At 36.9% G+C, this 72,089-nt stretch overlaps 5 protein-coding genes across 7 annotated transcripts; all 5 read left to right on the top strand.

Moving 5' to 3' along the window:
- The first annotated feature begins 26,374 nt into the window (after positions 1-26,374).
- Positions 26,375-28,305, top strand: LOC121758840 (zinc finger MYM-type protein 1-like). Its single transcript, XM_042154287.1, has 2 exons — positions 26,375-28,184; positions 28,298-28,305. The coding sequence occupies exons 1-2, from the start codon at positions 26,375-26,377 to the stop codon at positions 28,303-28,305; spliced, it is 1,818 nt and encodes a 605-aa protein (XP_042010221.1).
- A 16-nt stretch (positions 28,306-28,321) lies between these two features.
- On the top strand, positions 28,322-28,843 carry LOC121758750. Its single transcript, XM_042154178.1, has one exon. The coding sequence runs from the start codon at positions 28,322-28,324 to the stop codon at positions 28,841-28,843; it is 522 nt and encodes a 173-aa protein (XP_042010112.1).
- A 19,243-nt stretch (positions 28,844-48,086) lies between these two features.
- On the top strand, positions 48,087-50,827 carry LOC121745694 (natterin-1-like). 2 transcript variants are annotated; one of them, XM_042139675.1, is made up of 3 exons: positions 48,087-48,478; positions 49,062-49,556; positions 49,728-50,827. In XM_042139675.1, the coding sequence occupies exon 3, from the start codon at positions 50,043-50,045 to the stop codon at positions 50,628-50,630; it is 588 nt and encodes a 195-aa protein (XP_041995609.1). In that variant the 5' UTR covers positions 48,087-48,478; positions 49,062-49,556; positions 49,728-50,042; the 3' UTR covers positions 50,631-50,827. The 2 variants fall into 2 exon arrangements, with proteins under 2 accessions (XP_041995609.1, XP_041995602.1); XM_042139668.1 differs by having other exon boundaries at positions 48,087-49,556.
- A 4,382-nt stretch (positions 50,828-55,209) lies between these two features.
- LOC121745680 (calcium-transporting ATPase 4, endoplasmic reticulum-type-like) lies at positions 55,210-61,121 on the top strand. 2 transcript variants are annotated; one of them, XM_042139661.1, is made up of 9 exons: positions 55,210-55,431; positions 55,556-57,024; positions 57,350-57,422; positions 57,507-57,628; positions 57,740-58,021; positions 58,131-58,514; positions 58,744-58,853; positions 59,951-60,179; positions 60,262-61,121. In XM_042139661.1, the coding sequence occupies exons 2-9, from the start codon at positions 55,597-55,599 to the stop codon at positions 60,841-60,843; spliced, it is 3,210 nt and encodes a 1,069-aa protein (XP_041995595.1). In that variant the 5' UTR covers positions 55,210-55,431; positions 55,556-55,596; the 3' UTR covers positions 60,844-61,121. The 2 variants fall into 2 exon arrangements, with proteins under 2 accessions (XP_041995595.1, XP_041995590.1); XM_042139656.1 differs by having other exon boundaries at positions 55,211-55,408.
- A 919-nt stretch (positions 61,122-62,040) lies between these two features.
- On the top strand, positions 62,041-64,224 carry LOC121758578. The gene has a single exon (XM_042153984.1). The coding sequence runs from the start codon at positions 62,041-62,043 to the stop codon at positions 64,222-64,224; it is 2,184 nt and encodes a 727-aa protein (XP_042009918.1).
- The last annotated feature ends 7,865 nt before the right edge of the window (positions 64,225-72,089 follow it).

Below are 72,089 nucleotides of genomic sequence, written 5' to 3'. Positions count from 1 at the left end.
CATTGCTCATCCTTATAGTTTGTATATAATGCGTGTAGATAGGGATTCCATTGCAGCCCGCAATCCGTGGGCTGACCCGAATAGCCCGCCAAATTTATAGGGTTAGAGGTGAAAATTTATAGTCCAGTAAAATTACAACCCGATTAACCCGAAACTCGTTAGGGCCAGACTCGAAAATCCGAAGGACTAGCCCGAAAACCCGATAAAATTTATATTATTCTATTTATTTAGCTCATAATTCGTTACTTCATTGATTATTTTATAATATAGATAACTACAAAAATAACTTTCAATTTTATATTAAATATACAAATTATATATTAAATTATTATTAATATAATAATAAATAAATAAATTAGAAACTTCAAATTAACTAAAAAATATATAAATTTCTAAAACTTGCTTTAAATTTTCTCAAAGTATGTTTATACTTCATTTTACACAGATCTCAATTATTAATATTTGTTCATGTTTATGTTTGAGTTTAAGCATATATCTCAAATTATCAAATTTATCATAATTAAATATTTTACATTTTATAAATATAACTAATTTTTATCTTTATTTATTGGATTGATCGCAATTTTATTGGTAGCAACCCAATTAACCCGTTGGGCTAGCCCGAAACCCGGGTTTTTAGGGTTAGGGTTAAACTTTTATAACCCAAAAAAAATCACAACCTGATTAACCCCCACTCTATTGACCCGAAACCCACTGGGCTGACTCGATTGACATCCCTACGTGTAAATTTGCTAAGAGTTAGTTAGTTGTTGAAAAGTGAGGAGCCATTGTTGAGGATAATCTCATCATGATATAGTTTGAGAGCTCAACGAGAGAGAGATGCACTTTGTAAAGCACAATCAATACACTTCATTCATCTTCTTCCGTGGACGTAGGCCTTACGCCTAACCACGCACATCGCGCCTTGTTACCTTTCGCGTTTCTATTTTTCTTTGTTTTTGCTCGTTGCTCATTGCCGATTCTCAACACGGAGGGAGTATAAAATTTTTGTACATAGATATAAGATTGTTATGACTCAACATTGCACTAGTGGTCTCATAAATTAGACTAGACCTAATAAAATCATTCTATATAACTTCATGTACATAGATATTAGATTGTTATAAATTAAAATAAATAAGACACTAGATAGAATTAATGTAGTGCGATATTTGTACGTGTCAAACATTAACAATATGATTGTAGACCTACAAGACTTTAAATTTGAATTTGACGAAGTCTTAAATTATGACTAATTATTTTTTGTCTTATTTTGTTATCTACAATAGGCGCAGAGTGCAATCAAAAATAATAACATTGTTGGGATGAATTTGAAATTCAAAATCTACTAGTAATACAATACGACTGGCAACTGCAATAGAATATTTTAAAATTTTAAGAGATATAGTTATTTAATTCGAACTTTGGTCAAATTATATTATTCATTCGTGAATTTTATTTTTCTTAATTTTCTTATTGATACACAAAATCATACTCTCTCCCTCCGTGAATAGAAGTCTCATTTCTTTCGGGCATAGGTTTTATGAAGTGTTAAGAAAAGTGGTAGTAAGAAAGTTAATAGTGGAATTCAGGCCCAACTTGTACTCCATTTTTCCCATTTTTCCAATTTTTCCATTTTAGACCCAACTCTTTCCGCGAATAGGAGTCTCATTTTTCCATTTTAGTTCATCCGCGAATAGAAGTCCATATTCACTTTTACGTAATAGGGTCTCACCCTCCACTAACTCATTTCATTCACATTTCATTTAAAACTAATATATACAAGTGAGACCCATATTTCACTAAATTTTTTCCACCCACTTTTCTTAACCTGTGCCGTCCATAAATGGAACTCCTAATGGCGGACGGAGGGAGTACATATTAAGTTTAAATAATATGTGAGTGGAATGAGTTGGTGGAATGTGAAACATTTTACCACCTATAGAAATAATGAATCATGACTCTTATTTACGGACAGACTAAAATGGCAAAACGATACTCTTATTCGTGGACCGAGGAAGTATATTCTTGTGCTCAAACAACATTTGTATTTTAATTTTAGGCTTAATCTTATTCCATAAGGCAACCAATATTCCACCAAAGTTTTTCTATTAATCCTATATACATATTTTCTACAAGCCAAACACAAAAGCTAAAAAAATGTTTTTACAAAATAAAATATATAGTATCCAATAGCCGATTGAAAAACTATCACGGAGAAATCTTCGTCCAAAATCCATGAAGAAGTAAACGACATCTCCACCAAAATCTGATTTGTCCAATTGTGTGCTGATTTGATTATGTTTTTAATTCTGGTTTATGTCATGGAGATTAGGTTCCTCATTGATAGCAAAATCAAGAAATGCCAAAAGCCACCTCGTCGTCTCCCTCCATCCCCTTGCCACCGGTAGCATCCCCACCCGACCCGTCCAGATCCGGATATTCATCCATCTCTAACTCATCCTCCAAATCATCTACCAACTATGGCGCAAATGTGACATCACATAGAGTGAGAGAGCTCTTAAAGCACTCACAATGGGAGCCTTAAATCCGGAGCTCATCTCAAGCCTACGTCATCAGCCCATCTCAGATCTCAGAGCATATCTCATTTTGCACATCAAGACTATTTTCTTTTATTTTTAATATTAATGTCTAAATAATTTAAATGAAAATACGTCATAAATTACTTTTCTACTCACATTTTTTTTCTCACATGTAATTAAGGATGAGGTATTTATAGGGGAAGAAAGTTAATAAATTAATATAATTTTTTTTTTAAATCTGCCCCGACACCCCGCAAAGGGTTGATGGTATTTACAAAGGGATCAATTGTTACCCAAATCCCATGGAGATATCGCCAATAGGTCTCCAGCCCCTTTTCTCCTTGGACAATCTGGCCGGCCGTCTCCTTCAAATCGTAGAGCAGATATGGATGTGCATTGCTCTCGAAGGTAATTAAGAGACTCTCCCATAGAGCCTGTGAGATTTGATGATGCGCAAAGTGACGATTTCGGTCTTGACGTTGTCGATTATCCATGAAAACACTGTCACGTCAGCTTCCTCCCATTCGGTGTAGCCTTTCGTTCCCGGTTCTAGTGGTGGTGTTATACCGGTGGTGTAATGGCTTGTCTGTCTCCCTACGATGGCTACCCTCATCAGCCGTTCCCAAAGGGAGTAACTCGTCTAGAGTAACATTCTTACTCATCTTTAATCTTGCATCGTCCATGTTTGGCTTTTCCTCGCCGTCTGACATGTTTGCGTGCAGGTTGGAACTCGCCTTCTTGGTTGAGAAAGGTATTTAGGCTATGATGATTTTGTTATGAGCCTTACTCTAATGCACATTTAAATGATGATTTTATTCATTCAAATTGATGTTAATTACAATATACACACCCTTAAATAGGTTGAGAAAACATATACATGGTAAGATTTGTCCTAGTCACAAAATCAGGAATTATATCAATTCCCTAATCCATGCTATCTTATTCAATCTTTTCCCCTCTAATTGATTTATTTCCAACATCTACTATATAGCAAGTTACGCATTTGCTAATTTATACTAATATAATGAGGGAGTTGTGAAGTTATCTACAAACTAATCATTTAGGCAGGAAAGCCATTTACTGGGAAAAGGCAGATATTATTGAGCAAAAGGAAAAGGCAGATATTATGGAGCAAAAATTGGTTCAATGAAATACAGAAAAAATGGCTTCTCAAATAAATTTAAGTCACTTATAAATATACACACCATTAATGGAATCTGAGAGATCCTAAAAACTAACTAGTTGACCGTCAAGTTTAAGTCACTCGTTTAGTTTGGGTATGAAGTGGGTTGGATTTAATGGAAGATTTTAGATTTAAATAATTTGTAATTGTAATTTTTTTATTTAAATAGAGTTTTAATTTGGGTGTTGGGCTCTATTACAAATGAAAATATCGCCAAAGTAGTCATTTTTATGACGGTTCTGTCAAAAAACTAACGGTCAACGCTAATTGCACAGTGTCGTGACGGTTAGTTTTTTTTACGGAACCGTCAGAAAATGACCACTCTGAAAGGAATTTCATTTGTTATGGGCCTGTTTTTCAAAAAGTGAATGTTTTGGACCAAATTCGTATTTTGGTCATATGTTTAGGACCAAAATTAACATTTACTCTAGATAATATATAGGCGTTTAAGATTTTGCTTACTCCCTCCATCCCCCATTAAGTGTCATATTTTATCATTTCGGTTCATCCCTCATTAAGAATCATATTTCACTTTTTCCATAAATGGTAAGTAGGCTCTGCATTCCATCAACTTATTTCACTCATATTTTATTATAAAATTAATATATATAAGTGGAGTTCATATTCCACTAACTTATTCAACCCATTTTCTTTACATTTCTTAAAATTCGTGCCAAAATCAAATAGGACACTTAATAGGGGACAGATGGAGTATATTTTTTTAGACTCTCAAAATATCAGAATATGTATACAGGATTGTATCAAAATGACAATCATATTTAAAATGATAACATACCACCAATGAGACCCATAGATTTATGAGCAGATTCAATCTTAGCCTGCCATTTGGCAGGCTTGCTTGCTTGTGTATCACAGATTGCTTGATTATCTCTAATTTCGTATCGCAGATTGCTTGGAACCATATGTCGAGTTGTTTGCCCATGTATCACAGATTGTTTGTCTATGTATAGCAGATTGCTTGCCTAGATTATCATTTTAATTATGGTTTCACCATAGTGCTCTGATTTCGTATCGCAGATTGCTTGGAACCATAAGCCGAGTTGCTTGCCTATGTATCACAGATTGCATGTCACGGTGTTATCAAGTTGTCACTTTAAGAGTGGTGTCACCCTAACGCACCCCTATGTATATATATAATATCATGTATTGAAATACTCTATGTATATATATAATATCATGTATTGAAATAATGATGATGATGAAAATCGAAACCAAATTAATGACTCTATCAAACACAAAACAATATTGCATCAAACCACATATTTTTTTAATGCGAAACATACTTTAATGTTACTACGAACACATATGAAAGAACTTATCTTAAATTATCATCGTTGCACACGACTCTCATCGTTACAATATGTAAAGAAAATATTTAAGAAGTTTGTTTAATTATGTTAAACCGATTAAAATATCTTATATCACCCATGCCATTCAGTAAATTTAGATAAAAACAATTGCATTTCGTCAATTTAATCACTTTTATAATTTGCTCCTTTCGTTTGATGTGTTAATAATATATACTCCCTCTGTCCCGTAATAGATGACATACTTGGGGAATGACACATGATTTTAGCAGATGTTATTTTGTATATTAGGTGTAGAGAGAAAATAATATATTTATATTAATATAAGGCAGAACTTTTTCCAAAAGATGAAATGTAACATCTTTTGTGGAATAAACTAAAAAAGAAAGTGTAACATCTATTATGGGATGGAGGGAATACTAATAAAATGTACATATCCCAATAATAACTAACACCATATCAAGAATGAATGCGTTTGAATGACACTTAAACTACTTCAAACTTAACTAATTTCATTCATTATACAATAAATCATACTCCCTCCGTCCCAAGAAAGATGACCCCTTTCCTTCGGCGGCACGGGTTTTTATCCAATTTTAGTTTTTGTGTTAAGTAGAGAGAATAAATATAGTAACAGAGAGATAATAAAGTAGAGAAAAATGAGTTTTCATTTTAAATAATGGGTCATCTTGGTTGGGACAAACCAAAAAGGAAAGTAGGTCATGTTCAGTGGGACAAAGGGCATACTCCATATGTGTTTTATACTCCCTCCGTCCCACAAAACATGTCACACTTGTGGGACGACACGGGATTTTAGGAGGTTTTGTTTTATGTATTGAGTGGACAGAGAAAATATATTTTTATATAATGATGTGAGAGAAGACTTTTTCCAAGAAAGAAAATGTGACATTTTTTATATGACAAATTAAAAAGAAAAGTGAGACATCGTTTTTAGAACGGAGGTAGTATTAAAGATTGTAATAAGTCTTTTATTTAATAAATGGATGTGAATATGAAAGTTATGATAGGAAGTAGAGTGTAAGTTTGATATCAATTTGAAATTTTAAAAAATAAATATATATTACTATAATTTTAATTATCATTCTTCCCATCTCTTTTATTTTATTAATTATGCATTAATTCTCGTGCCTTTCCAAATGCCCTTACTCTCTCCGTCCGCCATTAGGAGTCTCATTTGAGTTTGACATAGGTTTTTGAAATATAAAGGAAAGTGAGTGAAAAAAGATAGTGTAATGTGAGACTCATTTTTATATATTAATATTATACTAAAATGTGAGTGAAATGAGTTTGTGGAATGTGGGGTCTACCTACCATTTATAGTAAACGCGAGCCGAGACTCTTAATGGCGGACGGAGGGAGTACTATTTTTATGCAACGGAAGGAATACATTTATGATTTGTAAAGTGCACACAACAATATTATTTCTTACATTTTTATTGATTTATTGAGAATCGTAATCCTTGATTGCAATACTTCTTTTCCAAATTAGTTCACAAGCTAAACGATAAAACAAATATATAATCTTTGTTTCATCCTATATTTACTCAATTTAAAATTTTATTACTATATTTTTATTAGTATCTAATTTAATACTTCCTCCGTCCATGAAAAATAGACCACATCTGTCATTTTTGGTTATCCACGAAAAATAAACCAAGTTTGAAAAAGGACCTTACATTTGCCACCTAACACAATTAAACACTACTAATAATATAGATAGCACATTCCACTAACACTACTTCTCTCTTACTTTTTTCTCTTCTCTCTTACTTTACCAATTCCATATTAAAACTCGTGTCATTCACAATGTGGTATGTTTTTCGTGAACAGAGGGAGTAGTATATTTTAATTAGTCTTCAATTAATTAAACAATACTACTGAGATTATAGAATAAATTACGAAATTCGATGAAATTATAGATACTTAAAATCAAATCTAGTATTGAATTAGATGAAATTATAAATATCTAAAATTAAATCTAACTTATAAAGTGGGTATGACTTATTATAATATAAGTGATAAAATGTTATCACTTATTTTAAGCGATAATTTATTTATTTATTTATTTATTTATTACTTTTCATGTACTAAAAATGCATTTAGTCTTTGACTATCCATATCAAGTTATGCTATGGTCTGATATTAAATATAAGAAATAAGTAGTCAAATAAGATGTGATTATTGGGTGATCCAAATTTTTTATCTTGTCTTTTCAAGGAAATTTTAAATTTCTATGACCTAATTTAATCATATATTTAATGTGGTTATATTTAATTGGTTTTTTTCTTACTATTGATAAAATACTTTTCAAAATTATTGATTGGTTTAGTTTGTTGCCATGAGTTTATTTTAAATTTTATTATATTTAAAATAAAAATAATAATAACAATAATGTTAATAAAATAATAAATGATAGTATGATATATTAAGAAGATTGATAAAAACACGATAAAAAATTAAATAATAATAATAAATGCTCTATACATAATTAAATTAAAATTAAAATATTTTGAAATACTCAAATCTTAACACTAATCGATTAAATTATACTTCCTTCATTCGAAGGTAGTTGAGTTGTAGTATTTCTTTCTGGTTGTGAAGATTTTAGTTTGTAAAGACTAAGTGTCAACACCCCGTGCTATGCACAGGACATAAGATTTTTAAAATATGTGTAAATAAATATAAAAGAGTATGAGTTAGTTAGAATAAAAGAATAGTAGTAAAAATAAATACAAAATAGAGAGAAGAATACAAACCATGTGCAAATAAAGACAAAAAAGTAAAAACCGATTAAATGGAACAAAATAAACAACTCAACAAAATATGATCTGCAAAACACCAATAGTTAATAAGTTTTGGAAAACCTCTTTGTAAACAACATTAACAGTCGAATCCCCTACTATCATCATACTCATCTTTACAAACCAAAATCTTCAGACCGCACGACTCGTAACTCTAGATATAGCAAACAAATGAATATTTAGTTCCCGTCTACTATTTAGTTAATATAGGATAAAAAAACAGGCCATAATAAAAATAAGTAGCCCAATAGATATAACACTACAGCCCAAATAAGTATCAATACTAATAACCCAACCAACAGAGCCCAAATAAATTAAATCACAGCCCAAATCTTAATTGAGAAAAGCCCAAAAAAATAAAAATGACCCAAAATTTTTACCAACCACTAATACTAATACTTTACTAAATTAAATGATAAGATAATACACTTACCTAATCATCTTAACAGATAATTAAATTCATATCCCTTTGAAAACATTCAATTAATAGACAAAATAAAACAAAAATATAGAACCACTCTCTCTCTCTAACCCTAATTTCATCATCCAAATCGCCGCCTCCATCTTCCTCCACCACCACAACCCCGTCTGGTATTCCTCCACCACACCAAAAAGCCGCCGACCGAAAATCGAATACACTACAACAAATCTCCAAAGACCACTAATATAGGACTTATAAGGTGTATATACATATTTCTTTAAAAAATGATATTTCAAATAATGTCAATCCATGTGCACTTGTTAATTACATAAAGATAAGGCTGCCTTGCTAAAGAAAAACATTGATATGGATGGAATGCACGCATAGATTGCTGCAATCTTTTTTATAATACTCAGAGTTTTCTAACAGATTTAAATGCATTCTTCTAAGTGCAAAAACTTTAAGTAAGTTAGGTGCATAGAATGATTGAATTCAAATGCATTCAAGATTGGAGCCAAAATTAACACTCATTCCCATACCAACTTCTGATCAAATTCTTTAACTAAGTCGGTCATATTTCCAAAGAGTTTAGTATATCATAACAAAGAAAAAAAAGCTTCATGTCTTTATGTTCTTGTAGTAATACACATTATATGCCATCAATGATCTTTCCTGGAATAGTATACTAATCTACAATCTTCTGATTTCAGTTGGCCTAGTGGTAGACACAATAAAGACATGAGCTTTTGAATGAAGAGAAGCAACCAAAGAAAGAAGTTACAGGAGCTTAAAAGGTAAGTTAACAATAATTCAGTAATATAGGCTATAGGATTAGAAATAATATATTCAAAATTCAAATTGCTTTTGATTAAGTTTGCATGATATACTTGCTTAAATCATGGTTAATAGATATTAGTAAATATGAATGCATAAAAAACTTTCGGCATTATGTTATGGTAAGAATTCTAAGTCTAGGACTTATAAATTGAAACTGCTCTGCTGACATGCATCATATTTTTCAACTTTCAATCAAAGTTAAACAGTGAAGGATGTAATAAGAGGGAAATAACTGAAAAACACAAAAAACCTTCATAATAATCTGAAATGATAGCTGAAAATAAAAAATTGTTCAAATTCTTCCCAACAACATAAGATAAAGTATGCAAAACTCAAAAACACCACTACTGACTTCCCTCAAAAGCCATTAACACCACCAACTTTCTCTTTCTTTTTGAGTTGAACACCACTAACATCATCACACTCTTCAAACTCCAAGTCCAGGCATCAGAGCCATCAGCAACCCATTCAGGACCTTTCCCATTAGTAGCAGTTGACAGATCAGGGGTAAGAAAAGCATTCTGAGAAACCTATAAATATATTAAAATTAAGTTAGCAAACAGTTAAAACAATTGCAAAATATGAAAAGACAAAAACTCAGAACTAAATTAAAATACCTCATCAACATCAGCTCCAAAAGGAAATTCAGATCCTTCAACACACCAATCATTCACATTCTCAATCACAAGAATAGACAAATCAGGTGATTTATGAGAAACCTAAAATAAAAATGAAATATCATTTTTTTCCCTAAGAAATATAAAGACAAAATCTAAAATAAATAATGTATATACCTCAGCAAGATCATTCCCAAAAAGAAGATCAGACAACTTCACATCAGATTCAAAAATCTGTTCATCCAAGTCCTTAGGAATATACTTGTCAACCACTTCAGGTATAGTGCACACTTTGTTGACAGTAAATGGGTAGCTCTTATAATACTCAATATGATTTTTCAACTGAAGTTTGAACAAAACATTCCGACCCACAACAGTTTCTTCAATCTGAGTAGGAATGGAATTGATAAGAAAAGCATGCAAAAACATAATACACATTAGTACTACAAAGTTTGCAAAACTATCCCTTACAGAATTTATAACTGACAAACCTGACCACCATCTCCTACTAAGTCAGCCACATTTCTTCCTAATAACGGATGCCTTCCCTATCCCACAACAACAAAGAAGCATTGTTGGTGTGATCAACAACATTCACAACAAATTTGAACCTACAAAAGGCAACAATATTCATATTACTTGCTTAAGCAAACTGCTGAACATAATACATATATATATGTATATAAATAAATCCACATATGAGTGTCAAACCTTTTAACTGCATAAGAATGGGTCTTGTGACATCCTGTATAGTTATACTTATTGTCCACTTGTCTAACCTTCTTCATGCATGTCTTGCAAGCCAAATAAAACCATTCACATAATGGCACTCAACCGACTCAATCTTGCCAAAAACCCAAAATGAACCTTCCTCATAATCATATCCAGAAAGAAACTATTGACATTTTACAAATAAACTTCAAGAAGAGAAATCAATATTGAGTTTAAAAGTCCAATAATTATTCAATATATACAGAACAATAGAAAAGATATTAATCAAGCACAATCAATTAGAATTTAGCAAAAATAATACCAAAGAAGGTTGAATCATCCACTTGTTCAAACTGTGAAATTTCACTGAAGGGCTAGAAATCATACATCTCTCTCAAAAATCTCTTATCATTATCCTCAACCATCTCTGTCTTCACATTCATCAAGAGTCTAAACTGATGATTAGTGGTCTTATTTCCGAGAGAGTTAGGCCTGACAAAGAAGTTTTTTATACAAAAAACTCCACCTTCTCTAAGTTTACAACCAAGATTCTGGAGCAAACCATTTGGAAAAGTGGCTTGAATTCTAGTCCCCTGGAAACAAAAAAACCAATCACATGACTCAAACTATAAAATAGCTTATCAATTATAGTAACTATTTATAGACAGATAGCATGGATATTTTCAAAATATTATCTATCTTTAAATCATGTAAAACACACTCCAAACTATTGTCATTCTTGTCCTCTGATAAACCTTGATACAAATTAACACACCTGACTTTAATAGTTGAATTGGTAATTACCTTGCATAGATTATTAAAACATGTAACAAAGGGAGCCATTGGTTGGATAGTTCACCTGTAAAATGCAAAAAAAACATTAGTTTATTTAGAGGTATTTTCTATTAAACAATAAATCTTACTCTAACCATTCCAATAACAGTCTTATTGTAGGTATGAAAAACAATACAGAGAGGTATAGACACAGCCATTTGAGAAAAGGAGAGACATCAGTGACAAGTGACAGAGAGAGGAGACAGCACTGACAGAAATAAAGGTCAAGAAGATAAAAAGAAAGGTAATGTCTAACCTAGACAGAAACGAAGGTCAAAACTACAACAAAGACATGAATTAATTACAAAAAATAATAATAATGTTACATTCCTCTGCAGGTAAGATGCAACTAAGAGGTATAGACAAAGCCAATTCTTGAGAAAAGGAGAGACATCAATGACAGAGAATGGAGGTCAAGAAGATTATTCACAAACCTGGTAAGAATGCAGTTTACTGCAACCAAAATCAAAATCATTCTAATAGTCTACTGATTTTCTTGGCAACCAATAACTATAAACTCCATATATGTACAGAAAAAAACAGCAACAGAGGATATAGCAGTGTAAGAAAAGTGAGGCCAAGAAGATCTTCTACCAAAATGGAAAGAATGTATACTACAGCAATCAATACAACTCTAAATGAAACACTTAGTCTACTGATTTTGAACAACAAAAAATGACTACAACCTAGAGATGCCCACGGTTCGAAAACCGGCGGTTCCGGTTCGGAACCGCCGGTTCCGGTTTTGGCGGAAGCGGAACCGGAACCGGACCGTGAGGCTATTTCACGGTTCCGGTTCCGGTTCCGGTTCGAAAACCGGGCGGTTCCGGTTCCGGTTCGGAACCGCCGGTTTTCCGGCGGTTTTGGCGGTTCCGGTTTTTGAACCGGCGGTTTCGCCGGTTCAATTATTATTATTATTTTTTTTTAATTTGAAATTTGGCTTTATACAACAAATCGGAACAAGACAATGCATAATTCAAGCACAAATAAGACGAATAAGGAGAAAATGAAATAAATTTTATTGATTTTGAGTTGTAACGGACAACGATACATTACAATTTACAATACATAAGTATACAATACAACAACATACAACAATGTAATATAATTTACAAGTTTCGTCGGGCGTCGGCTCGTCGCCTCGTCGGACTCGGAAGGTAAATTTTAAAAAAAATGAAATGGGGGGGAAAAAGGAAAAATTGAAAAGGGCTTGAGATCAACTTAAACTTTCAAAGTTAAACTTTTCAAATTTAAGTTGAGTTGCCTACGTATCCACAATTTTATTGAGGAATCAAAGCCCACGTAGTTCTCTTACCTTGGGATCAACCCTTTTTTCTTGCAAAATGTTGCCCATTTTCTAAGCAAACACATATCAACATGCTATATACACATTGCTGCATTTCTAATAGGGGCAATTTGATCTTCCAAAGCAATCAATGCATCTCGAACACACATAGTCAGAATATTATTCAAGCATCTAGCATGGAAAAAATTAGTACTAATAGATAGTTTGTTCTGATTTTTTCCATGCTAGATGCTTGAATAATGTTCTGACTATGTGTGTTCGAGATGCATTGATTGCTTTGGAAGATCAAATTGCCCCTATTAGAAATGCAGCAATGTGTATATAGCGTGCTGATATGTGTTTGCTTAGAAAATGGGCAACATTTTGCAAGAAAAAAAGGTTGATTCCAAGGTAAGATTTCATAGATCATTCAGGATGCGGCTAAGTTGTACTTGAAGATCATTAAAATATATTCCGCATTTGATATTTATCAAATGGGGAATATATTTTAATGATCTTCAAGTACAACATAGCCGCATCCTGAATGATCTATGAAATAGGGGGGAAAAAAAAAATTGAAAAGGGCTTGAGCTCAACTTAAACTTTCGAAGTTAAACTTTTCAAATTTAAGTTGAGGTGCCTACGTATCCACAATTTTATTGAGGAATCAAAGCCCACGTAGTTCTCTTACCTTGCTTACCTTTTTGGTCGGCAGTGCTCGCCGTTCACCGCCCCCGTCGACTCATTGCTAATGTTGAGTGCTATCGCTTCTGACCTCGTCATCGCCATCGGAAGAAAATTCTTCACCATCACTCTCTACACGGAAGTCGAAATCCGGCTCTTGTGCTCTCATGTCCGCCTTTGCCCAATCGTCAAGTAACATAGTGGCTTCCATGTTCTTGGCGGAGAGATTGCTCCTTTTGTCGTCTAGGACACAACCGCCGACACTAAAAGCTTGTTCAACGGCGACGGTGGAAGCGGGAACGGCGAATATCTCCTTAGCCATGATGGAGAGTATCGGAAACTCTTTGTCATGTGTTCCCCACCAATTAAGGACGTCAATTTGTTGAGTAGGAGGACCTGCATCTTGAAAAATAGAGCGCGATTCCAAATATATATCTAATTCACTAGTCGCTCTAGTCCTATTGGTTGTAGTACCGTATAGATCTTGCAATTGTGATACTACGTCGGGATCGATCATGACATTGGAAAAATCCCCTCCACCAAAATCAAATGTAGAAGGACTAGGAGGAGCACGTACCTGGTGAGCGGTGTTATACCACATTTCATATTCCGCGTAGAGAGAACGAAGTGCACTATCTAACCTATGTTTGATTTCATCAACATCCGGAATACTTAGTTCGAAGCATTCTCCTCTTGTCAAGCCCATTTCGCGGAGTTGAGAAAAATCCAAAGCGTGCAAACAACCATAGTACATGTCTAAAATTTTATAAACACCATGCAACTTCCACTTTGGATCCAAGCATTTTGCAATCAAAAACACATTTGGAATACGTGAAAAATATTTTAACCATTTTTCAACCATGTAAAACAAAATAGCCTTCAACTCAACGAATTGAGTATTTTTCACACAAGTTTTAAAACCAATTGCCACATACATGCAATGCTCCAAAACGCGCACAGAAGTAGGATAATAAACACCGGATAACTCAACAGTGGCATTTTTGAAAGCGCGGAATAATCGAAATAAATCCATGCTGTGGTCCCAACAAGCGGGTATCAAAATCAAATCAGAAGGAACATGAGGACAACTTCTAAAAAAATCACATAAATACTCAATGTGGTTCAAAGTCGACTCCAACATATCATATGTCGAGTTCCACCGAGTTGAAACATCCAAACAAAAGTTGGTGTACCTGCATTGCTTACCATGACAATATCTCTTCCAAGCTCTACCAATAGAAGCTTTGTTATGAATCAACTTCACAGCAGTTCTAATAGGATCAACATACTTTTGCCACAAATCGATGGCATCTTGAACACACAAATTCAAAATATGGGCAATACATCGCACATGGAAATATTTACCATCAATAACAGGAGAACATGCACTGATTAAATCATCTATGCTAGCAGTGTTAGCGCTAGCATTGTCAAAACCAATAGAAAAATTTTTATTGATCAATTGAAATTCATTCAAAACTTGAATGATCAATTGAGCAATTGCTTGTGCAGTGTGTGGTGCGGGAAATTCCCGAAATGCAATCAAACGTTTGTTTAAAGTCCAACTGTGATCAACGAAATGCACCGTGATGCCCATATACGAATTTTTACAAAAACAATCAGTCCACACATCAGAACAAATAGAAACTTTATGCCCTAAGTTAATAATAAACGTACCTAATTGCGCCTTCTTTTCCATGCATTGTCGAACAACGGCTCGCGTCATTGAAGTTCGACTCAATTTTCTTGCAGCGGCATTATATACTTGCCGCATACTCGACTCAAAAGCATCGTTATCAAAAGCATTGAATGGAAAATGTTTCATAACGGCAAATCTAGACATCACATTAAGAGCATTTTTGTGATCATATTTCAAAAGAGTATTGCTACACATACCTGATGTTTGGGATGAACCCGTCGTCCCACTTCCGACTCCATGTTGAAAGTTGAGTTGAGTTTGGGTTGGAGCGATACCAAACTCGACCGGATGCGCTTTCTCCAGGTGACGGGTAAATGTACCGTACCCTCCACCCTTTCGGAATGTGTATACGTTTTCGCAATAGTTGCAATACACATTATAAGTGTTTGGATCGTTACTATCTTGTACCCTCTTGAAATGTTTCACGAAGATGTTTGAGGTTAAAGACCTTTCAGCTGGTCTAGGAGGTTGAGGAGGTTGTCCACGTCCACGACCACGACCACGCCGACTCCTTGGTGGTGGTGGGGGTGGCATTTCTTGAACCTCTTCTACCTCCTCCCCCTCCTCCTCGTCGTCATCATCATCATCGTCTTCATCAACATTCACGGGGGTTGGACTTTGTTGGGAATAGGCACCGCGACCGGGAGCACCACTACCGGTACCAACATAAGCATCGCCTTGGTATTGAGAGCGAGAGAGAGCAATAGCATGTGCCACATCTTGCTCTTCTCGAGCCTACAAAATAATATTTGTATTGTAAATACAAAATAAAATTATGAACAATAATGAAATGTAATTCAAAATTAATGAAATTAATAGATAATAAATATTAACTTGCCACTCATCCATGTTCATTTGAGAAATTTCATCAATAACGGATCTCCGAGATGGCCTCTTGGCCTTTCCCTTTCCCTTATCAACACGACCTTCTCGGGATGAAGACATATTGGAATGGTATGTAGAAATGTAGAAATATGGAATAATATATTTTTTTTTGTTTTAGTAATTGAGAAAGAAAGACAACTTATAGAACTACGGGAACAAGTATAACTGTATAAGTGTATAACAATGCGTAATAAGAGTAGCAATTGTGTAATTAAATGGAAGCACAATAGCACAAATGAGAAATTGGAGACAAAGAGAGAGAATTGAGAGATTGAAGAGAGAAACTCTTATTAACACAAGAGTGGGGTGAATGTAAATGAGGATAGAGGGGGGTATTTATAGAAAAAAATGAGGGGGAAAATGGAAGAATTCGAATTTGAAATTTAAAAAAAAAAAAAAATTTGAATTTTCACAAAACCGGCGGTTTTGGCGGAAAACCGCCGGAACCGGCGGAACCGCCGGTTTCCGGGCCAAAACCGCCGGTTTCCGAAATAAAACCGCCGGTTCGGTCAACGAACCGTCTGCAAAAGCTGCTCCATTGTCGCCTCGTGCTCCGCGCTGCCTCGAAAGCCACTAAACCGGCGGTTAACCGCCGGTTTTTCCGATTAACCGCCGGTTAACCACCGAAAAACCGGCGGTTTCGACCGGTTTTGAAGATCACCACCGGCCCCCATCCCCCTGCCTCGATTTAAGCGCCGGAACCGGCGGTTCCACGGTTAACCGCCGGTTCCGAACCATCCCGAACCGCCGGTTCGGTGACGGTTCCGGTTCGAAATATCTTGAACCTGAACCGGACCGCGAACCGAATTGCGACGGTTCCGGTTCGGGAATATTGCGCCGGTTCCGGTTCCGGTTCCGGAACCACCGGTTCCGGTTCGGCGGTTAACCGCCGGAACCGGAACCGGTGGGCATGTCTACTACAACCTCTACATAAGTGCAGAAATGATCCAACAACATGGGAGACATCAATGAAAGAAAAGCGAGGCCAAGAAGATCTTTTACAAAAAGTGAAAGAATGTACATTACAACAATCAAAACAATACAATCAGAAACAGTTAGTCCACTGATCTTGTACAGCAACCAATGACTATAATGTTTACATGTGGAGAAATAATGCAACAATAGGAGAGATATCAGTGAAAGAAAAGGGAGGCCAAGATGATAGTTTAGCAAAATGGTAAGACATTCTGAGATTAAACATTTAGTCAACTGGTCTTGTGCAGGAGGCAATAACTATATAGTGTTTACATGTGCAAAAATAAAGCAACAAAAGGAGAGATATCAGGGAAAGGAAAAGGTGGCCAAGAAGATCTTTCAGCAAAATGGTAAATCATTCAGAGATTAAACACTTAGTCCACTTATCATTCACAACAACTAACAACAATATAATCTTTACCTGTGCAGAAATAATGCAACAAAATGAGAGGTATCTGTGAAAGCAAAGGGATGCAAAGAAGATCTTTCAGCAAAATGGTAAGACATTCAAATATCTAACATAATTCCTACTGATTTCAAAAGAATGAAAGAAAGATAGAACTACCAAAAATCGAGCTAATCACTGTGAGTTGAAGTTGGATGTAGGTTTTTAAGAGAGTGTAGCTAACTGATTTGTAAATTGAGTGATTAAACATATTTATAGAGGAAGGAGACCAGCCTGCACTGCACACATGTACACCAAAACATATTCCGAAAAAACAGAATGATTATAAGAACCTTTCGCATATCTCATTTAAAATATATACCGAATAATATTTTAGTAAGTATTAAATAAGTATAAAAACAATAAAAGAGTGTTAAGAATGCATTATGTATCTTTGGTTTTAAAATAGCCGAATTAATGATAAGGAATATAAATGAGTGACAATTGTGTCTTGGAAAACGAATGCATCAGTAAAAGCTATTAATTGAATGGTCCATTTGCCTTGCCCAATAAATGAGCTTGCTGATTGATATTTTCTCTATTTAAACTAATCCAATTTTACAGGAGTGCAAAAGGGATTCATTATAACCCTAAAAAGCAGCCGCCAACCACTCTCTCCAAAAGAAAAAGAGAGAGACAAAAAAGTTCAAAGAGTCTGCTACCTACACAGAGGCTGTAAATATTATGAAAACAGATTCTTCCATGACAAACTCTTCAAGTCTATAAAGAGAAGAAGAAAGCCAAAACGGTGCATATCAAAAGGTAACACATTTCATAAATAATATTAGTTTAGACCAATTCCAATAAGTATCTTAATACCCTTTCTATAACAGATTACCAATTATTAAGTATAGTTCTAATATCAATATCAGATACCCTTTCTGAATCTGATTAAGGTGTTTTCCAATAAACTTTACACTACAATAGATCTAACTATCTTCGTATCAATATAAAGTATGCGCTATACAATTGTGGAATTTCAGATACACTTAGTTTCAAAACTAATAACTCCATTTTTATGCACATGTTATGAATTCATTTAAGGAAGAGAAACATTTCATACATAAAGCATACATCAGCAAAGATTATAAAGACATTCAGGATAAACTTACTTTTCAGGTAATCACATAAATTTCCATGATATTTATTTCACTAATCTTTACAAAAAAATGTACAATGAGAGTTAGTTGTCAAATATATGCCATTAATTCCTATACCGGATAAGATATATATCATACCCGATGCACTTTTTATTAGCACTATAAATACCTGCAAGTATACAGGGTACATCTAGTATAGCTAAAGGTCAGTACCGAATATCGAACACAGGGAAAACAAACACAAATTGGCTATCCTCTACTATGCTTCTTTCACTATTTGGAAAACTGAAAGTTTTTGAGATTTTGAAAACTAAAAACAGTTTGAAAGCAAGTAAACAAGTAATTGCAAATAATTTAAGAGGTAAAAGTATGAGAGATAAGAGAATTTCAGGGATGTGCGTTCACAGGTATGGTTATACAAATTCCAACTACAATACCCTAGCACAATTTATACTTTAATAGAACGAGTCACATAAGTTTTGCCCATGCGGCACAAGCGTAGATTACAAACACTAGGATATTCAATCCTAGATCCGTAACTCCTAAAAGTTCCTAAGACCCTTGAAAAGTCCCCAGTCTCAATTAACAGTGTCGTTTTAAGGGAAGCTAATTGTAGTGTCTACTAAGTGGATCTAACTCGCCAACCTCCTCTCACGATTATGTAGCAAGTTATATTAAATCATCACTGAATGTGTCACTCAAACGTGAAGTATTATACAAAACGGATATTAAATAGCAAAACAGAATTGTATAACCAAAATCGTTACTAACACATCCCTAGAATCCTATGAATTTAGTTACACATCATTGAATAAGCTAAAAACATAGAATGAAGGGAAAACAAAGTGAACATAAGAACTAAAGTAATAAAACCCAAAGGTTGAATCCTTATAGCCTAGATCTTCTCTTGATTCCTTCTTCAACCTCTTACACAATGAAGAACTCTCTCAATTTTATGCGCTAGGCTTATAAGGCAAAAAGAAGATCCTAATGAAGAGGTTTGAGGGGATATTTATAGGTGAAAATTCGAGCAGCATGAAATAAGGAAAAATGTGGCTAAGTTTGGTAAATCTTGGGGAGAAAGTAGGTCAAATTCGTGCGTCGCGTTTTCGCAGCGGGCCGCTGCACAATGATCCGTAGCCTCTGCCTCTTGGATAGCGGTCGCTGCATTGTGTTGCAGCGGTCGCTGTGAATATTCCAGTAGCTTCGGAAACTCTTCGAGCGGTGGCTGCGCACTCCCCAGCGGTCGCTGGGCTTGTTCTTCATTTCAGCACAACTTTCTTCGGAGCGGGCCGCTACTGGTTCGGCTGTGCATGTTGCAGCGGACCGCACTCCCCAGCGGTCGCTGTACATGTTGCAGCGAACCGCTGGGCATCTTGAATGCTCCAGATTTCCAACTTCGATTTTTTGCTGTCTTTTTAGGCTTAAATATGCACAAATCTCACAAAACACGTAAAAATACCAAAATAGAGAAAATATGCAAAAATATGGACATGAATTGTGGTTTTGACATTAAAACGGACCAAATAAAGGCCTTAAAACAGTGCAAAATCCGAGCGTATCAATATTCTATTGCTTTCAAACCATAAATTTAAGCAACTTCTTTCAAAACTTATTGGCAGATATGGTATATTGCAACCTTAATGTATACTTTCAATTGTTTATTGAACTGTTTCTCACTATATTTATAAACCCCAATTTCTACAAATTACATATACATGAATACTAACATATTATTTATCTTTTTCAAGGAAAAATTGCATTGGAAACAGATTTAATAATTTAAAAAATTGCTTAGCAAGAAAAATTTATGTATTTATTAAGCTCTCTCTCCATAAATACGTCTATCTTGATTTCTCTCTCTCTGTCCTATATTTCATTTTCTAATTTGTGATCGGATGCTCTTCCCTCTCCCTTTGCTTTATAATTTTCATAAAATTGTTATATTAGTTCAATAAGGATTTCAGGTGCATGTAATAAGATCTATGAAATAAAGATACCAATACAAATAATTAAATAGACTGATCATCTTTATTTCTTAATTACATAACCATAATACTAAATATGTGATTATATTTCCTTGCAGACCTGGATTAATAAAATATTATACAATGAAACTACAATCCAACATTGGGAAAATGAATTTCTTCTTGAAAATCTAAGCTTATTTATTGAAAATCTAATTTGTGTGAGTAATATATGTTTCTTTTAACAAATTACAAATGTATTAAATTGTGTTTCGAATAGGAACTTTGCTTAGATTAGGGCCAAAGGATCATGCTTCTTTTTTATAGAGTGAAGTACATAAATGACATCTAATCTTTCACTTTTGTACATAAATGATATTTGGTCTTTATTTTATATCATTTTTTGTACCCCGTGACAAAAATAACTCTAGGTATCAAATATGTGATTTTTTTTGTTATGGAGGATATTTTTAGAAATTTCAATTAAGAGTAACTACATAAATGGTACCTAATCTTCACTTTCGCACGTAAATGGTACATGATCTTTATTTTATATCGTTTTAGTACCTACAAATCACATTTTTGGTACCTGATATGATTTTCACCACAAAATACCCTTTAAACAAAACATTTTCCCATTTGTGTCATAGAGGATAATTTGGGCATACACAAAACTAGTACCAAAAGTAATACTCCCTTCGTCTGCCATTAGGAGTCCCATTTCTTAGCGGCACGGGTTTTAAGAAATGATAAGAAAAGTGGGAAGAAAAAAGTTAGTGGAATAGGGGTCCCACTTTTATATATTAGTTTTAAATGAAATGTGAGTTAAATGAGTTAGTGAAAGGTGGGACCCTATAACCATTTATGGTAAAAGTGAATCGCGACCCCTATTTGCGGACAGATTAAAATGGCAAAACGTGACTCTTATTCGCGGACGGAGAGAGTAATATAATATCTTCTCTCATTATCCTCACTTTTTATACTATTATTATTAACCAATATCAATATTATTATTTTGATGTTATACATTAATAATTAATTTATTGTTAATATCATTCAAATATACAAAATTATAATTATAGTTATAATTATATTTAATTATTATAATAATATTATTGTTATAATACTAAAAACTAGTAGAAATTCATAAATAATTATAGTATAATTATTTAAATTATGAATCATATAATATTATATAATAATAATAATTATTATTATTGTTATTATTATTTTATATTAAATTAATAACTAATCAATATAGTCATTATTAAAATTTAAAATGGTGAATTGTATTCATAATGATATAAAGAGTTGAATATTTTTAGTTAGGTGTTTCAATCCTAAAATCAGTATAAAATAATTTAATAAAAAATATTCAATTAATTTAATTACTTTAAATAATTAATTTAATTAATTTTTTTATTCTTGATTTATATTATGAATCCAATTAGATGTATGTATAAAGAAAAAAGAAAGAAGAAGAAACTAAAGAAGAAGAAAAAAAAGAAATAAGAAAGGAAGAAAAAAAATCTCATGTTTGATAATATTTAATTGAAATTTCCGAAAATATCCTCCATAGCCAAATAATCAAATGTTTGGTACCTATGGTTATTTTTGTCATGGGGTACCAAAAACGATATAAAATAATAATCGGGTACCATTTATGTGCGAAAGTGAAACATCAAATACCATTTATGTAGTTCACTCTTCAATTAAATAGTAGTATCAAACATGTGATTTTTTTTCTTCCTCTTATTTCTTTTTTTCTTCTTTAGTTTCTTCTTCTTTCTTTTTAGTATTTTATCTTCCTTTCTTCTTTCTTTTCTCTCCTTAGCTTATGTTTCCTCTTTTTTCTTTTCTCTTCTTTTCCTTCCTTCTTCTTAGTGTTTTATACATACATTTAATTGCATTCATAATATAACTCAAGAACAAAACACCTAATTAAATTAATTATATAAAGTAATTAAATCAATTGAATATTTTTTATTAAATTATTTTATACTCATTTTAGGGTTAAAACACCTAACTAAAAATATTCCAACTCTTTATATCATTATGAATACAATTCACAATTTTAAATTTTTATTATGACTATATTGATTACTTATTAATTTAATATAAATTAATTATAATTATTAATATTATATAATTCATAAATTAAGTAATTATACTATAATTATTTATTAATCACTACTCCCTCTATCCCATATTAGATGTCACACTTACATTTTCAGTTTGTCCCATAAAAGATGTCATGTTTCCTTTTATGGAAATAGCTCTCTCTCACATTAATATAAAATACTATTTTCTTTCTCCATCTAACACACAAAACAACATCTCCTAAAATCTTGTGCTATTCCCCAAGTTTGTCATCTACTATGGGACGGAGGGAGTACTAGTTTTTAGTATTATAACAATAATATTATTATAATAATTAAATAGAACTATAACTATAATTATAATTAAGTATATTTGAATGGGGGTCCTCTTCTAATGCTTATAACTCTATAATCCAAAACTAAGATTAAATCTACACCCTTGGATTTTGAAATGAGTGGATGAGATTAAAACTCACAAATTTCAATAAATAGTAGACAAAATATCAAACAAAGGGGTAATATTGTCATTATGTTATCATATGATAATTTTCGTGGGTATTGTTTTATATCAATATAGTGTATTACAAATATCAACAATATGACAAGAGAATATAAAAAAAAAGTACAAGAAAATATCAACACAGTTTTATTGATATTTTACCTACACTATATTGAGATTTTGCATAAACTATATTGAGATATTTTTTTGTATTTGTTGATAAAATCTGGTTATCAACATGTATGAAAATTGAAATATAATTTATCAAATTTCATCACCCGAACATCATCGGAACATATGCAATTGTGATCTCGTTGGAATCTTTATAAAATTATCTTTAATTTGATATATATTTTGCGAAAAAATAATTTAAATCAAGAGAGTTACGTAGATTTAAGGTTTTGAGATGATTTTGATGAGAGAGAATTGATATTAATATCCTTTAAGTTTATTTAATAAATTTTTTAATTTAAAATATAATCCATGTGGCATTATTTCAACCACTAGATCTCCTAATCTAATGGCTAAGATTTGGTCTTAATTTGTGATTACTAATTAGTTAGCAATTGATTAATCCCTTATTTGAATGATATTAAAAAATAAATTAATTATTAATCTATAATATCAAAATAATAATATTAATATTGATTTATAATAATAGTATAAAGAGTAAGGAGAATGAGAGAAGATATTATAATATCACTTTTGGTACTAATTTTGTGTATGCCAAAGTTATCATTTATGACACAAATGAGAAAATGTATTTGTTTAGAGGGCATTTTAGGCTGAGAATTGCACCATGTACCAAAAATGTGATTTATAGGTACCAAAAATGATAGTATAAAATAAATATCAGGTACCATTTATATGCAAAAGTGAAAGATCAGGTACCATTTACATAGTTCACTCTTTTTTATAAAATGTATACAATAATTGATTTTTAATTTCTTTATAATTATTTACAATTTCTATTCATTATTTGGAAATTGTCTTGACCTGTGCGTAGCGGGTGATAAAACTAGTTTAAAAAATGTGTAACTCTCTTAAAACTGACTTAAGGGTAGTAGCGCGAGAACTGTGCCCATTTCGTGATGGCGGTCGGCCGTCAGCCAACGCCGTCATCCAGCCACAGCCCTCGCCATCTCTTTCTCCCTTAAAAATCGAACATATTTGACAAAAATAAGAAGACAAAAGTGAATGGAAAATTCGAACCAAATCAAACGAATTGAACAAAAGATGATCTAAAATCATTATATTTTAATAACACAACTAAGAATTGATCCAAAATCGACAATTATTTGGGTTGGGTAAGAAAATCTGCATTCAGGTATTTTGTCAAGCAGTTGGAGTGCATTTCCCAAAATTGAAGAGAAAAGATGAAGATTATTTGTTCAGCCAATATTTTCTCGATAATCCATCAACAATGATCTAATATTACGAGGGGTGTTCGGTTTACAAGATTGTATTCCAGATTAAATATGTAGTGTGTTTGGTTCATGAGATTCAATCCTACAATTCAATTTTAGATGGATAATCATGGAATAATTAGTCATAGCTAACTCCCTATTACTAAAATAATCTCAAGACTCAATCCTTATCTTGATATTATTTTATCTAGCAAACCGAACACCACCTGAGTAACTCATTTCAACAAATTGATCATAATAAACATTTGAGACGGAAGGCACAATTTCTTAAGTGGGATGGGATTTTAGAAGTAGTTGTTAGGTGGAATAAGTAGAGAGAAATTAATTAAATATTTTTAATAAGGAGAGAGGTTATTTTCAAATAGAGAAAGATGGCATATCGAAAGACAAACTAAAAAGGAATATGGACGCTTGAGACAAAGTAGTAATATACGGCTGTATGCTGATAATTGAATGAAACTAGAATTTTATAGTTTGTTTGATTAGTGACGTTATGAACTATGATTACATAAATGTAAATGTAAATTGTTGAATAAAGTGGGCTTTTGCTCCATTTGTCCCCTAAATGAAAAAAATGGCTCATTTCATGAATTTAAAGTTATGAAGGAGTTTAGCTTAAAGCCCATTAGAGGCCCTTCAACATAACCCACGTAGCCCGAGCCAAGTCGGACCTACACTCATTTCCGAAAGCCCTCAATTCACGCTTGATTCAGGTTTGGAAATAGCCTACTCCCTCCATATGTGGAAAAATGTCTTATTATTTCAGGGTGTCCACGGTTTAAAGTCTTATTTACCTTTTTCTATTTGAGTTAAGTGCATCTCACCATTCACTTAAATCATTACGCTTACATTTTATTATTAAACCTATATATAAAAATATGGTTCACATTGTAATAACTTATTTACCCATTTTTCTTCTTAAAGTAAAAAATTTCTTAAAACTCGTGTCGAGTCAAAATGGAACTATAAATAATGAAATGAGGGAGTAATTTACAAGCAATATTTGAGGGGTATTACATACATACAAAATATTTCACCATTGTTTCAAATTGGTACAAAAAGTTTTAAATTAGAATAAATTATACAAAAAGTTTAATTAAGGTTTTTAAGTAGTACATTCTGTTGACTTCTTTAACGCCGTTTAAATGTATCAACACACTCCAATATACTTTAATGGCCAAAACTACATTCATACATCTCTTTATCTCCATAAAATATGCAATCAAACCTGTTACGGCTCCTCCGTCTTAGATAATTTGTCACATTTTTTTCATTTCGGTATGTCCCACACAGTGGCGGCATCGGCGGATCTAGGTGGGGTCGGGGGGGGGGGGGGGGTCGGCCGACCCCACCGCTGTCCCCGGAGAATCCCCGGATAATGCCCTCCCTCAGCCGCCGACCCCACGTCGCCGAAGTTCTGGCCCAGGGAGCAATGGCAGCAAACCTGTCGTCGCCTCTGCCGAGAAGAAGAAGAAGCAAATTCCAATATTTTAGTACTTGGACTTTACAAATGGGCCTGCCTTGTATTAATTCATACCATAATTAAATAAGCCCAACTTCCAATAATTTTAACCTATTTAAATATAGAGAATGCAAAAGGTTGGTAGTTGGTACAGACTTGGGCGAATATTAATACAGGAAAAGAAAATTACCCTTTCATTCTCTACCCAACATTATTTTCGAAGGAATTTCTTAGAGAGTTTCTTGTATCTTATCACTTATTGAGGTATTTAAAATCATCATTCAAGTTTAAGTTGGTACTATTATTTATTTTTGTTTTTTTTTCTGTTTTTACAATTCACATTACAGTGCTATAGCCTATAAAATTGATCAATAATCATTATATTCTCTAATTTAAGTAGATATAGGAATTATCTTTGCAGCTTTGCTTAATAGCTTTTGAATATTCATTGATTTTGTTTACCTTGTCCGAGATTAGATTAGAAAGTTTCATAGTATATGATAATTGATTAAATATAAATTTTAAATTTGTGTTACATTGTTTTTAGGTTAATGGATAAATTTCTAAAGAAAAGACCTCGAGTTTCTATCGGTTCTTCAAGTGCTAATGTTGAGCAAGAACCACAACAATTGGAAAATCATGTGGTAGTTGAAAATAATTCGGACGAGATTGAAATTGATAAAGAGAAAATCAAAGCCGACCCCGGATTACGAGACCCTATAGATAGTTTTGATGTGAATATTCGTGATCGAATTCGTAGAGAATATGTTGCCAAAGGTCCTTGCCAACCGAAAGGCCATGACTTTCCAAAAAAAACATATGGGAAAGATAAGAGAGGTTTTAGGGATGTTTGGTATAAAGATTATATTTGGCTTGAATATAGTACGACAACAGATGCTGCGTATTGTTTTTGGTGTTTTCTTTTCAAGCGTGGTTATTTAGCTCCAGGAGATGAAGCATTTGTTAGTGGTGGTTTCTCTAATTGGAAGAAGGCTAATGAAAGATTTAGAGCTCATGTTGGATCAACGGGTAGTGCACACCACAAAGCTAGAATTGAATATGAAAATTTTGTAAATCAAAAGCAGAGTGTGCCTTATATCGTTAGTAGAGTTGGTTCAAAACAAGAGAAGGAATATAGGATTCGTTTGACTGCAACTCTTGATGTTATTCGATTCCTTTTGAATCAAGGTTTGGCTTTTAGAGGACATGATGAAACATCAACTTCTTCAAATAGGGGCAACTTTCTGGAGTTATTATATTGGTATAGTTTAAGGAATGATGAAGTTGGTCAAGTTGTATTGAAGAATGCTCCCGGAAATAATCAAATGATTGCTCCATCAGTTCAAAAAGATATCGTTAATGCGTGTGCAGTTGAAACTACACTTGAAATAATGAAGGAACTTGGTGATGGATTATTTTCCATAATGGTTGATGAGTCTCGAGATTGCTCGGTGAAGGAGCAAATGGCTATTGTTATTAGATACGTGAATAAAAATGGAGAGATAATAGAAAGATTTTTAGCCTTAGTTCATGTTAAAGAGACTTCATCAAGTTGCTTGAAAATGGCAATTGATTTTGTATTTTCTAAGATGAAATTATCTTTGTCAAGATTGAGGGGTCAGGGATATGATGGGGCTTCAAATATGAGGGGTGAATTTAATGGACTTAAAGCACTTATTTTAAAAGAAAATCCATCGGCATGGTATGTCCATTGTTTTGCCCATCAGCTTCAATTGGTATGTGTGGCGGTATGTAAGGCAAATCGACATGTTTCTGATTTTTTCGGATATGTTAGCCCGATTGTTACAGTATGTGGATCTTCTTGCAAAAGGGCAGATAAACTCCGACAAATTGAATATGAAAGAATGGTTGAAAGGATTGAGAAAGGGGAAATCACTTCAGGTAAAGGTCTAAATCAAGAAACTTCTTTGCTTAGACTGGGTGACACTCGATGGGGATCTCATTATCTTACTTTAACTAGTCTTGCATCTATGTGGCCCTCGATAGTCATAGTACTTGAAACTGTATTCGAAGATGGGGTTGATCAAGAAACAAGTGGCAAATCTAAAGGGTTGCTTCAAAAGATGGAAAGCTTTGATTTTGTGTTTCTCATGATGTTGATGAAACATTTGTTGGGTATGATTGATCCACTGTCTTGTGCGCTGCAATACAGAGATCAAAATATTTTGAATGCAATAAATTTGATAGTGACTGTGAAAGAGGACTTGCAAGCATTTCGAGAATCTGGATGGGATGATTTATTGCAAGAAGTGGAAGCATTTTGCCGGGCAAATGAAATTGATGTTCCTAACATGGATAAAATTATTCCAAGAAGAATTCGTATGAAGAATGATGGACAAAGTATTACAATTATTATCGTGTTGAAATTTTTTATCAGGTATTTTTGATAACTAATATTCTTGTTTATTTAAACTTTGATATTAACTCCTAACATAATTTTTTTTCACAATCAGGTTGTTGATTTAATTAGTCAAGAAATGAGGAATCGTTTTTCTGAGTCCAGCACAGACCTACTCGAGTGTATGGCATGTCTTGATCCAAGAAATCATTTCTCCAATTTCAATGTCGATAAACTTGTTCATCTTGCCACCCTTTATCCGGAAGACTTTTCATCCATGGAGCTTAACTTGTTAACTAAACAACTTCAAAGTTTCGTGAGTGATGTAAGAAGAGATACACGTTTTTCAGATGTTGAAGATTTGGGAACTCTTTCAAAGAAGATGGTTGAAACGATGAAAGATAAGATTTTTCAATTGGTTTATCGATTGATAAAATTGGTCTTACTTTTACCAGTAGCTACAGCATCCGTTGAAAGAGTGTTTTCTGCAATGAAATTTGTGAAGTCAGAGCTGAGAAATAGGATGGGAGATGACTGGTTGAACGACAGTTTGACGGTATATAGCGAGAAGGAGGTGTTTGCAACTATTCCCAATGAAAGGATTTTGAGTCGTTTTCAGAAAATGGATACTCGAAGAAGCCAACTATCTCGCATAGCATAAGATTGTGGTATTTATATATTTACGTATTTTTGTTTAGAGATATTTATTAAAATATTATATTTATAATCTTGATCGGTTCGACCCCACGATTTTTGATTCCTGGATCCGCCACTGAGTGGCGGATCTAGGGGGGCAGGAGGGGGCGGTCGCCCCCTCCGTGCGACTATTTTTCCCTTATCGGGATGTAATTTTACCATGTCCGCCCCCTCCGTTTGCCTCCGGCGTCGCCCCGAATAACCAAAAAAATAGCCATGTCCGCACTAAACCAAGCTAATATTATATATTCCGCCCCCTCCATTTCCGGATCCTGGATCCGCCACTGGTCCCACATAATTTGTCACATTTAACTTTTTACCATTTGTTTTTGTAGTGGACCTCATATTTCACTAACTCATTCCTACTCATATTTTGTTATAAAACTAATATATAAAAGTAGGACCCATATTCCACTAACTTTTTCAATTCACTTTTCATTACATTTTCTTAAAACTCGTGTCCGGTCAAAGTGAGACGAATGATCTGGGACGGAAGGATTAATTTTTTGGGAAATACTTACAAAGGAAAGAACAGTAAAAAGAACAAAATTTTGAAGCCTAGTGATATTTCCCCTCACAACTCTTCGTCCCACCAACACCCATCTGAAAATCAGAGGTCCTCATTATTTGTTTCCTTTTTTAGCTTTGTTTTTATTTTCCGTTCTTCTCAGTTTAACACACTAACTTGCACCGTCGCTGTGTGTTTCTTTTTTGAAGGGTTTCACGTTTTATTTGATGTATTGTGTGTACGTATTTATGTATCAGTGCGAAATGGATTTGATTTGTTTTTTAATCTGAAAATATAGAAAAAAAATAAAAACTATGGCAGGAAGGTTGAAGAGCAAGAATGATACTTGTTGAAGTTGTGATTCTCAATTGAGATCATCAATTTGGAACGAGAACAAAAGAAAGGAGAAAGAGAAAGAGAAAGAGTTGTCAGTTGATGCCAGCCGGACTTTATTAAGTGTGATTTTTTTTACTTAGCTCTTACTTAGCTTAGCTTAAATGTGTTTAGCTTAGAGTATAAATAAGGATTAACACTTTCTTTGTATTGTTGTATCAGTCAGAAATTCAATCAATAAAAAAATCTCCTTTCTTTTCCCTCAAGTTTTTTCCTCTTCTTCAAATTCGTATGGTTTGTGTTTGATGATAGAATCGTATAGCTTCAACATGGTATCAATAGAGAATTCTCGTTTCCGCTTCGCTCGTAATGCCTTTCTCTATGGGATTTGAGTGAGGAGATCTATATGAACCTGCCTCCGGGGCTGATTGTTGAGGGGGGCAGCTCTTCTGGGCCAAAGCTTGTCTGCAAGCTGAATAAATCTTTATATGGTCTAAAACAGGCATCTAGGCAATGGTACCTCAAAGCTCTCTGAGGTGTTGGCCAAGTTCGGGCTCCAACAATCAGTATCCGATCACTCCTTCTTTTACAAGAGTGACAATTCAACTTTCTTTGGTGTAGTTGTCTATGTTGGTGATTAATTGCTACTTCTAGACCTGACATGATAGAGGTCTTCAAACAATTCCTCTCGCAGCTTTTCAAATTCAAGGATTTAGGAATCCCAAAGTACTTCCTTGGCCTTGAGATAGCCAGAAACAAGAAAGGAATTTTGGTTTCACAGCGGAAATATGTGATGGACTTGCTCAGAGATGCTGGGTTGTTGGGATGCAAACCATCTTCAGTTCCCATGGATCCAGTGAATCAGTCGAAGCAAGACACTGGAAATCCCCTGAAAGATCCATCCAAATTTAGAAGGCAGATTGAGAGGTTGCTTTATTTGTGCATCACATGACCTGACATAACATTTGCGGTACATAAACTCAGCCAATATGTTTCGAAGCCCTGTGATGAGCATTGGGAAGCAAGTGAGAAGATAATCAGATATCTAAAAGGAACTCCTGGCCATGGTTTGTTCTATTCTAGCGATAATAAACCTGCACTTAGCATTTTTTCAGATGCACATTGGGCCGCATGCTTAGATACAACAAGGTCTATGACAGGTTATTGTTTGTTCCTTGGCTCTTCATTGGTGTCTTGGAAGGCGAAGAAACCGCACACCATATCTAGATCGTCAGCTGAGGCAGAATATAGGGCCATGGCACAAGCGACATGTGAAGTGATCTGGGCTAAAGCTTTATTGGGAGACTTTGGCATTACAATGGAGAAGATTGTACCCTTGTTCTGTGATAATCAAGCAGCGGTTCACATTAGCTCTAACCCCGTGTTTCATAAGCGTACGAAGCATATTGAAATTGACTGTCACACTGTGAGGGAAAGATACTTAGAGGGGGTAATCAAGCCCTTACATATTAGGAATGATTTGCAGCTAGCTGATATTTTTACTAAACCTTTGGGAGTTTCTGCTTTTGAGGGCATTTTGAGCAAGATGAACTTGCAGAGTCTGTATTGTCCATCTTGAGAGGGGGTGTTGAAGTTGTGATTCTCAATTGAGATCATCAATTTGGAACGAGAACAAAAGAAAGGAGAAAGAGAAAGAGTTGACTGTTGATGCTAGCTGGACTTTATTAAGTGTGACTTTTTTACTTAGCTCTTACTTAGCTTATCTTAAGTGTGTTTAGCTTAGAGTATAAATAAGGATCAACACTTTCTTTGTATTATTGTATCAGTCAGAAATTCAATCAATAAAAAAATCTCCTTTCTGAAAGATTAATGGGCTAGATTAGATTAATAGGAAATAATTCTATTGGGCTTGGTCCAATGTTACAATTATTCTATTATATATATATGCTCTATTGTAGAGAACATAAGAGACAGAAAACCTAATTTTCTAAGAGAGAAAAGCAGCGCTACGTTCACCAAGAGATTTCCTAGCTTTCTCTATAGACCGATTATACCGAGGAATTGTTTCTGCATCGGATCGGAATACACGTGGACCTCGATAGAAGTGGATTCAACTTGCAGGACACAATCGTAGAAGAAAGCAACACAACAAGTAAGATTTAGTTCTGTTGTGTATTACGTGCTCAACTTACAATATAATTACGAATCTAGATCTGTTATTCTTGTCTGCAATTTCCGCTGTGCTCATTAGATGAATACAAGAATTCCTAACAGTGGTATCAGAGCCTGGGGTTTGATTCATAATTTGTTTTGTAATTTGGTTATATGTGGACGATTTCAGAAATCAAACCTTTTGTAATTGGTTTAATTGTTTCGACAAAACTAAAATTGGATTTCAAAGATGATAAATAAGATTACAAACTTTTTGGCATGTTTCGTATCTTTGAAACTAGAATAGGATTCCAAACAAACTTTGAGAATTGAAAATTTGCTCAATTATTTTTCGAAATTAAAGTTGAGAGCAAGAAAGGTTTGGGAAACAAATTCACTTTCCTGCATCTTTTCGTCAATGTGATTTTAATCAAAATTGGATTTCATACAATTCACCACCTCTTGTTCGTTGCGTTGGACGCGGAACGAAAAGGGCTATGTTGTGGCGTGCTGGGCACATCGAAAAGGGTACGGTGCTTGGCGTCGGAGAGAGCACGAGATCAACCATCTTTTGGACGAATCTGGTTGTGTTCTCATACCCAACGTGACCCCGGTCGCGATACTCCTTCTAGCCCATTAATCTTTCATTGACAACCGGCTGCCCGGTGACTTTGAACTGCTGGATGGGAGCAGCTGCTGTCCGAGGTCAGCGTTGATGCTGGAACTCGGTGGCATCACTACTGAGACCGGCGGGCAGCAGCGGTGATTTGACATGGAGGAGACGGTCGGCGGCGTGAACTGACCGACCAGCGACACTACAGTCGCGATCTGCGGCTGCTCATGAAAGACCAGAGAGAATGAGGCAAAACAAGGGAAGAATAAAGGAGTGGCGACAACGCCAGACTCGCCATGATTTCGGCGAATTAATGAGAGAAAGTAGGGGATGATGCGCCGCTGCCTGTGTTTGAGGAGGGAGTGATTTCATTGTGAGAAATCCCTAAATCTAATTGATAGTGACGACAGATGGAACGACGACGACATGGGATGTTTTTTTTCCCAGAACCCTAGCGGGTTTTTGAAGATCCGGGTCGGATCCGAATCGTGGTTTTGGTCACTGTAAATCGCATTATTAATTTAGAATTAATAATATTAATCAAGCCAATAAATTATTTACTATCATTATTTTGAATAATAATAGTAAATGTGTTTTAATATTGTTTTAGAATTAATATTAAATATATGTTTATATTAGTTTGGAATTGATATAGATCAGATGATAAATTTATTAATTGGATTAATGGATTAATGAACAAGAATTTGTCAATATTATTATTTTGGAATAATAAATAATATATGTGCTTGATGATGATTTGGAGTTATTACTTGAATTACAAATTTATTAATTTAGAATTAATATAGATTGGATTAATTTCGTTAATTACATTAACAAATTGGGGCATAGTTATCATCTGAAAATGATAATTTATACTCCACAGCACAATATTAATTTGGAATTAATATTAAATATGTATAATTATATTAATTTAGAATTAATATAATTAAGTCCACATTTAATTAGAGAATAAAATTTGATTTTATTTGTTGAGCATTATTTGATATCCTATGTGATAAGCATGTTATTTGATTTATGCTTGTTTTATTTAACTATAGTAGTTAGAGACCGTGTTATATTATGCCTGGGTAGGCGGCGCCCAGTATGTGTAGTCCGTGTTATACTATGCCTGGGTAGGCGGCGCCTAGTATTTGTAGTCCGTGTTATACTATGTCTGGGTAGGCAGCGCACAGTAATTGTTTAAGATTTTAATATTAGATATTAAATTGACAATTAGTATCACAAAATATAAGTCTTGTTTTTGAAACAAACGCGTCGTCCATCACAATTGTTTGATGCTCCTAGCCTTTTTGACCACGAGTTTTGCGCCCTCGCGTTTACTCTAAATCCACAAGGTTAAGGCTCATTCATAGATGCATAGTTGGCATCGTGTGATGGGGTTGACTTGCTTAAATTATTTTGAGTAGCCCTCGCAACCAAAATAATTTATGGATGTATATTAATTAGATTAATAAACCAAGAATTGTAAAATTGTTGTTACAATTGGCTTGGAGGCCTACTTGGTGATATTACTGTAGTCATCAGCCCTCGCAGAGGCTACAACTATATAGACTTGGATCTTGGACCACTAAAATTTATATTTGATATAAATTCGTATTTTATGTTTGGGGGCATAATATATGTTAAAATTAGTGGTAGCTAATCAATACAATAAACCCTTGTTCGATTAGTGATGCGAATGTGATCTTTTGTATGCTTTTCTAATTTGCTTTTCGTTTTATTTTCTATTCAGATAATATGTCAAACTTATCTTATGAGTGTATGATGGAAACAAACAAATTAACTAGGTCAAATTTCACTGAGTGGCAGAGAGACTGCCCAAAACTCAAGGCACAAGGTGCAACGAGTGGGAGCTTACCTATGTTTGTCATTGAGATAAATATGTCTATGAATAACTCACAATCCTGGGTATTGGATACCGCTTGTGGTTCACACATTTGTAATAATGTGCAAGGTTTAATTGACATCAGGAAAGTGAGGCCCGGGAAAGTAGACCTACGTGTTGGAAATGGAGCAAAAGTTGTTGCCGAACGCGTGGGAACTTATTGATTAGATCTTCCCTCAGGACATAGACTAGATTTACATAATTGTTATTTTGTTCCAGTTATTTCAAAGAATATTATTTCCATTCCGATGTTGGACATCGAAGGTTTTTCCTTCCATTTTACAAACAACAGATGCTCATTTTCTAATAATGGATTGTTTTATGGAAATGCCTCTTTAGAGAATGGATTATATATGCTTGAATGCAAACGGGATATTCTCAATGTGCAAAATAAAAGACTTAAGCTATGCAATACGGATAATGCTACTTATCTTTGGCATTGTAGACTTGGTCATATCAATGAGAAAAGGATAGCGAGATTGAGAAAGTTAGACTATCTAAATTCATTTGATTTTGAATCATATGGTGCTTGTGAATTCTGTCTCGAAGGAAAGATGACTAATAAGCCACTTTCTGGGAAAGGGGTGCGTGCTAATGATGTGCTAGAGTTGATCCACACAGATGTGTGCGGACCATTTCCAACTCAAGCAAAAGGTGGTTATTCATACTTCATTACTTTCAATGATGATTTGACAAGGTATGGATACGTGTATCTTATGAAGCACAAATCTGAGGCCTTTGAGAAATTTAAAGAGTTGAAGTGTGAAGTTGAAAAACATTTGAGAAAAGTATCAAAACTCTTCGATCAGATCGAGGAGGGGAATACTTGAGCCGAGAATTTCTTGATTACTTGAAATCGCATGGAATTCAGTCGGATTGGACACCTCCTGGTACACCACAAATGAATGGAGTATCTGAAAGGAGAAACCGAACATTATTAGATATGGTTCGATCCATGATGAGTTTAGCCAGTCTTCCTTTATTTCTCTGGGGTCATGCTTTATTGACTGCTATTTACATTCTGAATAGAGTTCTATCTAAATCAGTTGAGAAAACACCATATGAGTTATGGTATGGCAAAAAGCCTTGTCTTAACTATATGCGAACCTGGGTTGTCCAGCTTTTGTTAAGAAACAAATGACTGATAAGTTGGAATCTAAAAGTGAGAAGTGTTACTTTGTGGGATATCCTAAACAAACTAGAGGATATGAATTCTACTGCCCTGGAGATCACAAGGTGATAATCTCTAGGAATGTGAAGTTTTTTGAAGACAATTATGTCTTAAAGGAACAAAGTCACAACATTGTAGATCTTGAAGAAATTCAAGAACCACAAGATAACATTGAGAATGAGGTATTGTCAAATGGTTTGAACAATAACTTAGTGAGAGTTTTTGATGATCTATTGGGAGGGGAAATTAATATTAGAGGAGACCTTAGAGGGACTCTCGAAGAACCTTCTCAAGACAATGAGATGCATTAAAGACAAGATGATACAATAGTTGCATCACCTCTACCTCAAGAAGATCATAGTGATATTCCTGAACCTACTCACATTCAGAATGAACAGCCCGAGCCAGAAGAAAACCAACTCAATAGGCCTAGGAGGATTCGTCGTCCACCTGAGAGACTAAAGCTAATGGTTAAGAACCGAGATGATGAAGTTGATTTAGATGACGATGAGCCTAAGACCTATACCGAGGTGGTGTCAGACACTGATCGAGAGAAGTGGCTTGAAGCCTTGATATCTGAATAGGACTCGATGTAATTCAACTTAGTCTGGGAACTAGTTGACTTGCCAGATGAGGTTTACCCCATAGGTTGCAAATGGATCTTCAAAAAGAAGAGAGATGCAGATGGCAAAGTACAAACCTATAAGGCTAGGTTAGTGGCAAAGGATTATAGTCAGCGCGAAGACACTGACTATGATGAAACCTTTTCACCAGTTGCTAAGATCAAGTCCATTAGGATATTACTTGCAATTGCTGCATACTATAATTTTGACATTTGGCAAATGGATGTCAAAACCGCATTTCTCAATGGAGAATTAGAAGGTGATGTCTATATGACACAACTGTTAGGGTTAGTATACTGAAAAGCATGTTTCGAGCGACTTTGCACGAATAGAATCTTGCTGAAAAACTCTACAATTCACTTTTAACCCGATTCAGTATTATTCGAGCATTTCGCACGAATAGAATCAGTATATTATTACATTGTGTTTGCTTGTGCGTTTATAAGATGTTTTATAAACATTTAAATGCATAAGAAGTAAACGAAGCCTAAGTCTTTTGCTTAATAGACTGGTTGTGTGCGTCGTCCACTTTAAGGTCACTACAGTCGGTTCTATGCAATGCTTAGCAAAAGAAAAAGAAGAATTTCACAACCTAGATAGGCTTTGGCTACCTATCGTGAAAGGTTGCAATGTCAGTCCGATTATTTCTAAGCCTTATTGAAATAAGATGACGTTGGTGTGGTATAGCACTGAATGGATCTAACAGCAAGACGTGTCTTTATGCTATCTACTGAAAGATGAGGTCTTGATAAATAGGAGAATAAAAGAGACAAAAAACACAATTTTATTTCGATGAAAATTTCGTCCCTCACATATACAGTGTAGGGGACGAAAATTTCTCAGCTCTCCTCCGTGAGTTTTTCAGCTCCTCCTCCGTGAGAAAGTTCTATCTTCTTTATTCGAGTTCTAGCGTTTCGATAAGATCAGCCCACCCTGATGTCGGAATACAGTTCGGGACACTAGTCAGAAGATCCGTGGTCTAGTATTGAAGATCATCGTGGAGAAGGCGCGAGCAATCGACGATTCTTTGGAGAATCAACGAGGTAAATTGGCTAACTCCGTAGCAAGCATGTTTTAGGGATTATATGTGCTAAAGCATGTTAGAAATTCAAGTTATGAGCATGATACATGTGATAATTACGCGAATAGATTTTATCTGAATAATCTGCTAAATAGATCCGTATTATGTGATCCGTTAGAACGCACGCTTCCGCTACGAACCCCTTCAATTGGTATCAGAGCCAGTCTTTGGCTCTGATTATTTGGATTTATATTTCGTGAAATTCATGTATGCATGCGTTAATTGATTGCGAAGAATGTTCTTGGTGTTTTGTTTAATGCTTATGCATGATGAACTCAAGAACTATCTAATCAAAGAACTTGAATTACTTGATCATACGAGACGTGCGATTGAGGTAGGGTTGTCGAGACAGTAAGAACAAGGACTCGCGATCACGGGGCGACGCGCAGGCGAGCAAGGGCTCGTGCGCGCCGCAGGCCAAGAACAAGAATCGATCGAGACACCGAGACGCTGCAAGATATCCAACCCTAGTCGGAAGTTGCCGAGACGACGCTTGAGCCACTGGTCGAGAGTAGTGGGAGCATTGGGTCTCGGTGTGCCGAGACAGGCGACGAGCCACTGGCCGAGAGGAGCGGCCACCGCGCAAGCTCTTGGCCGAGCGACCGCGTCACCCGACGTGCCGAGAGCGAACGCGCCTTGTACGCGACGCTGGCCGAAGACGGAGGCGACGGGCTGGCCGAGGAACCGTGCCACCCGACGCATCACCCGGTGCAGAAACACTGGGTGCGTCGTGATCCGACGACGAACTCGTCACATTTTCGTCGTTCATCGTTCGTGCGAACCTCGTACGATGAGATAATGATGAAGGATTATTTTAATGATTATTTAATTATTTTATTAAAAGATATCAATAAAATATTATTATTTAAGGGAAATAAAATCTTTATGGAAGATTTGCCTAGATTTTAGGAATATTTTTGTTATTATCTATATCTATGGAAATAAATAATATTATTTTATTCCTAGATGATATGGATGAGAATAATTTAATAGTTTCCTAATATTCATCTAGATTCAAGATAAATATGGAAATAAGATTGGAATATATCTTTTGTGGATTTTATGTATTATATAACATTTGATTTAATATCAAATCATGGATTTATTAGATTCTTTCCTTATTTATTGGATTTATATGGAGTTTATTCCTAGATTAATCCTAGTTACATTTGGAAAATAATTATCTAATATTTATCTATATCCTATGGATTTATATGGATTTATTCCTAGACAAATCCTAGTTGGATTTAGATAATGATAATATTATTTTATTCTTATCCTATGAGTTTATATGAACTTATTCATAGATAAATTCTAGATGGACTTGGATAGAGATAATATAATATTTTATTCTTATCTTATAGATTTATGTGGATTTAATCCTAGATAAATCTTAGATAAATATGAATAATTATAATATAATATTATCTAATTCTTTGGATTTATATGGATTTACTCCAAGAATAAATCCTAGATGGATTAGGATTAATATTTATATTAATTTATTTTATCCAATGGATTTTAATAGATTTTATTCTATTAAAGACAAATCCTAGATGGATTAATATAAACATTAATCCATGTTATCCTTATCTATTGGATTTATATCCTAGATAGATTAGGATAAAGATAATATATAAGAAAATCCTTATTTAATTGGATTTAGATAAACTTATTTATCTAAGAAATCCAAAGTAATGTATGATATATTCTAGATATCTATTCTAAATAGAATTAAGATTTGTATAAATCTTGGTTGGTTGGATTTTATTTATCGTATGTATTATGATGGAATTGTTTCTGTCTAATAATATCCTAGAATGATTTAAATAATGATAATCCTAGATCAACGTTATTTTGAATTGAAGGATTTGATTTTATCGAAATAAAATCTAGAATGACCCTAAATGGATTTAGATAGTTAACACTATCTTGATAAATCCTAAATGATTAAGGATAATAATTATCCAAGATAAAACATAATTAATTAATTGATTCTCCCTTGACTAGATTAAATAATTATCATTAATTATCCAGTGTGTTTAAATGTCATGCATTAAATGGATTTATCTGTTTATTTGGTGTTTATCTTTGTAAGTGGATTATCTGCTTTATCTGCTTATGTGATAATTATGCAAAAACCATATAAAATATCTAAGCGATAATTACAACAAGTGCGTTGTATATGGTCTCCATCAATTGGTCTGCAATTTATGAAGCTTTTTCTAATATTATCGTCATCTGCTCTGTGGGGACAATAATCCTAAGAAATAGCGAGTTCATGAGGGCGGATTTCTCGAAATAAATAGTATGAACTAGAATGTGGTTTCCAATATTATCGCCACCTGCTCTGTGGGGACAATAATCCTAAGAAACTACGAGATTTAGAAGTTCGCACAGAATTTGTGAGATAGCTTGATCTTGTGAGCAGCACATGAGCATTGTTATGGGACTGTGTTGTAGAAATGAGACTCTGTAATGCTAAATTCGGTGGTCTTGCTTAGGCAACATTAGGCGGCCATGCCACTCTGTGGTCTCTGGACTATTCGTCGGTGTTGTGACCAGTAAAATTGTAAGATTTTAATGCGTTGACTTCCTCTGGAGGGTACAAAATTTTAATTTTACAGTTGCAAGATACATAATTGTTTTGTGGTTATTTGCGATTATGTATTGAGCATAAGTATGTAATAATAAGTTTATATGCCAAATCTTCATTATGTCATTCATATTTTGTCTGCGATCCTTAAAGAAATGAACTCGAATGCCAAAATTATGCAGACTGGAAATGAAAATGGATAAGATTCTCATCGCTGAAACTTGGAGTTTATACTCAATGATTCATGTCCTCCATTTCCTCGACATAATTCCACGAATATTGTTCGAGAATGCTTATTGCATGTACTTGACAAGTTCTTTGAGGAATAAGGTCAAACTAATTTCTTATAAGTAGCATGACAAGTCTTGGTTAGTGACGATGAAAGATGGATATCAATAGAATCTGTCAAGATGATTCGATTGGAATATCCTAGAGGGGCAGAATGTTTTGAGGAATCTTTTGATCACTCAAATAGTTTTCTGACTCAAGTCATCGTCTAAAGTAATCAGAAATGACTACAAGAAGGTTTAACTGAAAAGTAGAAAATCCTCACAATATTAGTCGTTATATTACTGTTAGAGGAAAGTAACATGATAAATGACGAATTCGTATAGGCTACATTTTTCCTAAGTCCTAGTTCATTTGAACAAAAGACTAGATATGGAAATGAGAGAGCCTGAATTGTCATCAATTTTTTTTTAAAGCGAGTGAAGATACTTTGTAAGTTGGATTGACCTCTTTATAAGAAGGACAATGACTTACATGAAAATGCGGCTTCTAAGTAAGAGATCTTGATCTAGTTAGGCTTTTGTTGCAGTGGGAGTTGTTAATGCTCAATTATTGTTTTATGGTTGATGTTTAAGGCATCATAGTATTGAAACAATATAGATGCAACAAGATTGAGTATGAAACAACACATCAACTTCTTAAACAATGAATGATAAAGTATTTATGGCTCTTAGTCTTAAGGCCAAGAAAATACTTAGTTATTGTTCGAACTGATCTAGACTACCAAGATTTTAACAATTTGTTAATTAGCTTGAAAGTCGAAAATGTCTGTCTGATGCACTTTGAGTTAGAATCATTTGATTCAGACTACTTATAGAAGTGCGACATAGAAAGACAAGCAAGTTTCAATGGTTTACACCATAATGAGACAAGCAATGGATTATGATCAGTAGTGGGAGTCTAATCTCCATTGACGAATCCAAGCATTCTTCTAAAGAATGGGATAGATATGTAAGAATGAATCGAAGTCTTTCTAAGACAAGTTTGATTAAGTGATGAGTTGTACTCATGAAAATCTTATCATTGATGGGATAAAAGTTAGATATAACGAGCTACACCTTAAAGAAATTACCAAAATCAGTACCTTCTACAAAACACTAGCTGTGGACTAGAACGACTCTAGTCTGGTACATCTCAAGGTGTAGTGTTGTTCCAACACATGTTGGAATTGTATCTAAGTAATTGGAGTTGAGTACTGAGGTATGTTTTAAGGTTGTCCCAAATGATGTAAGATTATTAGTTCTGTAATCTTCAAAGATAGAATTCTTGTATGAAGATCAAGAGAAGAACTAAAAGCCTAACATTGTGATAACTCTCAGGACAGAGAGAGATATCGAATTTTCCACATTACCAAGGACTCATACCATTAGAAATTTTGCACTAATGAAATCAACTTCAACACCTAAGATTGTAAGAACCATATCGTAGTGGGAACGTTCCTAGGAACATAACAAGTTCATGGGTCTAAGAGTGTCTCAAGACTCGGTCTTAGATTAACTTGAACATAATCCCTTTAACTACAATGTAGAATTGGTTCATTTGGATATTCATCCTTGAAAAGGTGATAGATTCCAAACTACAATCTTAGATAGATAACATGTTTTACAAGACTTGCAATACTACCTACAGGCTGTGTCAGTCAGTGGGAGCTAGTACATTTGCAAGTGTAAACATGAATCTCAAATGGCTAGACAATGACAATGGGCTATGCCCAAAGAGAAATATCATCTTCTCGCTGTTTTTGTGCCAAGATTTGTTCGATCCTACCGTCTATCGGAATTTACATAAATTAGAATGTATGTATGATGATTGTCAAGGCAGCTTTCTATTAATAGAAGTCTTGAAGAAATCATCTACATAGAACATCCTAATAGGTATGTAATAGAGGGCAAGAAACACATGATTGGAAGCTTATGAAGACCTTTGTGGTCTTAGGCACGCATCTAAATCAGAGTATGTGTTTTAGCTAGATTGTCAAATGTTTGGAATTTGACATGTGCACTTAAATGTGTTGTGAAGACAAGGAAGTTGAAAGTGCATTAAATATGGTATTATTGGTACTGTACGATGATGAAATCTATAAAAGTTGCAAACAACTAAGATTGGCATCTAGCGTAGGAGACTGGTTGTCTACCCAGTTTAAGATAAAGGATTTAAGAGAAACTAATTACATTCTAAGCATCTAATTTTTTGAGATTGCTAGAAAGAATGTTGAGATTCTCTTAGGAATCCTATATCTACACATTGCTTGGAACATTTTAGCATTAGAATTTCCATGAAAAGGTCTTTACCATTCAAGATGGAATTGTCTTGTCTCTAGTCAAGTGTCGTTTGACACTTAGTGAGAACAAGAATTATGAGATTGGTTCTGCAGATAGATGTCTCATGTATGCTATGATGTGTACTAAGTTTGATATTAGTTGTGCTTTTGCATAGCAAGTATATATCATATTAACCATGGCAAATGACTTTGATTGAGGTAATGGATATACCATAGTACTTGAGAAAGACTAATCGCTATATTCTAGTTTACCAGTCATTAATGTAATGTCTATGGGGTTACACTGACTAAGTCTTATGACTAATCAGTGATCGAGTAAGTCATCCTCATTATGTGTTTACATTAGGAGTATAATCCTAGAAGCTTTGATCGTAAGTTTGAGTATGCCTATGAGTAATTTTACTCTGGCAAAGGCTAACTCAAGGGAACACAAGATCATAAGCTAAGCAATCACATAGACAGATGAAATTAATTAAATATCAAGTACGCAACAAAGACATAGTGGTGGAAAAGATATTATCATAGAACAACCAAGCAGATTTTACACATAATTTGCTTTTGTGGCAACATGTTTCAAACATGATGTGGAATGAATGGTAGTTCGATATATCTAGCTCCAAGACCTGCTTTGTGTATAAGTGGAAGAGTTTTTGGGTGGCAGTGGGTATACTCGAAAGCATGTTTTGAGTATAAGTGGGAGATTGTTAGGGTTAGTATACTGAAAAGCATGTTTCGAGCGACTTTGCACGAATAGAATCTTGCTGAAAAACTCTACAATTCACTTTTAACCCGATTCAGTATTATTCGAGCATTTCGTACGAATAGAATCAGTATATTATTACATTGTGTTTGCTTGTGTGTTTATAAGATGTTTTATAAACATTTAAATGCATAAGAAGTAAACGAAGCCTAAGTCTTTTGCTTAGTAGACTGGTTGTGGGCGTCGTCCACTTTAAGGTAACTACAGTCGGTTCTATGCAATGCTTTGCAAAAGAAAAAGAAGAATTTCACAACCTAGATAGGCTTTGGCTACCTCTCGTGAAAGGTTGCAATGTCAGTCCGATTATTTCTAAGCCTTATTGAAATAAGATGACGTTGGTGTGGTATAGCACTGAATGGATCTAACAGCAAGACGTGTCTTTATGCTATCTACTGAAAGACGAGGTCTTGATAAATATCTATTTCTTAATCAATGTACGTTAGCACTGAGCATACGATATTGAGTATCTACTACTTTGACTTACCAAAGGTGCGGGTTTTTCATCACCCAACGATCCAGGTATATTGGGTAGTGGTGATCATTATCTAGAGGTGCTAGGATTACTATTATGTTGAATCGTGCGTGAGGTGAGTCTCGTTTGATAATGTCCTCAAGAGGAGCTTGAACAAGGTTTTATTATTCGGAAACTGGCCAGTTGGAGTTTTATTACTCTATGAATAATAAATAAGTGTTTCTTGCTAAGTCTACTCTTGGAATTAATAAGGTGTTAATTAATTAAGTCCATAGAAGACTTTAATTAATTAATGAGCATTTATATCTTAAGCACGGGAAATAAATAATAAACAAAATGGAAACCCGGAATACTTATAATTTCGGATTTGGATGGGGAGTTCAATATTACTTCTGTAGTGGCTGCTCGTAATATTCCAATATAAGCTTGTATTAAATTTTGGGTTCATTTTAATTAGTAAAAAGCTAATTGGGGGAGCCCATATCCAAAACCTTCCATAGATCCCTGATTGGGCCCAATATGAACTATTATAAATAGGAAAATAAAAGAGACAGAAAACACAATTTTATTTTGATAAAAATTTCGACCCTCACATATACAGTGTAGGGGACAAAAATTTCTCAGCTCTCCTCCGTGAGTTTTTCAGCTCCTCCTCCGTGAGAAAGTTCTGTCTTCTTTATTCGAGTCCTAGTGTTTCGATAAGATCAACCCACCCTGATGTCGGAATACAGTTCGGGACACCAGTCAGAAGATTCGTGGTCTAGTATTGAAGATCATCGTGGAGAAGGCGCGAGCAATCGACGATTCTTTGGAGAATCAACGAGGTAAATTGGCTAACTCCGTAGCAAGCATGTTTTAGGGATTATTTGTGCTAAACCATGTTTGAAATTTAAGTTATGAGCATGATACATGTGATAATTACGCGAATAGATTTTATCTGAATAATCTGTTAAATAGATCCATATTATGTGATCCGTTAGAACGCACGCTTCCGCTACGAACCCCTTCAACAACCTGAAGGTTTTGTATCGAAAGAAAGGCCGAATGCAGTGTGCAAGCTAAAGAAGTCCATCTATGGACTTAAGGAAGCTTCGATGAGTTGGAATATTTATTTTGACAGAACAATCAAATCGTTTGGTTTTGTCAGAAGCAAAGAGGATCCATGTGTTTATAGTAAACGCGAAAATGAAAACGTCGTATACCTTTTCATATATGTTGATGACATCTTGATTATGGGAAGCGATCGTTCCATGATGCAATTCGTGAAAGAATGATTGTCTTGTTCCTTTATGATGAAGGATCTGGGTGATGCTTCCTACATCCTTGGAATCAACATCTATCGAGATAGACCGAATAGGATGTTAGGATTATCACAATCCACTTACATAGACAAGTTGCTAAGGCGCTTCTCAATGGAGAATTCTAAGAAATATTTTCTTCCTATGGGACATGGCATTGTATTGTCAAAGAAGGATTGTCCTTCTAATGACAAAGAAAGAGACAACATGAAAAGGATCCCGTATGATTCGGCTATAGGATCTATTATGTATGCCATGATTTCTACTAGGCCAGATGTGGCCTATGCGCATAGCATGACATGAAGATTTTAGCAAAATCCCGGTGAGGAACATTGGAAAACTGTTAAGACTATTCTTAAGTACCTCAGGAGGACTAAAGAATATTTCTTAGTCTATGGTGGACAACCAGAGTTATCAGTTACTAGGTACACTGATGCTAGTTTCTAAACAGACCATGACGACTATAAGTCTTAGTCTGGATATGTTTTTATCCTCAATGGTGGAGCAGTGAGTTGGAATAGTTCCAAACAAAGTACAACTGCCGATTCCACCATCGAAGCCGAGTATATTGTTGCATCTGAAGCTGCCAAAGAAGTTGTTGCTTTGTTAGAGTTTGTTAAAGAACTGGGTGTCATTCCGAGTGCCAATAGTGCAATACCTTTGTATTGTGACAACACTGGTGTTGTTGCGCAAGCAAAAGAACCCAGAGCTACGAACAGGAACAAGCATGTTCCCAGAAGATATCATCTGATTAGAGAAATAATTGAACGAGGCGACAAAAAATTATAAAGAGTACCCACTGATGATAATTTGACTGATCCTTTCACCAAACCGTTATGTATAGCAAAAAACAACAAGCACTTTGAGAGCTTAGGTGTTAAGCATGTTGGTAGATGGCTTTGAATCAGTGGGAGTTACAATTTTATATGTCTTAGAAACATTTTATGTTGAGACAATATTACTTGATCACATTATATGAAAATTTTATTTCCTATGGGTTTTGTGCACTTATTGGAATAATTGTTTAAGATGTTTGTATTTATTCTAAATATTTGTTCCCTTGAATTATGACTGTCGTTAATGGTGTGAGACATTAATGATATAGTATAATTCTAAAATAACCCTAACCAATGATCATCAAGAATGTGATATTGATGATATGTTATAGGTTAGCATGGGGTTTGCATCACATTCTTCGAGAATGTATTTGTTCTCAGAACTATGAGATATTAGATACTCGTGATGGATACATGGTATACTTTGGAGAGTATTGGTATACCCTACTATTAAACTGTTTGTTGAGTGTCTATAGTTTATTAGTACATGAAGTATGTAATAGTCCTTGGATCTGAGGTCATTACACATTTTGTTTGTTGTGTGGTGTGCTTTGACCTTGTACAACACTTTGCCTCCCCTCGAAGGATTGAGACACAGACTTGTGTTGGGTACATCATAAGATAAATGGAAATGGTAGTTGGGCCAAGAATGAGATTCATTCCTTGATAAGAAATTCGGGAGAACACTAAAATTCTCTATATTACTTGACCATTAAGTCATTGGCCAATGCAAAGATATATTCGATTAAAGTAATTGAATATGATCAAATGAGTCATTTAATAAAGATGAGATAAAGTGATTGAGCTATTTGAATGACACATGACAAATCTTAGGCTCAATCGGATGGTTCGTGAATGAAAGGATATTAATATAAACTTTGTGTAAAGGCTAGTTTACCGAATTCACGTAAACGTCCTTCATATATTGAGCTACGCTGCCAACGCAGTCTAGGAGTTTTGTGCAGACTTCGATTAGACCGTCGTCGATAATGGGGGCCTAAAGGGTCACACTATATGTGTATTTTGATCCGCTCAAGGGTACAATGTTAGAGCTGTGTATTATATCTAATGCTAGTCTAAGTGGGAGATTGAAAGATTAATAGGCTAGATTAGATTAATAGAAAATAATTCTATTGGGCTTGGTCCAATGTTACAATTATTCTATTATATATATGCTCTATTGTAGAGAACATAAGAGACAGAAAACCTAATTTTCTAAGAGAGAAAAGCAGCGCTACGTTTACCAAGAGGTTTCCTAGCTTTCTCTATAGAACGATTGTACCGAGGAATTGTTCCTACATCGGATCGGAATACACGTGAACCTCGATAGTAATGGATTCAACTTGTAGGACACAGACGTAGAAGAAAAACAACAAGTAAGATTTAGTTCCATTGTGTATTACGTGCTCAACTTACAATATAATTATGAATCTAGATCTGTTATTCTTGTCTGCAATTTTCGCTGCGCTCATTAGATGAATACAAGAATTCCTAACACTTTCTTTTTCCCTCAAGTTTTTTCCTCCTCTTCAAATTCGTATGGTTTGTGTTTAATGATAGAATCGTATAGCTTCAACAATACACTTCACTGAGCACATAAACTGGGCTTTTTTATTCGATTTAGGAATAGAAGACGATGGCATTCCAATGTTAACTGGTCCTTCACTAAATTTCTCAAGGCTTTTCTGGAGGAAGTTTACGGCATTTCTTGCTTGAGATCCCTGCTGCCGGTTATTGGAGAGGGGCAGGTGGTTGACCAAATTGACTATGTTAAAAGAGTTTAAACAAAATGTACTAATTAAAATCTTAAATGAAACTTTTTTGTATGATTCATGTTAACTCAAAAATTTTTTTATGAATTTAAAATATTGGTAAAATATTTTGTATGTGTGGTGTAATTATCCCGATATTTGACCAGTTCGACCCACCTGCATTCTCACTGGTTCGCTTCATTTCACAGTTAACTCCGGTTTGAGACTACAAATATGCATCCAATAATCATAGAGATCACTCTTTATCTTTATTAGTGTTATAGGTCCACCATCCACTAGACAGCTAGCACATTTTCCCAGCTTTTGCTTTAGCCACTCGTCTAGTGGTGGCAATTGCATCGTACTCTCTTGCTTTGTTGCAAATTTTCATTATATCTAATGCAATAATATATTCCCTACATCTGTGAATAAAAGATACATTGAACTGGTTCACAGTCGAACCGACCAGTTTCAGCGGTTCAAAACGCTCAATTGGTAACTGGTTTTAAGGCCAAACTGGACCGAGACGGTACCGGTTCATGGCCTAACAGGTCGAGCCGTCGAGCGGCAGCACAAGACTGAAACGAACGATACTAGTGAACACAATGCCCCCGCGATATGTATTCAGCACAGGATAACCGACATCGGTCAAGCTCATGCTTGTGCCAATAATTGAAGAGGCATGGCCAACACAATTGGGCAGGGATCCGACATGCCCAAACACCACTCACGCATCATCACGTACGCAATAAGTGGACACAATTAGTAAAGAACTTTGCATTTATCTTATCTTTGGATGCAACATTCCATCAATCAAATTTATTCAAACCGACATCTATTTTTGCGTTTGCCAACGGTCATCAATAAAAGCATACTACGAATTACTTCATCTATAAATAGCGTGGATGCATTTCCACAAAGAATCACACAAACAAGATTGGAGCCTTTTGCATTTCCACATTTCAATTTTGGTAATCTCCTCTCCTAATCCTTCTTTTTCAAGTCTTAAATCATTGGATACACAGTCTTTCTTATTTCATAAAACTTTGTTGGGTATTTTTCTTCCTAAGTAACTGTAATACTTAGCTATCTTCTTATTGTGTTCAACCATTTCTTATCTTTTCGAAGAATTTATGATAGTACTGTAGCTGCACTGCAGAAAATGGGCTTTATTGATATTTTTTCTGTAAATAAACTCCCAAAATCGTTATGGAATGAAAGCCCGTGTCGACGAAGACAAAATATGTATGAGTGAATTTAAGATTGTCTATTAATATTATACACCGACTCTCTTTACACTGACGTAAGATATTATTTGTTTATCATTGGGCTAGTTAAAGTTTCAATCCATAGTCCGTGTCTCACTCTAATAATATATCATGATATATATCGTCCTAATTAAAATTAGTTGTTATAGAAGGTGTTGCTACTAGACTTATTTGAGGTTAATTTGCTAAAAGTTAAGACGGAATTTTTCTTTAGAATTGACAAGAAATAGCCGTCGATAATCCGTCAAGAAATATTAATTCAAGTTATTTTGATTGTATGTACAAGAGGGTGATCATCATGACCTTCATGCTTCCAAAATTCATCGCCATTAGAACAACTAGTTATCCTGATAGAGGGCATTTATACTACAACGAAAATGGAAGTTCAGTAAATCTTGGGGAACAGAGCGTGTTTAGCACGCTCGTGACGACTGAAGTAGAACGAGCAACCCCAACTACGTTCACCTCCGATTCAGTAATTCCAACAGGTATTGGTCAAAGAGGGCGAACAGCATCGTCATCGTTGCTGAATCAAAGCAGCCCGTGGAAGACACGATGGATCCTTCATGCACGTTGTTCCAGACATTTCAGGCGGATGATGAGCCGGCAGGTGTGTTTTACTTGAATCACGTTCCGACCGTCTGTTGGTAGATAACATTGAAACCTGGGGCCTTTATGTGGAGGTAAACCCCCCCGATACGTACGGTCATCTAACTTATGTGGATTGGAGTACATTGGTGAAACTGCCTGCCCACGTGGCTTTCAAAGGCGATAACGGCAGGTACTTTTACATATTCTTGTCATTACACCGCAAAAATTGCTACAATAGAATTATGCGTATTTTGTTGACAACCCAATTCAATTCATCAAAACGGATATTGCTAAGAAATCTGCGTAAAATTTTACTAATAAATTAAAGTTGTGTATCCTAATTTAGACCATATATGTTCAGCTACCTTAGAGGAGTGTACCAGGATGGGCTCAAGTACCTGCAGTTCTCATCCGGTGAACCTAATGCGTCGACCGGTCATCGCGTGTGGTTCATGCCCGACGGACATGTCCGGATAACATCGGATGACTGGGGGGGGGGGGGCGATTCTGGAGGCGTAGTCCAAACTGGATATGGGCCGATTCCGATCAGTCTTCCATCGACAACCGCGACACTCACTTCTGGCCGGTCAAATTAGACGACAACAACACCATTGCACTCTGCAACGCGGGCAACAACTGTTACTGCTCACGTCTCTCCGAAGACGGGAAGACCGACATGTTAAATGCGGCCTGGCAAAACATCTACGATTCTGGAAAACTGGTGGTGCGAGAGCTTGTGTCCCAAAGAAACATCTACAACGTCAGATATCGGATGCAGGACGCCAGGATATACGACGAGCTGCCTTTCATTGCAGGCTCATCCCTGCTTGATAATACCAGCAGCCAGGAGGCTTCTATGTCTGTCCAGATTGTGTTTCAAGATGAGAAATCTTATACTTTTAGTCATAGCTTGTCTTTAACTGCTGGGGTGGAAACCAAGTTCCAGGCTGGTGTGCCCTTCATCGTGGACGGAGAGATCAAGGTCTCTTTTGAGATAGACAACACTCTCCAGTGGGACACCACCACAACTACTACGGCATCAGTTACGGCTTCGGCTTCGGTTCCTGTTCCTGCGAGGAGTAGTGCTCTGATTGAGTATGTCGGGACTAGGGGCACTTGCGATATTCCTTATTCTTACACGCAGCAAGACAAGAGCTCCATTGATGGCAAGATTTCTTACACTGAGCAAGTTGATGGTATTTACAAAGGCAACAGTTCTTACAACTTCCACTTTGTTGTCAAAGCCATTCAAGCCCTCGGCTGAACATCCCATGCCGTTTTTCCCAATCATCAATAACTGTCATGAAGTTGAGTGCTGATATGTAAGCTAGCTTCGTAGCTAAACTTGTGGCAAGTAACCAAAACTACGAATATCAACAGTAGTTCATCAATAAGATTGGGTCATAAATTGTTGTTTGATTATCAATTTGATTCCTCCAAGTTGTTGAGTGTTTTGGTTAACCGCGCTTTCAGGAATCACTCAAGCATTTCATTCACTCAAGCATTACACCAAACACTTTCTGGCTAGAATCTCCGCATCTCGACTTAAATTGGATTTAAAGTTATGAAGGAGTTTAGCCCAATCAAAGCCCATTTGAGGCCCTACAGCACAACAACATAGCCCGGTCCTCGACTTTCAACTTATTTTACAGTGGCTTTCTTTTTTATTGAACTATTATCGTGCTATGTGTAGATTGTTTTTCTCCTTTAGAGAATTATTTGATTAAGTTATGAGAACGAAAAAATAAATTCACTCATATCACATATCCCGATTAAGATATCACGATTAAGATGACCTCTTTCTTTTTACACTTACTTACTTCGGAAAAATTTAAAATAGAGAAAAATTAAAGTAAGAGAGAGATCATCTGTATTATTCTCTCTTGCTTTTTCTCCACTTTACCTGTTCATTATAAATAAGCATGTGTGTCTTTCCTATTGAATGCTCTTATGTATAATGAGATCTACGCTAGATAAGTGTTATGTAGGAAAGGCTACGCCCCCCCCCCCCCAACTAAATTGCTAAGCACACACATATTTAATGTGAAATACCATTCTTACCCTGCTCTAAGTTTAATTGAAAAGCATTCAAGTTTATTTTATAATAATATTAAAAAAAAATAGTACTTTGTTTGTTTGTTCCTTAGCAGCGTAGTTATTTTACCATTTTTATGCGTTTAATAGTAATGGAGTTATTTTTATTTTTAGTAAAAGTCAACACATTTATTCTCTCTTCATCTCTCTACTTTTTTCATTTTCTATTTTATTCTTTCTTTACTTAACTCATTTTACATATTTTTTCTTAAATCACGTGACAACGCCTTCATTATAGCGAAATAGAGGGAGTAGACATTGTATATATTTATTACCCATGTTTCATTAATTTGTCATTAACACGTATGATGCGTTAATTTGATAACAAATGCATTCTAGGGTCAAGTATACTACTCCCTCCGTCCCACCAGAATATGCACTCTTTCATTTTTAGTTCGTTCCACAAGAATATGCATTTTCTAATTTTGGAAAGTCCTTTCTCTCAAATGAGGTAGGACTCATTCTTCACTAACAATACTTTAATCACTTTTTATGAACCTCTCTCTTACTTTACCAATTTTACATTAAAATCTGTGTCGAGCCCAAAGTGAACGGAGGGATACATTATAATCATTATATGAAATGGTCGTATTCTTGAAAATATGTAATAATCAAAACTTTAAATAATGGAAAATACTCCTTCCGCCCCCCCAAAATTCATTATAATAAAATGTGACTGTAAATGAGTTATGGTAAAAGTGAAATGTGATAAATTTTTAGGGAGAGACGAAAATGGAAATAAGTGACAAATTTTCAGGGGACGGAGGAGTAACTTTTTTGAACATCTTATAAACATATAAATCGAGATGCTCGTTTTATATTTTTCAAATTAGTTTTGAGAGTGGAACCCAAAAACACTAAGAGCATCCACTATAGGCAAAAGGGGGCGGGGGCGACGACGGGGCGGTCTATAGTGGCCGGGGCGTCCGGCCCGGGGCGGACGGAAAAATGGGGGCGAGGACGGGGCGGAAGAGGCTTCGACGACTAGGGGGCGAGGACGGGGCGAGGACTGGGCGATGGCTGGGCGATCTATAGTGGGGCGACGGGCGATAGGCGCCCCCTTTGATTTTTTTATTTATTTTTATTTTTTTCAAAAATCACCCCTATAAATGCTACTCCTTCACCATCCATTTATTACTCCATTTTCACACACTTTCCCTTCATTCACTATCTATACTTTCACTCTCTAAAAATGCACGGTGGAGACGACGAATCCCCTGACTCGCACGAATCGGGATATGGCGGCAATCCTTCCCAGCCGTGGGGACATGGCGGCTATCCTTCTCAGTCGTCGGGATATGGCGGCTATCCTTCTCAGCCATCGGGATATGGCAGCGAGGGAGACGTAGAAGGCGACAGAGAATCGGCGGAGGAATCGGACGACGCCACCGATTAGACGGTGGTAGAGTTTTTATTTGTATTTTTTTTATGTTCGCTATATAATTTTACCTTTGCCAATACAATCAATATTCGGTCTCAATTAACTCGTTTTATAATTATTTCAATTCAGCTGATTTAAAAACGAAACGTAAAAATTAAAATGAAAATTGGTTATAAAATTTTGAGGCTATTGGAAGTGTCCGTCTATAGTGGGGTGTGGGGTAGTGAAGGAAAAATTGGGAATATGAATAAAAAATTAGGGCCGTGGAAAAAAAAGGGGCTGAGAGTGTCCACAATGGGGGAGCCGCGGCCCGTGGCCTTCACGCGGCCCCCCATTGCAGAGAGCCGAGAGCCGGGGCCCTGAGGCGAGAGACGAGGCTGAGCCGCGGCCGCGGCCCTCCACTGCAGCGGGCCGCGAAACGCGGCTGGGCAGCCGAAATTTTTTATTTTTTTATTTTTTCGAAAATTATTTTATAAAAATACACTCCCTCCCATTTCCATTTTTCCACATCTTTGTACACTTCCATTTCCTTCATTTTCACTTTCAAACACTACAAAAAATGCAAGGTGGAGATGGTAATTCCCCGGGGTATGGAGACTCGGGATACGGCAACTTCCCCAATCAGACGTGGAGTCCGCAATCGCCCCAATTCCGGGTCCAGCCATCCCAGCAGAGGAACTTGGTTCGCCAACCATCGGGGTTCGGTGACTACCGACCGAATATGGACGCGATCAACAACCCGTCCCAGCACTTCCAATCCTCTCAATTCCAATCCTCCCAATTCCAATACTCTCAGTCTCCTCTGTCTGAATCTGATAGATTCACATGGGAACAATTGATGGGTACACCGGAGACCCCGACATCCGGTAGTGTGGAGATGGAGGCCCCCACCGGGGGTCGCCGAACCGGCGGTGGTGGGGGGCGAGGCGGCGGCGGTGGGAGTGGGAGGCGAGGCGGCGGCGGCGGTGGAAGGCGAGGCGGTGGCGGTGCGAGGCGAGGCGGCGACCGGCGGTGGGCGAGGCGGAGACGGAGAGCCGGCGACCGGCGGTGGCCGAGGCGGTGGTGATCGGCGGGGCGAGAAGTACAACGACGACGAATCCCTCGCTGTTGCGCTGGCTTGGGAGGCGGTCACGACGAATCCGGTCATCGGCACGGATCAGACCGACATTTGCTTCTGGAGGCGCGTCCTGACGGTGTACAACAGCTTCAAACCAGAAGGCAGTGCCTCCCGTGATGAAGGCCAAATCCGGAAGAAGTTCGGCCGGATCAGTAGAGCTGTGAAGAGGTTCAGGAACATTTACGAGAGACAGCTCCAGAATGCCGAAAGCGGCCGCAGCGAAGCCGACGTACGGGCGTTATCGTATCAGTTGTTTAATACTGAAAACTGGCCCAAGTTCACCTACTGGAATGAATACATGCTTCTCCGAGACTCCCCTCAATTCAAGGCGATTTGCGACGATGAGACCGGTCATACTGGGAAGCGGACAAAAACCGGGGCCGACGGCACCTACAGCAGTGGTACCGACTCACGTGCATTCGACCTGAATGACGATGTGAGAGATGAGCCCCCCTCGACAATGTCGAGGCGCCAGCGCCCGCAAGGCCAACAATCCGCCATCCGGGAAGCTAGATCCGCTTCCCAAGTCTCTCGGGCGAGCGCGACGACAGCGCACCCTTCAACACCGACCGCGGCGTTGACTCAAACACTGGAGGTGCAGATGATGAAGCAACTCCAGGATAACTTGTGCTTGTACGAGAAGTCGACGGACCCCATCACCAAGATGATGTACTACGACCTCATTCTTAGGTTGAGGTCGAAGTTGGGCTTCCCCGCTGGGTCGGTGACGGGCGAAGCAAGCGGCAGTGGGGCCGGTGTCGGCGGCGGTGGCGGTGAAGGAGGTGAAGAAGATGTGCCGGATTCCGATGACGCAACCGAGTAGGTAGCGGTGGCGTTTTTTTAATCTTTTTATGTTGTGTTTTTTAAAAATTTTCGTTGTAGAATTTTCCCCTATAAAAAATACGACGAAAATTTATCTATAATTCGTAACTTTATTAAATCATGTTTGATCCACAAATTATTAGTCTACAAAAAATTTAATATAGTTAAATTAAAAAATAGCATTAACCAAAAAGAAAATAAATTAAATTTTTTTTAGAGGGCCACATTTTGGTGGCCCTTGTTATTTTTTACATTTGGTGGCCCTTGTTAGTTAATATTGACTTTTACCATTGTGAAGGCCACAAGAGAGCCACGAATGGTGGCCGGGCCACATTTGGTGGCCTTTAAAGGCCACCATTGTGGACACTCTGAGTAATTGGGGAAGGCCGCGTGGATGCTCTAATTTAGCGAAACTCTATAAAATTAGGCGACTTTTGCAGGTTGAAGAAGGTGCGAAGAAGCAGCACATCTGTGCCTTTTCTCTCTCCTCCTCCCCATTCTCTCTCACACACACACACACACTGATTAAAACGCTTCCCACCATATGCAGTTTCTAGAGACGCATAAACTTCAAACCCTGCGCTACTAAACCTATCACTACTAAACCAAGCCGGCAGCCGCCGAGCTGGTGAGTCTGTTTTAATGGATAATGTACGTTAATTGTTTAGTTTTGTAAATTGCTCAGTGAAGGATCTCGATTCAGTGTAGAAAATTACTATTTGTTAATTAATCGGATTTATGTCGTGTTGCTCATGCCTTTGTTTCTCTTTTTTAGGTTGTATTGTATTTCGTCGGGTGATTTAATTTTGTGGCCTCATGGGGAAGGGAGGGCAAAATTACGGGAAGAGGGAGAATCTGGGTGATGATAAGGAGCCAAAAGGGGATTCTTACGCGGCGTGGTCGAAAGATGTAAGAGAGTGTGAGGAGAAGTTTCAAGTGAGGAAGGCGCATGGATTATCGGGTGATGATGTCGAAAAAAGGAGGCAGATGTACGGTCTTAATGAGCTGGAGAAACACGACGGGCCTTCGATTATGAGGTTGATTCTGGATCAGTTCAATGACACGTTAGTTAGAATTTTATTGGTTGCAGCGGTGGTTTCTTTTGTGTTGGCGTGGTATGATGGCGACGAAGGCGGGGAGATGGAGATCACAGCCTTTGTGGAACCTCTGGTAATATTTTTAATATTGATAGTCAATGCCATCGTTGGGGTTTGGCAGGAGAACAATGCTGAGAAAGCACTCGACGCGTTGAAGGAAATACAGTCGGAGCATGCAACTGTTATTCGGGAAGGTAAAAAGGTTGCTAGTTTGCCGGCGAAGGAGCTTGTTCCTGGAGACATTGTTGAGTTGAGAGTCGGGGATAAAGTTCCTGCAGATATGAGGGTGTTGAGCTTGATCAGCTCGACCCTCCGGGTTGAACAGGGTTCATTGACTGGTGAGAGTGAGGCAGTGAGTAAGACTACCAAGGCTGTATCAGAGGACGTCGACATTCAGGGCAAGAAATGTATGGTGTTTGCTGGGACTACTGTGGTGAATGGGATCTGTATTTGTTTGGTGACTCAGACTGGGATGAATACAGAGATAGGGAAGGTACACTGTCAGATTCACGAGGCGTCTCAGAGTGAAGACGATACACCCTTGAAGAAGAAGTTGAATGAATTCGGAGAAGTTTTAACTGCCATCATTGGAGTGATCTGCACGTTGGTTTGGCTGATTAATGTGAAGTACTTCCTTTCCTGGGAGATTGTTGATGGGTGGCCAAGGAACTTTAAGTTCTCCTTTGAGAAGTGCACTTATTACTTTGAGATTGCTGTGGCATTGGCAGTTGCTGCTATTCCCGAAGGTTTGCCTGCAGTAATTACAACTTGCTTGGCGCTTGGTACACGTAAGATGGCTGCTAAGAATGCCCTGGTTCGCAAGTTGCCTAGTGTTGAAACCCTTGGCTGCACCACAGTGATTTGCTCTGATAAGACTGGGACTCTGACTACCAATCAGATGGCAGTGTCTAAGCTTTATGCTATGAGTTCCAAGCCCTATGATGTTCGATCCTTTGATGTGCAAGGAACTAGTTATGATCCATTCGATGGGAAAATACAGAACTGGCCAGGGGGTCAATTAGATTCTAATCTTCAAATGATAGCAAAAATTGCTGCTATCTGCAACGATGCCGATGTGGAAAAAGCTGGCCAAGAAAAATCTGGACATTATGTGGCCAATGGAATGCCAACTGAAGCTGCTCTTAAGGTATTTATTTATCTGAATAGTTTTTTCGTGATGTCTGCACTAAATTGGCAATACTTTCTTCCAGCTTAGTAATTAGCATACAATAATGCTTCCAAATCTATTCTCTGGAACAGTTAGTGCATGCTGCTCAAAGTATTTCCCCCAGTTTGGGCAGTTGAAAGTTAAATTTCCTTTTTGGAAACTTTTCTGCATCATATTTTTCATCTTGTGAATGTTTCTGAATTTCCTTGGTAGCATTATTGGCTTTTTTCTTCTTACTAACTGGAAAGTAACTTCAGGTTCATACCTTAATGAATAATATTGCTTGAGTTGATTATATTATCAGGTTCTGGTTGAGAAAATGGGCCTCGCTAACGAAATAGCTTCTGGACCGTCTTCTGGATATGATGGCGTTTTAAGTGAGTATATTTTTTGTGCTAGAAAGAATCAATCTGCAATTTGTTTATATATGACTCATCTGAAATTTGAAATTGAATAACTAGGGTGCTCCTACGCATGGAATAAACTCGAGCAGAGAATTGCTACCCTTGAGTTTGATCGAGATAGAAAATCCATGGGTGTTATTGTGAACTCTTGCAGTGGAAAAAGGACACTGCTTGTAAAGGTAGGCTTTTCTCCCCATAGCTAATGCTCTATTTTTCAAGTTATCTGATCCTGCTTGATACATACTTAATTAAGATGTGTTGTTGATTCTTGTATGGCTTCATATTTGCAGGGTGCAGTGGAGACACTATTGGATAGAAGCTCATTTGTGCAATTGCTTGATGGATCTGTTGTACACATGGATAAAGAGTTTAAGGAAGTTATATTGAAAAGTCTGCATCAAATGTCAAGCAGTGCATTACGAGTTCTGGGTTTTGCATACAAGGACGATCTTCCAGAATTTGCTACATATAATGGTGATGAAGACCATCCAGCTCATCAGCTCTTACTGAACCCTGCCAATTATTCCTCAATTGAGAGCAGATTAGTCTTTGTTGGTTTGGCTGGTTTAAGAGTGAGTTTTTTTTTTCTTATCATGATTCAACTTCTCTCTTTAGCTCTACCTTGACATGTCATTATAATTTTTATGATTTAACAGTTTGACATTATTTATGTTTTTTAAGGATCCTCCACGAAAAGAAGTCCCTGAAGCAATTGACGATTGTAGAACATCTGGAATCAGGGTTATGGTAATTACAGGAGATAACAAAGAAACAGCAGAGGCAATTTGTCGTGATATAGGTGTTTTTGGTCGCCATGAAAATATCACTTCAAGGAGCTTAACAGGAAAAGAGTTCATTGAACTCTCAAGCCGTGACAAACAATCACATTTAAGTCAAAGTGGAGGGCTTCTTTTCTCAAGGGCTGAACCAAGGCATAAACAAGATATAGTGAGGCTGCTCAAGGAGTCTGGTGAAGTTGTAGCAATGACTGGGGATGGAGTTAATGATGCACCTGCACTGAAATTGGCAGATATTGGAATTGCAATGGGAATTGCTGGGACAGAGGTGATCACTTTCTATAAAAGTCCTAAATAATGCATGCTATTTGATATGATCAGAGTCAACAGACTCTTACAAAATTCGGCAACTTGAATGAGCTGTTGATACTACTATATTGAAATATCTCTTGAAACTGTTACATAATTTTATAGATCCAGATTAGTTCATACTTTTTCTGTGCAAGAAACAAGTTATTCAATCCTTTCTAATCACTTATTCTGCTCCTTACCTGCAGGTTGCAAAGGAAGCGTCTGACATGGTTTTAGCTGACGATAATTTCAGCACAATAGTTGCTGCTGTTGGTGAAGGCAGATCCATTTACAATAACATGAAGGCCTTCATTAGGTAACAATTATTCAATTGTTCAATTTATTTGCTTCAATTACTTTAGAAATTATTGACCCTCTTAGGTTTCCTCTCTTGATAGGATCCATTATTAATATCAACTATTTGTTCTGGATGTTTCAGTCTCTTGTTAGTCAGATTGTGGATAATTAGAGGCTTTTTATAATGATGAAGCCGAAGGTTCAAATATGGAAGTCTGGTTTTTAACTTATATTGGATTAAACTACAATTTGTAATTCTTTTTAGTAGTAAATGATCTCCTTACATGTTTCCTTTGCTAACCATTTTTTATAGCTCAGGGAATGGAATTTGGTATGATTAATTGTTGAATATGCCTAGAGAGTATGGGCTGTTAATTATTGCATTACAGTAATTAATACTCCCTCTGTCCCTAAAAAACAGATGAAACGGCATGGGTTTTAATTCACAATTGGTAAAGTAAGAGAGAGATGGAAAGAAAAAGTGATTGGAGTATTGTTAGTGGAGAATGGGACCCACCGCATTAGAGAGAAAAAAGTTTCCTTGAATAGAATTGGTCTATTTTTAATGGACATCCCAAAATGGCACATGTGGTCCATTTTTAAGGGATGGAGGGAGGATGTATTGTCTAACTGGGCACATTTTAAGGTACTTCCACTGAAGTGAGATTTCATTACTGGTCTAAGTGCTACTTATTCGGGAACTTGATTTGTACTTTCCCATATGTGGATGATCTGAAATCTCTGATATGTTGTGCAAGTGCAACATAAAATTTGATTTCTATGAATGTATGGTGTCCATGATCTACAACATTAGCTTTTATCTATCTTTGTTTTGTTTGTATAGCTACTTTAATTACAACGGCAGTGATGAAACAAAAGCACACTGGTTGCATCTGGTTGATGTTTAAGCTTATTCCAAGCTATATGATTTGATGTATTATTCTCTCGAGTTAGTTTCGAAAGACAGCTGTGTTCAAATAAGTTTCTCGATTCATCTTTCTGATAATCAAGTATAGTAACTGCAATCAGCTGTTCTGTTTTTCACTTTGTAATGATGACACGCTCCTTGTCATCCTTACTACAGATTATCACTTATATTTGTTTCATTCACCACAGATACATGATCTCCTCAAATATTGGTGAGGTGGCTTCGATATTTCTAACTGCTGCCATAGGCATTCCGGAGGGCCTGATACCAGTGCAGCTTCTGTGGGTTAACTTGGTAACTGATGGACCACCAGCTACTGCTTTGGGATTTAATCCACCCGACAAGGATATAATGAAGAAACCATCTAGAAGAAGTGATGATTCATTGATCAGTCCATGGATTTTGTTTCGTTACTTGGTATGTACTTACATTGCCTTGAACTTTGTCTTCTCTCATGCAAGATGCACATTTATATAGCTACACTGTCATGTTGAAACAGGTCATTGGATCTTATGTTGGTTTAGCAACTGTGGGAGTATTCATAATCTGGTATACCCAATCATCTTTCCTTGGCATTGATCTCAGTGGAGACGGGCACAGTCTCGTAACATACTCTCAGCTTGCTAACTGGGGACAGTGCCAAACCTGGCAGAACTTTACGGCCTCACCTTTCACAGCTGGGGATCAAGTGTTCAAATTTGAGAATCCATGCGACTACTTCCAGACCGGGAAAATAAAGGCTATGACTCTCTCCCTATCAGTGCTGGTTGCTATTGAGATGTTCAACTCGCTGAATGCTCTATCTGAGGATGGAAGTCTCATCACAATGCCTCCATGGGTCAACCCTTGGCTTCTCATAGCTATGTCAGTATCGTTTGGGTTGCACTTCCTAATCCTCTATGTGCCTTTCCTTGCTCAAATATTCGGCATTGTGCCTCTAAGCGTGAATGAGTGGCTCTTGGTGTTGGCTGTAGCTCTACCAGTTATATTAATAGACGAGGTTCTGAAGTTTGTCGGCAGATGTACAAGTGGGGTCAGGAGATCAGGCGCAAGAAGATCTTCCAAGCATAAGGCGGAATGAGGATGCAGACGACGATTTTAATGCTGAAACGGTGATAAACACCACCATTTCTTCCGCCCGCCCTTGATATGAAAATAATGGCCTACCTGTTTTCGCTGAAGATTGATTATTGGTTAGACATTTGAGATATAGGGCTTTAACTAGATCTTAACCCAGTGACTTGCCTTGTAATTTTGGGCAAACTCGTTACAGACATTTGGGCGAAACACTTTTAATTTAATCTTATTACTTTTCATGTTGAAATTTTTGGCATCTTAAATGAAGATAATTTCTTAGTACGTGTGTATATGTACCTATACATGAGCAACCACAAACTTAACAAGAGACAAACTAAAGTTAAAAGAGAAATGTGAAGCTACGCAAATCATCCTCACTCGATCTCTCAAACTGGCCAAACATCATTGATATAGGTGATCTGGAATGGATAACCTGAAATTTGCTACCTTAGCCATGAGATTCTCATCCAGAAATATGTTTGCCGAGCCAGTATAATGATATTGTAAACCTCAAGATGCTCCATGATAAACTCTGGAAATTCGAGTCTTATTTGTAGACAAGAATCATCTCGTTCTTCTCATCGTTGTGATACGTGGAATGTGAGGAGAATAAGCGCAAAAGATGGAAAGTAAAACGCGGTGCATGGTTGCATGCAACGCCGAGAAACAGAGGATCAAATGAGCCATAGCGTGAGGAATGTAGTTAGTTAATTAGTTAGGAGTTGGTTGTAAGCTTGTGGCAGCATGTATATAAGCTGCTTCTTCATTGTGTAAAAGCACGTTTTATGAATTAATGCAAAATATCTCTTCCCCCTCTTCATCTCGTAGTGCATTATGCATAGGTACACTCTCGGTCGCCGTTCCGATCATCAGTGGCCCTGACTTCGTACAAGGTGGTATCAGTCCACGCGATCCGGCTTCCGCCATGGTTGATACACGGTTCGGCGACGCGCGTCGCTTGGAGGAAATGTTCACTGCTGCAATGGCTGATCTAACGGCCAAGCTGTTTGACAACGATCGTCGGAGGGAGGATCTCGATAAGCAAAGAGATCAAGCTGATAACACACGCGATTTGCATTTTAAGGAGCTGGGAGAGGAGTTTCTCGCGCTGCAAATGCAACAAAATGAGCTAATGAATTGATTGTTGGCTACGGGTGGTGGTGGCGGTGCGCCGGTGGCAGGTGGTGGTGGACCACCGCCGATGCCTTACTTCGCTACTCGTCAATCAAAAGTTGGATTTCCGATCTTCTCAGGGGAGGATTTGGCCGGCCGGATTATGAGCTGCGATCACTTCTTCAGGTTGGATCTAACACCGGAGGAGTCGAAGGTGCGACTAGCAGTGATCAATTTTGAAGGTCGCGCTCTCCAATGGTTTCAAAATTGGTCTAAGTACCAGGATCAAGCTCTGGCGATTCCGTGGGTGCTATTTCTGCAGGCGCTGGAAGGGCGCTTCGGCGATCGCCTACTTGGAGATCCGATGACTGAGCTACTATCCTTGGAACAAACCGGTTCGTTCTCTGACTATCATGACAAATTTGAACTGCTCTTAGGTCGCGTTTCTATTCCTGAATCGTATGCCATTAGTCACTTTGTTAATGGATTGCGTCCATATGTTCAAAAAGTTGTGCGACTTTTTATGCCTCAAACTCTTGTGCATGCCTATGCTCTTGCTCGTCTGCAAGATATGTCTAATGTAAGGGAAGGATACTCTCATAATCCTAGGAAGTTTGGAGGAAATGAATTTAAAATGGCAACTAATGGCCCTAACACTTCTCCCCTGTTACCTACTCCTATTGTGCCTAATTTTAAGAGTAAGAGATTACTGACTGAGGAGGAAATGGCTGAGAGACGTGATAAGGGGTTGTGCTATGGTTGTAATGAGAAATTAGAGAGAGGTCATAGGTGTGCGAGGAAAATCTTATATTTGCTAGAGGTAGATGATGGTTTCAACAGAGATGAGTCTCCTGATGATGTTGAGGAAAATTATGAGGAAATTGAGGAACAGGATAACCCTCTAATATCCATTCATGCTATTAATGGCACTGCTCCTAATGGGTTTAGAACTATGAGAGTCACTGGAAGAGTTGGAAAGAGAGCAGTGAATATCTTGATTGATTCTGGTAGTACACACAACTTCTTAGACTTGCATTTGGCTAAGAAACTGGGATTACAATTAACTTCAGTTAGACCAGTGATGGTGGATGTGGCTGATGGAAATAGACTAGAGTGTGATTCCATGTGTAAGAGCTTAAAGTGGGTGCTGAGAAACACCACTTTCACTACAGATGTGTTGCTCCTACCATTAGGTAACTGTGATATGATTCTGGGAGTTCAATGGCTGGAAACCATAGGCGCTATCCACTGGGATTTCAAGAACCTCATCATGGAATTCAAACTGATGGGAAAGAGGTTTGTGCTCAGAGGTGGTCAGAACCACTCAAAAATTCAATCTATCAGTGAAAAGGAAATGAATAAAATCATCACCAATTGCCCGGGGGCCCAACTGTGCTGCATTCGAGTTACTGAGGATGTTGCACCTGAGTTTCTGTCCCAAGAGAACAATGAGACAGATCAGCTAGTTTATGGAGATATAAAGGAGTTTCTGGAGTCTCAAGAGAAGGTATTTGCAGAGCCTACTTCTCTACCTCCCATGAGAACTCATAATCATCAAATTGTGTTGATTAATGGTGCTTCACCTGTTAATGGTAGGACATATCGCCCTACCACTTTACAGAAAAACTTTATTGAACAAATGGTGGTTGACTTGTTGAAACAAGAGTTTATACAACTGAGTTGTAGTCCATTCTCTTCCCCTGTGGTTCTTGTGAAGAAAAAAGATGGCACATGGAGAATGTGCATTGACTATAGGAGATTAAACAAGATTATAGTCAAAGATAAATATCCAATTCCATTGATTGAGGAATTGATGGAAGAGCTTCATAGAGCTGCAATTTTTTCAAAAATAGACTTGAGGGCTGGCTACCACCAAATCAGAATGAGAACTGAGGATATCCAGAAGACAACCTTTAAGACTCATGATGAGCATTATGAGTTCACAATCATGCCCTTTGGACTTACCAACGCTCCTGCTACTTTTCAAAGTCTTATGAATGACATATTTCGACCTTATCTGAGGAAGTTTGTACTTGTCTTGTTTGATGACATATTAGTGTATAGTGTTGATGCAACTTCTCACTTGAACCACTTGAGACTGGTCTTTGATAAACTCAGTGAGCATTCTCTATTTGCAAAGAGAAGTAAGTGTGATTTTGCAAAGGAACATGTTGGATACCTTGGGCATATTATTTCGAAGGCTGGGGTAGCTACTGATCCCCAAGAAGCTTCAAGCTATGCAAGAGTGGCCTGTGCCCACAGATGTCACTAAGCTTAGAGGATTTATGGGTCTCACAGGGTATTACAGAAGATTCATCCGGAATTATGGATTTATTTGTAGACCTCTTACTGATCTATTAAAGAAAGATGCATTTCAATGGAGTGAAGAGGTTGATACTACCTTTTTGGAGCTGAAACGTGTGATGATGAGCCCACTAGTGTTGGCTTTGCCTAACTTCTGAATGCCTGTTGTTATTGAAATTGATGCATCTAGCTATGGTATAGGAGTAGTCTTGATGCAAAATGGCCATCCTCTTGCCTTTATTAGCAAGACTCTATCTCCCAAACATAAGCAGTTATCTGTATATGATAAAGAGCTACTTGCAATTGTATTTGCTGTCACTTACTGGAGCCATTATTTAGGAAGCCATCCTTTTGAAGTAAGAACAGATCACAAGACTTTAGCTCATTTGATGAAACAGAAACTCACTACACCGGGCCAACTGAACTGGATATCCAAGTTAATGGCATTTGATTTTGAGATTACATACAAGAGGGGTGTTGATAATGTAGTCAGCTGATGCCCTCTCTAGAGTCCATTCTTCTGAGATCCTGTGCATGGCTATTACTACCGTATCACATACCTTTATCCATTGATTACTGCTACATGGACTTCTGATCCCCAGCTTGCTGCTATTATTCTAGAGCTACAACAAAATCCTCGAAACAACAATAAATTCTCTTGGATTGGAGGACAGTTAAAGAGGAAAGGTAGATTGGTGGTGGGTGCTGATGAGGATTTGAAGTTGAAAATCATCAAACTTTTCCATGATTCCAGCTCGGGTGGACACTCAGGAGTTCATGCTACATACAAGAGGCTCTCTTCTTTGTTTTATTGGTCCAACATGGACAAGCAGATCTGAAATTATATCAGGGAGTGTGATGTGTGTCAGAGGTTTGAGTATAATAATGATGCTCTACCGGGGTTGCTCCAGCCTCCACCTATTCCAGAGGAGGATTGGTCCCAAGTCAGTTTAGACTTCATTGAAGGTCTGCCATTATCTGCTGGGAAATCAACAATATTAGTGGTGGTTGATAGACTCACAAAGTATGCTCACTTTATGAGTTTAACACACCCATACACTGCTCTGACTGTGGCTCAAACCTTTCTAGACTATGTGTTTAAACTTCATGGTCTACCTACTATCTTGATCAGTGATAGAGACAAGGTATTCTTGAGTAATTTTTGGTCGGATTTCTTTAAGTTGCAAGGTGTAGATCGCTGGTTGTAATTTTTGGAAGTTGCAAGGTATTTCTTTAACTGCATCTATCTTCTGCCTATCATCCTCAATCGGATGGCTAAACCGAGGTTGTAAATCGCTGCTTGGAAACATATCTCTGTTGCATGTGTGGAGATCAACCGACCGAATGGAGCAAGTGGTTGAGTCTTGCTAAGTTTTGGTATAATATATCATTCCATTCACCCATTGAGACCACACCATTCAAAGCTCTATACGGCTACCCACCCCCTATCCAAATTCCCTATTTTGGGGGTGATTCCCTTGTTCATGATGTGAATGAACGATTGGTGGCTAGGGAGGCTATGCTGGAGGTCTTGAAACACCATTTAGATCGTGCTCAGAAGAGAATGAAGAGCCAGCACGACAAACACAGGTCTGAGAGGAAGTTTGAGATCGGGGATTGGGTCTATCTGAAGCTCCAGCCGTATAGGCAAAATACCTTACGTGATCGCCAGTTTCAAAAGCTGAGTCCCAGATACTTCGGCCCTTTTAAGATCCTTGACAAGTTTGGTGAGGTTGCATATAAGCTCCAGCTCCCTCTTGATTGTAAAATTCACATGGTCTTCCATGTTTCTCAATTGAAAAAACGAATGGGATCTCTCACTCAGCTACACGGCTCTCTACAGGTTGTGGCCAACTCTACCTTCTTGGAACCAATGTATATTTTGGAACGACGTTTGGTTAAACGTGGAAACAAGCCTGTGACGCAAGTTCTGGTGCACTGGGAAAATTCATTCCCCGAGGATGCGATGTGGGAATTCCTTCATGATTTGCAAGAGAGGTTTCCACATTTTAAACCTTGAGGACAAGGTTCATGCAAGGGGGGAGATTTGATACGTGGAATGTGAGGAGAATGTGAGGAGAATAAGCGCAAAAGATGGAAAGTAAATAACGCGGTGCATGGTTGCATGCAACGCCGAGAAAAAGAGGATCAAATGAGCCATGGCATGAGGAATGTAGTTATTTAGTTAGTTAGGAGTTGGTTGTAAGCTTGTGGCAGCATGTATATAAGCTGCTTCTTCATTGTGTAAAAGCACGTTTTATGAATTAATGCAAAATATCTCTTCCCCCTCTTCATCTCGTAACGTATAGGTACACTCTCGGTCGCCGTTCCGATCATCGATGGCCCTGACTTCGTACCACGTTGTAACCTAGTAAAGAGACCAGATGGCCATGGCAGAACCTTGAAAGGATCTCGATTTATGTTGGGATCTCAGATTAGCCTCTCTTGTCTGCAAGATTTGCCCCATCACCTAGAACGCCTTTGTAAACTTTTTCTAAGCCACCAACTCATATGTGAACCTTCATAGTAAGATCGATAATTGTGCTTTTGAATTTTCTTTCATACAACTTAAATTAACAAGAAAAGGATATGATCTAACCCATTGAGTAGACATATATGGAAGAAAAGAGACAGTAAGACCATGTTTATCGGTTAGATGTGGCCGACCGCCACATCATATGCTACTTAAAAAAAATTGAAACCCAAGGTCTTTCTCTCTCTTCAATCCTCGGTCCCTTTGAGGGCAACCGCAGACCGCCGGTCTTCCTCCATATTTATTACATCAGCCAATGAGATTTTGCCAAATGGCTCAATTTTATTGGTTGATAAATATTTTGTTTTAAATTAAAATATCTTTTATATATAATATCCAAAAATTATATCAAAATTTATAATTTTTCATCCTCTATAAATAGAGATCACATTTGCTATGGTTTTGCATAAGTGTGAGATATATAGGAGACCTCCTTAGGACTTATGGACCTTCCCCTACGGGTTTGTTGGGCTCCCACAACTGGATCCTCTGAAGTGGCCCATACTTCAAACAATTTTTCCATCTCAGTCAAGAGTAGGGATGATGATTGTCGGGGTCGACGTCTTCGATGGATGTCGGAATTTGGGACAAAGACTATGTCAGGTTTTAGGGCATGTGGGTGATTGCATTTGAACTGGGCTTCGCCAAGCCGACACTTTCGAGATTATGCATTAAAACTCGTGTAGTTTCAAACGTTTTAATTCCCCAAGCCGACAATTGAAATGCCACATGATATTTTCTATTTATGTTAATCTTAGAAACTATTTACAATTTTTTCTTTATTCTATACAGGTTCCCTTTTAAAATACAAAGAACAAAGGAAACCAAATAACTTAGAATCAAATTATTATTAGGGTTCGAATTTCTGATTAGTCAAATTGAACCAATCAAAGCATCATCCGATTGTCGACTTCCATTATCTGATTTCTTGAAAAGGTAGCATCAAAAGCAAAAAGTTGCATCTTTTGATACACTATACTCTAACCATGTCTACAACCTGATAAGGGTTTTCAGTTGCTACAATCTGTCTTTGAAAAAGCATCATCCGATTGTCGACCTCCTTTATCTGATTGCTAGAAAAGGTAGCACCAAAAGGAAAAAATTGCATCTTTTGATACCAATACTCTAACCATGTCTATATTTAGAAAACTTCTTCCTTGAATACCATATTTTTTTTTCATACTTACGTCCAATTGGTTGACAATGATCCTTATTCAAGTACTCTATTTATACTCTATCACGAATTGAAAACATCAAACTCTTCAACTGGCTTTCGTTGTCTTGGATCACCAACAATATCAACCAAGTTTAATTCGACTTCTATTCAGGGCTGCTTTTCCATTGCTTCAACAATGGGTTCACTTGTCCAGAGCCTTTGTCCTAGCGGCAAGGAGCTTAGACATTATTGCATGAGGTGCCGAGTTCGAGCCCTCTTGACATCAGTTGTAATTTCCTCCTTTCTATAATATAGAAGTTTATTTGTAATTTCCTCCTTCGTATAGGAGTTAATTTAAAAAAAACAATGGGTTCACTTGGAGAAGAAAATTCATCCCGACGCTTTTTTTTGAAGTACAACACCCATTATCAATAATTATCGAACTACAACATTAGTTTATATCTGTAAGATACCATCAACACCCATTTAACATAATTGTATACTAGACAATCACAAATATTTAATAAAAATTAGCTACTAAAATATCAAGATTTGACAAGAATTTCAAAGTTCTAAGTACAGAATTAAAAAAATAAAACTTAACTTCAAAATAACAATTGTTATAACTTTTTTACAAGCTTGCAACTATTCTCTCAAATCTTTAAAAAAACAAGAGATAGAATATAAAATTAACAACTTTAATACATTTCTTACCTCACAATTTATGTAAAATTTCAATATTAACTTGAGTAAATGCCAAAACTGGTCTTGAACATATGCTCATTTTACGATCTTGGTCCTAGACATTATCTCTTTTGAATTTTTGCATTCCAAAGATTTCAACTCGGATCACAATCGGTCCAAAAGTAACTGTTCGATCAAATTGTTAACAGTCAACGTTTTTAATCCCGATTTTGACCAAATTTAGCTATTAAGTATTATTTTTAATTATTTTGAAATTGCAATCTTATATTCTAGATAAAATAATAAATTATTTATTCTAAATAAATTGAATATAAGATTAGGGTTTGCGCCCGAAGGAGTTCTGGATCTTCGTGACCTCGCGAAAGAAGGAGATCGGGCAGTCCCGGCTGCCGAAAGGCCTCTCTAGCTGCGTTGCTCCGCCGCGATTCGTGTTGGAGGCGATCTCCGAGGTGTCAGCGCGAGCAATATCAATAGCTATGATTTGGGGATGCTAGGGAAGGAGAGGATGTTGGTGACGCCGAGCACCAAGGGGAAGGCAGAGGAGAGCCTCGAGGAGAGGGGTGTTGAGAAAAGGAAGCATCAATAAACATTAAAGGAGAATGAAGTTCCAAGAATAGAGTTCCAAGAAGCATTGAAGATGTGCATGCCTTGTTCCAATAATAGTGTAGTTCCATGATTATACATTTACTGTAGGATCTCAAAGGTCACCAACATCCCTATAAATATATGGGTGTTGAGTACCATTTCATCATTCAATCAAATACAATAATCTTCTCCCATTGCTTTCTTCTCTAAATATGTTGCCTATACCATTTAACATGGTATCAGAGCGGGTTTGGACTCAGATAAGGTATCATCATCGTCCTTGATACCTTTCTCGACCCCTTCTCGTTTTTTGTTTGTTTTCCTTTTTCCGCTGTACCTGTAACCATAAGCCAAAATGTCAAATGACAACTATATAGTAACCGAAACCTCAGATTCATCTATGGCAGATGAATTTGCCCGGCAGTTTGCCAATTTTATGCGCAATAGTTTTGCGATGAACCAACCAAATCCACCAGAAACAGCTACTGTGCCATTCAGAATTGACACGCAGCCCCTCCACATTGGTGGGAACAAGTTGAATGGAGAAAATTACGCCCTTTGGTCCGTATTGATGAAGACGACAATAAGCGGTCGGGGAATGGTCTCTCACGTCACCGGAGTGCCTCCTCCCCCATCGCGAACCGATCCAGCCTTCATAAAGTGGCAACAAGCCGAACACTGTGTGATCACTTGGTTAATACAAAACATCGAGCCTCGACTGGTCAGTCGAGTTTCACAACATCCGACGGCGAAGCATATCTGGGATGCGTTGGCCGTCACATATGGGAGCGGAAGAGATAAAATCCAGGTGTATGATCTTTAGTTCAAAGCAACCACACTGAGACAAGGAAGCAGTTCATTAGGAGAAATATGGAGCCGGTTGGGAAAGATCTGGATTTCAATCGACCAAAAACAGACGAACCCAATGAAATGTCCAGAGGATATGGAGATTCACAACAAATTCATACAAGATAAGAGAGTATGTCAGTTTCTCTATGCAATTGATAGCAAATATGAAACAACCAAGAGGGAGATACTAAAAATGGACCTGTTTCTCTCCGTCGACTATGCGTACAACCTGATTCAGCAGGAGGAGACACGACTCTGAGTGTTACAACAGGCAAACACCGGCGGAGCAGCTGCCACGGATGGAATCGGAACCGGCCTCGCCATCCGAGGGTGGCAGAACCCTACCGACGGCTCTAAGGGTGGCGGTCGCGGCAGCAACGGTGATGGTCGCGGCGGCGGCAATGGCAGAAATCGGCGAAGTGATGAAGAAGACAAGTCAAAATTGGTGTGTTTCTACTGCAAACGAAAAAGACACACAAAAGATTCATGCTTTGAACTAATTGGGTATCCAGATTAGTGGGAAGAGAAGCACGGTAAGCCGCCGCAACCAACCTGGAACTGTGGCGGGCACGCCGCCACAACAGTTGGAGGCGACGGAGGCAACGCCGTGCAGGGGGTCGCGCAAACCGCCGGTGCTGTCCAGCCTGGAGGAAGGACCGAAAATGAAGCTGCTCAGCCGGCGAACACAACCGGGGCAGCAAACTTCGTCGCCGGCGGAAGTGGGAGTGTAATTCACGATTGGAGTAAAGAATTGATGAGGGAAGAGGCAGCGCCCGATTCAGGTAGATTAGGGTTAAGAGGCTCTTTTATTAGAAGCCCCCAAATCTTTGGGAAATTGCAGGTTTTACCCCACCAAAATTCTCAGTCACAATTAGCCCCCAAATCTCCTGAAAATTCCATAATTTCCCAAACTACTTGCCAAAATCGATTTCAGCCCCTCGAGAAGCTTAGAGTTGTGTGTGCAGTATCTAATGGCCATGAAAAAATGATAAATAGATTTTTGACTGTGGGGCAACCGATACCATAACATATGATGCCTCACCTTACCAACCTTCAGAAACCTCTAAAATCTCATATCCAAACTGCAATGGAGAATTTACAGTGGTTGAGGGGGCTGGAACTGTTAACATTTCCCCAACTTTGCAGTTATCAAATTGTCTCTATATTCCTTCGATGTTTCATAAGTTATTATCCATTAGTCATGTCATAAAGGAATTGAATTGTACGTTACTAATGCAGCCACAATTTTGTCTGTTGCAGGATATCCGAACCGGGGAGATAATTGGGCGTGGCACTGAACGTGATGGGCTTTACTATGTGGATGAGATAGCTCAAAAAGGGACTGCCATGTTAACTCACGAATCAGCTGACCGGAAAGCTTGGCTCTGGCATCGGCGCTTGGGTCATCCATCTATCGGTTACTTAAAATTGTTATTTCCTAGTATTATTCCTAAGCATGACATGTACTGTGAAACTTGCCTTTTATCGAAAAGTCATCGGAACTCTTACCTATTAAGTAATACTCGCGTTGAAACCCCGTTTGCCTTAGTACACTCTGATGTTTGGGGGCCCGCACCAGTTATTGGGGGACAAGGTTTTCGATATTACTTAGTTTTTGTGGATGATTGCACTAGCATGACCTGGATATATTTCATGAAAAAAAATCTGAAGTTTTGTCACACTTTACCCATTTCTATAACCTTATCCAAACTCAGTTTCACAAAACCATTCAGGTCCTTCGGTCAGATAATGGGGGGAGTTCGATAATTCTAACAAGAAACAATTCTTCCAGACCAAAGGCCTTATACACCAAACCACATGTGCTCATACTCCCGAACAAAACGGTGTGACTGAAAGGAAAAATCGATCTCTCCTCGAAATGACTCGTTTTATGCTTATAGAGTCAAAAGCCCCGAAACACTTTTGGCCAGAAGCCATTGCCACCTCAGCCTATCTCTTAAACCGATTGCCCATAAGTATTCTCAAACACAAAACTCCCCTACAT

This window comes from Salvia splendens, chromosome 1 (genome assembly GCF_004379255.2).
Source record: "Salvia splendens isolate huo1 chromosome 1, SspV2, whole genome shotgun sequence".
NCBI lineage: Eukaryota > Viridiplantae > Streptophyta > Magnoliopsida > Lamiales > Lamiaceae > Salvia > Salvia splendens.
This window is presented reverse-complemented; position numbering and strand designations above follow the sequence as displayed.

Bases quoted from the DNA above. Each gene is read 5' to 3' on its own strand.
- LOC121758750 (XM_042154178.1), top strand. From the start codon at position 28,322: ATGAGGAATCGTTTTTCTGAGTCCAGCACAGACCTACTCGAGTGTATG.
- LOC121758840 (XM_042154287.1), top strand. From the start codon at position 26,375: ATGGATAAATTTCTAAAGAAAAGACCTCGAGTTTCTATCGGTTCTTCA.
- LOC121745680 (XM_042139661.1), top strand. From the start codon at position 55,597: ATGGGGAAGGGAGGGCAAAATTACGGGAAGAGGGAGAATCTGGGTGAT. The intron at 58,515-58,743 runs GTGATCACTTTC...CCTTACCTGCAG, and splicing joins TGGGAATTGCTGGGACAGAG to GTTGCAAAGGAAGCGTCTGA. The intron at 58,854-59,950 runs GTAACAATTATT...CATTCACCACAG, and splicing joins AACATGAAGGCCTTCATTAG to ATACATGATCTCCTCAAATA.
- LOC121758578 (XM_042153984.1), top strand. From the start codon at position 62,041: ATGCCTTACTTCGCTACTCGTCAATCAAAAGTTGGATTTCCGATCTTC.
- LOC121745694 (XM_042139675.1), top strand. From the start codon at position 50,043: ATGTTAAATGCGGCCTGGCAAAACATCTACGATTCTGGAAAACTGGTG.